This window comes from Carassius auratus, chromosome 22, assembly GCF_003368295.1.
Source record: "Carassius auratus strain Wakin chromosome 22, ASM336829v1, whole genome shotgun sequence".
NCBI classification, from domain to species: domain Eukaryota; kingdom Metazoa; phylum Chordata; class Actinopteri; order Cypriniformes; family Cyprinidae; genus Carassius; species Carassius auratus.
The window spans coordinates 30,449,936-30,522,024 of NC_039264.1; the positions used below are offsets into that span (position 1 = coordinate 30,449,936).

General features: G+C 36.3%; 2 protein-coding genes across 3 annotated transcripts; both read left to right on the forward strand.

Moving 5' to 3' along the window:
* Positions 1-27,013: 27,013 nt before the first annotated feature.
* LOC113040346 (uncharacterized) lies at positions 27,014-29,679 on the forward strand. Its single transcript, XM_026198705.1, has 5 exons — positions 27,014-27,311; positions 27,605-27,925; positions 28,824-29,159; positions 29,337-29,448; positions 29,533-29,679. The coding sequence occupies exons 1-5, from the start codon at positions 27,239-27,241 to the stop codon at positions 29,633-29,635; spliced, it is 945 nt and encodes a 314-aa protein (XP_026054490.1). The 5' UTR covers positions 27,014-27,238; the 3' UTR covers positions 29,636-29,679.
* Positions 29,680-31,474: 1,795 nt separating this feature from the next.
* Positions 31,475-40,154, forward strand: LOC113040347 (carcinoembryonic antigen-related cell adhesion molecule 1-like). 2 transcript variants are annotated; one of them, XM_026198707.1, is made up of 6 exons: positions 31,475-31,627; positions 32,001-32,300; positions 36,235-36,570; positions 37,334-37,675; positions 37,996-38,126; positions 38,306-40,154. In XM_026198707.1, exons 2-6 carry the CDS (start codon positions 32,249-32,251, stop codon positions 38,360-38,362), a joined length of 918 nt encoding a protein of 305 aa, XP_026054492.1. In that variant the 5' UTR covers positions 31,475-31,627; positions 32,001-32,248; the 3' UTR covers positions 38,363-40,154. The 2 variants fall into 2 exon arrangements, with proteins under 2 accessions (XP_026054492.1, XP_026054491.1); XM_026198706.1 differs by having other exon boundaries at positions 31,479-31,665.
* The last annotated feature ends 31,935 nt before the right edge of the window (positions 40,155-72,089 follow it).

The following is a 72,089-nucleotide window of genomic DNA, read 5'->3' on the forward strand; positions in this document are numbered from 1 at the left end:
TACGGTCTCTGATGAATAAGATGGACGAACTAAAGATCTGGACCCTCACACAGAAATGGCTTATGGACTGTAATGTTACAGTGTGTTATTCACTGAAACATGGCTCTGCAACGATGTCCCAAACAGCTTGGTGCACATGAATTGATGCTCTTTCTTCAGGGCTGACAGAGTAGCAGCAACTTCTGGTAAAAACAAGGGTGGTGGAGTATGCATTTATGTAAACAAATCATGGTGCACAGACTCTGTCATTGTTGATACCTACTGCTCTGCTGACCTGGAGTTCCTGATTATCAAGTGCAGGCCATTTTATCTACCACGTGAGTTAACTTGCATTGTTGCTGCTGCAGTTTATATACCACCGGATGCTAATGCTAACGTGGCTATGAAAGAACTTTGTGCTGCTATTAGCAAATTACAAACCCTGCACCTGGATGGAGCCTTTATTGTTGCTGGGGACTTTAAGATCTGTTCTCCTTAAATTTCACCAAAATGTTTCCTGTTCTACAAGGGGACATAAAACATTGGACCACGTTAATCTGACTGATGCCTACAAATTCACACCCCTCCCCCTCCTGGGTCAGTCTGACCACCTCTCTTTGTTCCTGCTCCCCAAGTACACCCCGGCATCAAATGTGTGAAACCTACAATAAACACTGTTAAAATCTGGCTGGAAGGTGCTAACTCCACTTTTCAACATCAATTCCAGCACACAAGACTGGAGTGCTGCCCAGGCCACCACAAACTCTCAGATTAACATTGACATTTACACCAACTCTGTCCTGGAGCACATCAACAGATGTGTAGGAAATCAGAAGCCCCGGATGAACAGAGAGGTTCGCCTACTGCTCAAAGCAAGAGATGCAGCCTTCAGGTCTGGAGACATGGAGGCATACAGCTCAGCCAGAGCCAACCTGAGGAAGGGTATCTGCCAGGCCAAACTCACACATAAACATAAGATTGAAGAACACTTCAATTCTTTAGACCCCCAACGTATGTGGCAAGGCATACAATCTATCTGTGGCCCCCTCCAGCTCTGCCTCCCTCCCAGACGAGCTCAATCACTTTTTTTGCTCATTTTGATCAAAATAATGAGATCTCACTCAAAGATGACCATCAACCCAGTGAACTACCTCTCACACAGTCCACATCAGATTTTTACTCTACTCTGTGTAAGGTGAATGCACAGAAAGCAGCTGGCCCCTACAGAATACCTGGTTGTGTGCTTAAAGCCTGTGCAAAGCAGTTGGCTGATGTCTTCACGGAAATTTTTAATCTGTCCCTGGCAGGGCCGTTTGAAGGAATTTGGGGGCCCCAAGCAAAATGGACAAAGAGGCCCCCCGACCCCTGCACGCACGCAAAGCCTACAGGAACCACAGCATAGCCAAACAGTTTAAGTTCACCCACACCTTATATAAATAAAAAAGGTTTACAGTGCAAATACTGCTTGAAAAAATAGTTTGGTGGGAATTCAATAGTGATTTGCAATAATATGACAGCACACACTTATCAGTTCAAACTCTGGGCTCTGCAGGATATCAGCTATAATTATATATTGTACTGTGAAAAATGACAATAAAGTTGACAGATGAATTAAGTGAATTTAACTGCCATTCAGTTGGGGTTTTAAATAAATAATTTTCTGAGATGCACATTTAACAAAAACACAAAACATTAATTTAATTTATATTTAAATTATTGAAAATTAAGAAAACGTAACTTTTTGGTAAACAAATGGGATTTACTATTAAAAATAAAACATGGAAGAAATTTTGTGTGATTAAACCTTAAAAAAAGTTATTTTTTTTTTAGCAGTAGGCTATGTTCTGTTGAACAATAGTAATACATCTCTGGCAAATACTTGTCTAAAACATGACTTTTATTTTGACGGGGTTGACGTACCATTTATACAAATCAAATGGTCAAATGCACATGAAGTGACTGTCAGAGCAGTTCTGGAGATGTTGTTCATGTGTTCACGTCTTTAGTGAGACAGCAGACGCTGAAATTGCCGCGAGCGTCATGTGCCCTTCAGTGTAAAGGAAGTCGCGATTCTGCTCCATTCATTAACAGAGACGAGCAGAACATGCAGGATTCATATTTAAATAGACTGTTCCGGCTTATCGTGATTTGATGTAAGTGCAATGACCTATTTTTAATGAATTCATTCAAAATCGACACATGCCACAAAATTCTCTTTACATTTGCCCTCGCCCTCAAATCAAAACACTGCTGACTCCTTGCAGTGCGCGATTTCTGTTCTGCGTCTTCCTTATCCCGTTAAAGAACATGTTACAGTAACCATATTCCTTCCTTTCGAAAAAAAAAAAAAAATGCACTAACTGTTCGTTACAAGCAGCATTTGCAGTCAGGCAGGTAGCTAACATAAACATATTTTTGCTAGCCTACCTGCTGCAAAATTACACCATTTGTACAAGACTGACAAGGTAGAGCTATTATATCCAGTGTAATTTATCACTTACCACTATCTTGTTTTTTTTTTTTCTTATCCTCCTCTTCCTTTCTCTTCTGGCTTCCTGAAGCATAATTCCACTTCATGACTGCCGAGGAGGTTTTGTATTTTGCTGGTAGCAGAGATCACGTGTTGGCTGGCTGCTGTCCGCGACTACTGAGAGGGGCCCCCTTGAGGGGGATCCCGATAACAGTGTCATTGCACGTTACTGCATTGACAATCAAAGAGGAGCTCAAACAGTGTCGTTGCATTTTATTCTTAACCAGTCGTTGTCTTGGGGCCCCAGGCCAGCTCGGGGCCCCAAGCAATTGCTTGGTTTGCCTGCCTTGTCGCGACGGGCCTGGTCCCTGGCCCAAACAACTGTCCCCACTATTTTCAAAACCTCCACCATCGTGTCAGTACCAAAGCACTCCACTGCCTCGGTCCCTAATGACTTTCGTCCTTTTGCACTCACCCCCATCATTGCCAAGTGCTTTTAAAAACTGGTTGCATCCCACTTAAAATCCAGTCTCCTTCTACATTAGACCCATTCCAATTTGCCTATCACCACAATAGGAAAACAGAGGACATCATCTCAACGGCACTTCACTCTGCCCTCACCCACCTGGACAGCCAAAATACACAAGTGAGAATGCTGTTCATTGATTTCAGTTCTGCATTTTAATACAGTAATCCCCTCCAAGCTGATCTCCAAGCTCGGACTCAGCACATCTATCTGCAATTGGATTCTAGATTTTCTGACTAACAGACTCTCCATCTTTATCATCACCCTGAACATCGGCGTGCAACAGGGTTGCATACTGAGCCCTCTCCTGTACTCCCTATTCACCCATGACTGTGTTCCTGTTTATGGCTTCAACACCATAATCAAATTTGCAGATTGGTCTCATGGTCTGATCAAGGATGATGATGAGTCAGCCTACAGGGATGAGGTGCAGCACCTGGCTGTGGGGTGTGCCACCTACAATCTGTAACTAAACACCCTGAAGACAAACGAGATAATTGTGGACTTCAGGCGGACTAGGAGTCATGCACACACCCCCATCTACGTCAATGGAGCTGTAGTGGAGGGTGTGTCCAGTTTGAAGTTCCTTGGCATCCACATCTCTGATGACCTCACCTGGTCCCTTAACACCTCCACCCTGGTCAAAAAGGCACAGCAAGGCTTAATTAACAACTTAATTAGGTAAACCTGAACCGGGAACACTTCCCATAACACCCAATGTACTTGCTACATCATTAGAAGAATGGCATCTACGCTAATATTAGTCTCTGAGGTCACCGTAGCCACCAGATCCAGTCTGTACCCAGATCAGAGGGTCACTACAGTCATCCGGATCCAATACGTATCCAGACCAGATGGTGTATCGTCACCTAGAAAGGACCTCTACATCCCTGAAAGACAGCGGTGACCAGGACAACTAGAGCCCCAGATACAGATCCCCTGTAAAGACCTTGTCTCTGACGACCACCTGGACAAGACCACAGGAAACAGATGATTTTTCTGCACAATCTGACGTTGCTGCAGCCTGGAATTGAACTGCTGGTTTCGTCTGGTCAGAGGAGAACTGGCCCTCCAACTGAGCCTGGTTTCTCCCAAGGTTTTTTTCTCCATTCTGTCACCGATGGAGTTTTGGTTCCTTGTCGCTGTTGCCTTTGGCTTGCCTAGTAGGGGTCACATCATTTACAGCGATATCGTTGTCTTGATTAAAAATGAATTCACAGACACTATTAAACTGAACAGAGATGACATCACTGAATTAGATAGTGAACTGCCTATATTTTTTTGTGTTATTGACCACACCTAATGAATGTTGTTCAGTTGCTTTGATGCAATGTATCTTGTTTAAAGCGCTATATAAATAAAGGCGACTTGACTTGAATAATAAATAAGTACAAAATAAAAAATACATATTTTTATATATATTAAAGGAACACTCCACCGTTTTTTGAAATAGGGCTTATTCACATTATTTCCTACATTTAGATAGGTGGGCAAATGCATTTTTGTGTCAGTGCATGCATTGTTTTAGTTTGACTGGGTCGGCGTTAGCTTAGCTTAGCACAATGAATGGAATCCTTTGTTGCCAGCTAGCATGGCCTGAGTAAAAGTGATCAAAAAAAAAAAAAAAAAAAAAAACCTAATTACTTCTTGTGGCCTGCGTATTCACAACGAGTACAAATAGCGATCCAGATTAACACTAGGCGATTTCCTAGGCAGATATTGACTTGGGACTATATTATGGGGAAGCACAGGCGAAGCACTGCTACTTCGGCGCAGAGAATCACGCAACACATGAAAACATCAACTCTATGTGAATACAGGTATAATATGGGTCGATCTATACATGCGTCATGATTAAAATAATCACTTACTCTGTGGACAGCTGTCCATTTGGTCCATTCGGCGTGGGGCGTTTTTTCCAGTTCACTTTGTCACACCGAAAAAAAAAGTCGAGTACTGCAGAATGGATCAGCGCCGTGAAATCCTCTGTAGATGTGACACAACTTCGGGCATGCTCATCTTGATCTGACGTGTTGAGCCTGGTCATCAATGGCAAAAACATGTCCCACTCTCTACAGCAAAGACACTCTATTTCCGTCGGCATAGATTGGCATATTCCCCCACATTCACACCACCAGTTCATGTTGGCTCTCATCCTCACGTCCTCAGGCTGTTGAGCGATCGCAACTAATACACGCGCATATAAATTTCACTCGCGGCTGGCTTGACGGTGTTTTTCTGAAGTGCGGCTGGCTTGACCACAGTCTCCTACTGTCGTTCTATTTCCAAAGCACGCAGCTCGTCTTCTGTAAACTCTGGTTCAAACAGGTATGGTTCTGGTTCTTGACTGTCTGAGAAGTCACCCTCTTCGTCTCTCTCAAAACCAGCCATGTTCATCGCCATTCGTGTACTGTAAGGAAAATAGCCAGGCAGCTGCTATTCACGCCGGTATGTTGACGGAAGTCGTGGGATTTCATGTGTTGCGTGACATCTCTGCGCCGAAGTAGCAGTGCTTCGCCTAAGCAGCAGTGCTTCGCCTGTGCTTCCCCATAATATAGTCCCAAGCCAATATCTGCCTAGGAAATCGCCTATTGTTAATCTGGATCGCTATTTGTACTCGTTGTGAATACGCAGTCCACAATAAGTAATTAGGTGGATTTTTTTATTTTTTTGATCACTTTTACTCAGGCCATGCTAGCTGGCAACAAAGGATTCCATTCATTGTGCTAAGCTAAGCTAACGCCGACCCAGTCAAACTAAAACAATGCATGCACTGACACAAAAATGCATTTGCCCACCTATCTAAATGTAGGAAATAATGTGAATAAGCCCTATTTCAAAAAACGGTGGAGTGTTCCTTTAAGAAACATGGGAATTAAGAAACATGGGCGTTCAATCATTTATTTGTCAGGCCTTTTGAAAGAGCATGCAGAACAAGGTAAAATATAAAAACGTAAACATGTTTACAGCCTGGTGGAAAAAATGAGTTTGGTCTATAAAGTAAATTTTGCCATTCATGACAACTGTGAAGGAGGTGGATTTTTTTATAACTCATCCGTTTAAATTATATTAAGCCTTAAATTTCTGCATAATTAAGGGCGTGGCCACTTGAGTGACAGGTGGTTTGTCGCTGCTGACAGTAGCTGCGTCTCATTTCGGAGGCTGCGTCCTCCGGAGGTCGCATTTGAAGGCTGCATACGTCATCGGGGATGTCTCATTTAAGAAAGGTAAACATAATAAAATTGACTGTTATTCCTTGTGATGTTTGTATTTTTTACTTTGCAATTTAATGGTTACTTTTCTTAAATGTGACTTCCCCGATGACGTATGCAGCCTTCAAATGCGACCTCCGGAGAACGCAGCCTCTGAAATGAGACAATGTCGTCGCACAAGGTGGGCATGGCTTCAGCAACTAGATCCCGCCTTTTTGCCCATTTCAATTGTCCAGGAGAGTCGCACGGTAACGTGCTGCCAAGATTGCGACGGCCCGCTCTGCACACTTTAAGCTTCATAAACGCACTTCAGGAGTCTACGGGTGACATCACGGACACTACGTCCATGTTTTTTATACAGTCTATTATGGTAAACAAGTCCTCTCCGGGCTGAGCGAACACTTTAATACCACACTGTTTCATCCTACTTTCGGTGTGTTTGGCTTCTCATACACTATGTCGGGTAAAAGTAGATGTGATTTTCCTCTTGACATTAGAGAGCGATGATGTGATAAAAAAATAAAAAAAAAACAGTCACTTAATTATCTCATTAACTTTAACCCTTTGAGGACTTGGGATATGACTTGAAGACTTGCTTGTGACTTGAAAGTCCCAACTCTGGTAAAAGCTGAATTTCAATCAACAATCCAAAGAAGACTATCTCATGATGTCCAAGTCAACATGATTTATAAGCAAAAAAAGCATAAGATCATCTGTCACTACAAGGTTTGATTCAACAATGCATACATGTTTGTTGCGAAAACAATATTGAAATTGCTTTGAATTAGTAAAAGGGTCAAGAGACTACCTAAAGCAAACCCTGACCACAATTATGGTGGCATAGTGTTATTATTATTTTTTTTTCAGTTGAAGGCTGTGGCTAAATTCAGTTGTAGTTCTTGTGTTTCTCTTTACTTCAGTGATGCTGATTGTTAACAGCAGAAGTTCATCACTAATGTACAATCATCATTTATTTAGTCACTTAATTATCTCATTAACTTTAACCCTTTGAGGACTTGGATATGACTTGAAGACTTGCTTGTGACTTGAATGTCCCACCTCTGGTTAAAACTACCAGGCTGTCAATATTATAATGAAATTTGTGACTTATAAATAGATCAATATTTCATCATAATCATTAATTTTATGATCTCCCTAGCTACTTTTTTTTACATTTCCTGCAGGTGCAGAAGATCCCAAACCCAACAGAGATCCAGCAGCAGCTGCAGCAGAGATCAGCACTATCAGAGATACAGAGATTGGAGGAACTGATGAAGAGCAAAAGAGAGACAGTCATGAATGTAAGTGATTGAATCAGTCTGATCTACAACAGAATACAGAAATCTGTTAAGTAAATGAAAACATTTTTCACCGCTTCTGTACCTAAACATGTGTGACAGAGTTGAGTGATGTCCAGATGTGTGGTCTGGTTTGTGATGGGATTGTTGATCACACAGCTGTAGCTGTTTTTCTCCTGATATTTCACCTCCAGAGGTAGAGAGAGACTGATGCTGAGATCAGACACACTGATGCTGGACAATAAACTGTTTCCTTTGTACCAGGAGAGAGTCATTCACCCACATTCACCACTGAACACAACAATGAACAATTCTGCTGTGATGAAGATGAGGATGATAAAGAACAGTTTGAAGAGTTGCTGCTGATGACAGGAACAGTCAGACGAGCTGAACACATGAGAAAATAAAGAGGAATATGAACACAACAGTCATTCTGCTTTCTGTGTTGTGAATTCTAGTGAATCTGTCTAAAAAATATTTTAAGTGAGTGTTTAGCATGTCGATGGTCAATGAATGTGCCTGTCTTTTCAAACTATACGATGATGTAACACATGAAAAAGAATATGTGCCTGTTTGGATAAATTATGTCTTTATACCAGGGATAGCCGAAGACTTTGCAGGAGTTTTTTTTTTTTTTTTTCAATATTGGATCTTAACTCTTCTGGACAATGGCTCTTAAGCACCAATGCTACCCATCCCTGATCTCTACTTACCATAGACAGAAACACTGAATGTTTTTGATGATATTTTTGCTCCACTTATCTCCCATTGATAAGTGTTGCTTCTTTTTCTTTATTTTAGCTATGAGAGACTTTCAGCTCCAAATTTCAGCTCGTCATCCTCATGTATTTCAGTAAGATTAATGTGTAAAGTAACATAATATAACATAACATGTGAGGGCTAAACCTTTAGGGTGAGTCACACCAGTAAGGTTTCAATTAAATTCATGATCTTATAGCTGTATATCTCTGCTATATTGACTAAAATATCCCTGCTAAAGCAAACACTGACCACTATAATGGTGACACACAAATTGTGATTTTCTCGTTTGGTGAGTCTGCTTGTTAACATCAGGTGTCTTCAATAATGGTCAATCATAACTTAATCAACTTCTTAACTATCTAGGGTCCCCCTATCGCATTTGACTACTTTAAGTTTGATCGCATTAAATTTTTTTGCGAATTGATTTGAATAAATAATGACAACAGCATATTTGACTGAAAATTAAATAAATGTTTGAAACGGACAATGATGAATTTGGTGTAATTTGTTTCTAATTGGAACTGGGGAATCCCCGGGTGAACTTGGCATTGTGTGCAAAACAGTTAAAAAATGTTGAACTTGAGATAGACATGGAGTCGTCAAATTATAAACACAAAAGTGGTTTGCACTGCTTTCATGATTTTTCTGACCATCCCAGTGACAGTGGCCTGTTTGATCGACAACTTTGCACAGAGAAAAACCCGAAAAATGCAGTGTATTTTTATGTATTTGGACCTATGCCTATGTGTATATAGCAGTGACAGTAACAGTAACAATGTGTTATTATGGTGCGCCGACACCAGCATTTTTTTTTTTTTTGGTGCGCGTAGCGTCATCACGTGTTGTAGTAGGGGGGCCCGCCTTGATAATCCTGCTTAAGGGCCCGGTGTTGGCTCGTTACGCCACTGACTTGAGCGAGAAACAATAACAAAAATTCTCATATCTAACTTTTTTTCTTTCTTTCTGGAGATAGAGACCAAGGTGGGATCAGAGGAATGAAGGACCAGAGTGAAGGTAGAGGAACGTAGAAGCATTGGAGCCAGTGGGGTGACAGAAAGAAAATGGCAGAAAGCTGGAGACGAAGAGACAAATATATAGCCGAGGCTAAATGAAAAAGTAGAGTCTTTGAAAATATGAGATTCGTTAAATTGCACAAGATTATCAATTAGGCTCATATTATTTATAGTTATTCACTGCATTATCCTTTGTAAAATGGTAAAACTGTTTAAATCCTACTTTAAATCAAAGCAATAGCTTTTAAAGCATAACTGAGATTATCTCTGTTCCCTTGAAAGTGACACAATTTTCACATTACATATTATATCACGTGACTTTTAAAATCACATGAAAGTGATGACGAAAGATGGGTGTAAATATCAGTCAAAGACATTGGTAAAACCGATTTTCTTCCAATCTATAATAATAATAATAATAATAATAATAATAATAATAATAATAATAATAATAATTTCATATATTTATCAGTACAGCTTCAGGGCTGTATTTAAGTCTTATGGAAGTAAAGTGTTGTTTTTCTGCTTATTACCATCACCATCATGAATAGGTTATATACATTCAGTACAAAACAGCTGATTTTGTGCGAAAATAATGTCGAAAGTTTGAATCACAACACGCTGCTGACCTCTGCTGGTCTGAACAGTGGAAGTGCATTGGAAACCCAAACATGCATGAAAACACCAACAGCAAACCACTTGCAAATGATTTCTTAAAGCTGTAATATATTAAATGCAAATAACAAATAATCGAATAAAATTAAATATGAAGTTTCTTCCATGAGCTATTTTTATTAAATTGTTGGATTTGTTTAATTTGTTTTAAGGTGAGCTTGGGTAATCAGACCAAAATGTGACTACTCTAAACAGCTTTTCCCTTTTATTATTAAACATAATAATAATAATAATAATAATAATAATAATAATAATAATAATAATAATAATATATTTTTTGTTTGTTTGTTTAATTAAATCACTAGAAATGTGTATAACTGTTGTGATATCAGGCAAAAACCATAATGTAGAAACTGGCTCATGGGTTCTCAGAGATCATCGCTCCCTAGCGGCGAAACACTGAAATTTCAAGTTCAACTATAATGATGTAACGACATGTTCCCGATTAATTAACTGTAACCTTGTTCCCTAAGAAAGCAGAACTATATGCTGTGCTGCTCAGCATGTTGGGAAACATCTTATTCGTGACCAGCTGTGCATAATGTGTTTAACATGTTGATAGAATTGACCCGGCAGTAATATAGCCCGGTTGATGACGTCATCGGAGCATGCCCACAACATGGGGCTATAAATAGATAAGCCACAGGTGCATCAAAAGGACATTTTGTCTGAAGAGCAGTCCTGGGACATCTTCAGCATGGCAACGCAGTGCAATATCTCGTTCCGCTTTCACAGGGAACAAGGTTACAGTTAAGTAACCGGGAACAATCCCTTTCGAAAGCTTCAGTCGATGCTGCGCTGCTCAGCGCATTGGGAACAAGAATACCCATGCCACCGTGCTTGAAAATGTCTGGACCCCTAAGGTTGTGCAGGTGTGCTACCAATCCACAAGAAGGCCTCAGACATTAGCTTGTGATGATTACTCAAGGACATGAGAACCCGGAGTAGCATGAACATCCAAACTATAAAATCTTATGAATGTGTGCGGAGAGAACCTACCTGCTGCATCACAAATCTGTTGTAAGGGGGCACCCCTTGCTAAAGCACTAGAGGAGGCGACCCTCCTTGTGGAGTGAGCTCTAAGACCTATAGGCGAAGCTTGACCGTGTGCCTCATTAGCTAAAGCAATAGCATCTGACCCAATGAGACATGATCTGCCTGGTGGCAGCTGCTTCTCTGTTACTACCACCATAACAGGAGAACAGCTGCCCCGACTTACACCACTGGCTAGTGCGGTGAACTTAAGTCTAAAGAGCACGGACTGGACACAGTCTATAAGATTTATCCTGCTCCCGCATTGTGAATGGCGTAGGGCAGAAGGCCTCTAGAATGACCGGATGTACAGCCGAAAACGGAACCTCAGGCAGGTTATCAGGATGAGGATGCAAAATCACTTTCACCATCCCTGGGGCAAAGTCTAAGCATGATGGGGAGATAGACAGAGCCTGTGTATCCCCAATTCTCTTCAAATAATTTATTGCAATGAGAAAAACAATTTTTTTTAGAGTCAGAAGTTTATCAAACGCTGATTCTAAAGGTTCAAATGGGGTTTCAACCAGACCCTCGAGACCTATAGCTAAGTCTCAAGAAGTCATCTTGGTTTTCACTATAGGCCTCAGTCGTCTGGCCCAACAAAAGAAGCGAGAGAGCAGAGGGTGTCTCCCGAGTGGCATCCCGTCAATCAAGGTGTGGCAAGCCAAAAGAGCGGCCACATAAACCTTAAGAGTAGCAGGGCATGTGCCTGTTGATAATTTATCTTGCATGAAGTCCAGAACTAAAGCAATATGGCAGTTGACTGGATCTACATTGTGTACCACACACCACCTCTCAAAGACACCCCATTTACTGGCATAACTCCGTCTGGTGGAGGAAGCCCTAGCACTAAGAACGCTATCAATAACATATTATATCGTGCCCTCTGCCTGAGACAAAAGGTCTCTCCTCTCCGGAATTGCCCATGGCGAGCCGTCGAGGAGAGTTATCTCCAAGAACCACACTCTGTTCGGCCAACATGCAATTGATGTGCCAATCGAGCTGATGACCCTCCCATTCCCCTTGAGCTGGATGGCCAACAAAGACTGCTCCCCAGCCCATCAGGGAGACATCCGTCATTATCAGTCTGCGATGACACGGTGCCCCTACAGTGGGACCCAAGACAGGGTGCCACACAGATAGTGTACAAAGAGACTATGTAGAGGACAACGAATAAATTGGATCCTGTACCCTATCTGTACTGTGCTTAATACCCACACAGAAATGCCTGGCAGAAGTTTCCACACTGTCAGACTCTCTGAGAGTGGTACCAATTTTAACACTTCCTTTTGAGGGGATGTTAGATGTTCCGTGTCCTGAATGACGGCAGGAAACACTGGAACACCTAATATTTTGCTGGAAACCACTGGCCCCGAAGCACGAGAGGTGGCAGGGATGGATGGGTTTTGTGAGGGTAACAGGAAGGGGCGAACACTCCCTTGTGCGCGTAGAGCCACTAGCTCTGTGTCCTGAAGTGGCAGACCAGCAGGGGACGACCATACTAGCTGCTCTAGAGACCTCCGTAGGTAGCGAGCCTCTTAGCACCGCTACGTTTCGGGCAGTAAATGAGAGAAGCGCTCGCTGGAGATCGCTGCACCCTGAAACACTGGCAGTGTTGGCAGAACAATCTCCTGAGGGCACTGAGGAGAGATGGGCACTGTGTAATGCAGTGCCGATGGCCCCTCCCCTTGAGCGCGGCAAGGAAGGAACTGACAAATGCCTCTTCAATGCCCATCAAATTAAGCCAGAGATGCCTCTCCGTGCTGACTAAAGCTGACATAGAACGAACGATGGCATGGGCCGTTTGCTTGGTCGCACCTATATATATATATATATATATATATGTTGGAAACAATACCTTTACTTTAACTTTTTATACATTCTGATAAAAAGAGGAAAATAATATTTCTGGTTAAAAAACAGCACAGGATCAATATTTTCATAGGTGCAGAACAAAAGATCCGCCCACCTCTACAACACTTTGCATTTAGAGTGGGGGTGTAAACTTTTCCACAGGACTGTTGGAGTAAATTGCTCATCTAGACGAAACACACTATTCCCATAACACCCGATGTACTTGCTACATCATTAGAAGAATGGCATCTACGCTAATATTATTCTGTTTCTTTCTTATTCTGAAATCATCCAGACTTTCTGGATCTGACTTTGCTGCTGCCTAGAATTGAACTACTGGTTTAGTCTGGTTTCTCCTCTGACCAGCAAAACCAAGGTTTTTTCTCCATTCAGTTAACGATGGGGTTTCGGTTCCTTGCCGCTGTCGCCTCTGGCTTGCTTAGTTGGGGATACTTCATTTACAGTGATAGTGTTGACTTGATTGCAAATGATTGCACAGATACTATTTAAACTGAACTGAACTATGTATCACTGAATTCGATGATGAACTGCCTTTAATTCTCATTTTGCATTATTGATACACTGTTTTCCTAATTAATGTTGTTCAGTTGCTTTGACACAATTTTTTTTTTTTTTTGTTTAAAGTGCCATATAAATAATGGTGACTTGACTTGACTTGATTGTGTTAAATTATTAAAGAAAGAAAATTGTTGGATGAACAACATTTAATCGTCCCAATTTTGCAGCCATCAAAATCAAAATTGTTTGTTTTTTAAAAATACAATTTGGTCAATGAAGCATTGGAAAACATTTAGTTTTACTAACAAATTAACAAAATGATTTTAAAATTATGTTTTTTAATTTTAATTTAGGTGAATGGAAAGGTGTTGCGGGGGGAGGGGTGAATGAACAGTGCTCACTTTCACCTTCAATATCCATGGCTGAAGTACCCTTACGCAAGCCACTGAACCCCCAGTTGCTCCCTGGGCGCTGGATCTATAGCTGCCCACTGCTCCGGGTGTGTGTTCACAGTGTGTTCATTTGTAACTGCTGAACTACTTGGATGGGTTAAATGCAGAACACCAATTCTAAGTATGGGTTACCATACCTGGCAAATGTCATGACTTTCACTTCACTTTCATAAAGATGTCTGCCACCTCACAGTCACAGCTTGATGAATACTCTGAAGTACTCTGGCTGGATGGATGACCATCACCTTCACCTCAACCTTACTAAGACAGAACTGCTGGTGGTTCCAGCTAACCCATCACAACTTCTCTATACAGCTGGGTTCGTCCACCATAACTCATTCCAGGACAGCCAGAAACCTAGGAGTTGTGATGGATCATCAGTTAAGCTTCACAGAGCATATTACTACAACGACCCTGTCCTGCAGATTTGCCTTATACAACATTAGGAACATTATACCCCAACTTCTTGTTTTCATAAAACATCTAAAGACTCATCTTTTCCGCCAACACTTAACCAACTAATACTAGCATTTACCTTTTCTTTTCTTGTCTATCATATTCTTTAAAAAAACACACATCAACCAACCTGGCTAGGTGTTCTGTACTAGACTAACTGAGACTTGTCATCATGGCACTTGTATACTGTACACTTGTATACTGTTGTTTTTCTTGTGTTGGTCTGATTGCTTCTATTGTTCTCCTTTGTAAGTCGCTTCGGATAAAAGCGTCTGATAAATGATTAAATGTAAATGTAAATGTACCAGGTTTTTAAGTGCAGCTTCTGATTCAAACTGAAACCTGCTGTGGTCGCTGCTCTGCAGACATGTGGTTTCATCTGCTGGGTGGACAAACATCTTGTAGATGAAAGAGGGTATTTATTTCACGTGTTTAGTTTGTAGATCAAGAGTTTCTCCCTGTCTGGCTACTATGCTACTGCTAGTGTTAAGACTCTAAACTCTAAACTACTGCAAAAATGCAAGATGAGCAACTGCTTGACGAAGAAACAATAACTAAATTATCATATCTAACTTTCTTTCTGGAGGTGGAGATCAAGGTTGGATCAGAGGAATAAAGGACCAGAGCCCAAGTACAGCCGCAGGCCTGGAGGTCCACCTTGTAGCTGAAGCTCGAGGATTCAAAGAGCCATGATGGAGTCTTGGGTCATTTTCCTTTGAGAAGTGGTAAAGCTGTTTAAAATCAAAGCATAGCCTAATAGAAAAAGTGAGCTTAATAGTAACAAGTATAAACAACATTAAAGCATAACTGAGATTATCTCTGTTACCTTCAATTGCACATCAAAGTGACACAATTTTCCCATTACAAACTGTATGTCACGTGACTTTTAAAATCAGCTGCTGTGTTGGGCTGTGATGCTGTTTTATCTGTTGGTATTCAAAACCCACCAGATGGCGCCAGTTTAGTGAATGAAAGTGAAGATGAGAGATGGGCCAAGGAAGACATGTTCCTGAATCGACTGATGATTCTGGACCAACATTACTGTCCAAAAATATAGACATAACCCGATTCCTACCCCTAAACCTAACCCTACCCATCATTTTTTCCCTAAAATCTGTGGACATGATTGCTGATTAATAAGGGTGACCCTAACCCTGACAGTTGTTGATAGTCCCAGTTACTGACTTACAAGGCTCCTGTCCCCATAATAGGAGAAATCGGAAGTACAGAGGCGTTGTGTGCACTGTGTGAACATGATGTAGTTCTAGACTAAATGTGAATGTGCATTAATTCATCCCGTCAAAATGCATGAAAATGAAAACACCTAGGGCAAGTTCAAGCTCAAATTGGTGGACAACATTTTGCTATAATTTCTAGGTTGAACGTTTCCGGGAAATGGTGTGTAACGGGGTTTGAGATACATTTTCTCTTGTTTGGTGGGTGTGTCAAACATGTCAGCCCAATCAGCAGCAACATGAATATAAACCCTGCGGTATTAAAGAGACAGCTCACACAAAGTAACTAACATCAAAATAAATTCACAAGAGCAAGTATATTGTTTGTACAGTTTATTTACATTAAAGGCAAAACAATAATAATAAGTACACATGTATAAATTTGGAAGTTCTTTAGGTCCCACTTTATATTAGGTGGCCTTAATTACTATGTACTTACATAAAAAAATAAATACAATGTACTTATTGTGTTCATATTGTATTGTAAAACACTTTTGCTGCTATTGAGGTGGGATAGGGGTAAGGTTAGGGAGAGGGTTGGAGGTATGGGTAATTTTAAGGGTGGGTTAAGGTGTATAGTATGGGTCAACAGTGTAATTATAAATGTAATTACAGAAATTAAATACAGATGTAATTACATGTATTTTTTTAAATATAAGTACAATGTAAAAACATGTATGTACACAAGAAGTATATTGTACAAAATGATTAATTAAAATTTAAGTACATAGTAGTAAAGGCCACTTAATTGCAATGTCTTCTGGTCCTTCCTTTCCTTAGGACGGTGTACTAAAGACAATTTAATTTAACATAAAAATACTATACATATTTATGCATTTTGCTATTGTATTTTGGAGTGAAACTTTCATAAATGTCTCTATTCTCCTCTCATTATATATTGGTAAACTTTACAAAATCATAGCACAACAACAGTGATCAGCAATATTGATAATCCTAATACTCCCATTAGAAATAATGTCATATAGATCATAATATATTCTCGGAGGTAAGAAGTGGATTATCATTCAATGTGAGGCACATTTTGGATCACAATAACTAGGAACCACAGTTTCCACAAACCCCTTTCACTTAATTGGGATGTTATCTTTTATTCTGGACAGCAAGGGCAGTAACTTAAACATTGAGCTTATTTTTCAGTATTAAACATTATAAAGATTTAATAAGACTGAAAATTCTTAAAAAAAAAAAAAAAAAAAAGGCCTTCTCAGCTGCCATAATTGCAACTCATGAATCATCAAAACAGGGTCTTCAATGCACCACAGTTTCCATTTAAAAAAAGTTTTGCACTGTTTTGTCTGGGTTCAGACTGATGGCTGAAGGTCTAGAATTCATGGCAGCTTTCATTGGCCAAGGCCTGCCCATGGAGCTGTTTGACATGTCAATCAACCAATCACAGTTAGCCTCATTCAGTGTTACGTTTGGGGATGTGGAAATGTCACCACAATAACAGACTGGTGACATATTTTAAAGATTCTATGCCGCGAACTTTAAATATTACATACACATACTTTTGAGAATCCAGAGTTTAGTTGATCCCAGAGGTGGAAGTCACACATGTGCGAGTCACAAGTAAGTCTCAAGGCTTAATCTTCAAGTCTCTTGGGTAATCAGACCAAAAGGTGACTACAGCTCTAAACTACAGCTCTTCCTTTTTATTATAAAAATGTGCCATTAATTAAATGCCAAGATTAAAAAAAAAAAAAAAAAACTGGTCTGAGATCAGGCAAAAACCACAAATAGACACTGGCTCAGAGATCATCGCTCCCCAGTCTGATTGCGCGCTCTGCGTCACTGGAAAGATGTCCAACCTTCATGAAGCAAGAATCATCTATTTATAGCGCACCTTGTGGGGTAAAAGTAGTGCTATTATTAGAGAGATGTGATTTTCCTCTTTCGACACCATGATTGTGATTATGCTAGATTTGCCAAAATATCCAGCAGCCCTTATCGTGTACAAAATATGCAATCGATATTATTATTATTATTATTATTATCAGAGAACAGTAAAGGGCGGAATCAGTATTTAATAGGCTAAAGTTTCTTGCATGTTAAGATAGAAAATAAAATAAAAAATTAGTTGAGTTTCAGAATGATATACTACTTGTAAACCACTAAATTAAACAGCAGCGAACATTCAAGACATAACAATGAGAGTGGATGTGAAAAAAAATAAAAATAAAAAAATAAACAAATAATCCTGGCCGAGAATAATTGTAACCTAAAGAGGTGTGAAGCAGGACCTGCAGAGCTGCAATATCTATTTTATTCCAGTAGATCCTGTATTTGATCATCGCTTTGTTGTGACATTTCCATACACATGTTCATTCATTGATTTCTGCAAGGGAAAATATACAGTAAATCAAGAGCAACACCATTTTAAAAGTTATAATTGAATCTTGCTTTAGATTCACTCCGAGCGATTATGCAGGCTTTAGAAGACCTTATTAAAGCTTCTGTAAAATAATTTCATAAAAATGTCTACTTAAAAAAAAAAAAAGGAAAACAAAAACTTTAAAAGAAATCATTCAATATAGGAACATCTGTTTTAAGAACTATACTGTACAAACGAGTATCAGACTGTCTGACTTCAACAAATTCTTGTAACTTCTTACCTTTTTTCGAGATGATGATTTAAAAAGCACTGAATGAGTCTTGTCTTTCCTTTTTGTCTGACCTGCAATAACAATGAAAGAACACATACATGTTAAAACTACCAGGCTGTCAATCTTAAAATGAAACTTGTGCCTTATAAATAGATAAATATTTGTAAAATATATAACAATTTTTTTACATTTCCTGCAGATGCAGAAGATTGCGACTGCAACTATAATCAACAGAGATCCAGCAGCAGCTGCAGCAGAGATCAGCACTATCAGAGACACAGAGACTGGAGGAACTGATGAAGAGCAAAAGAGAGACAGTCATGAATGTAAGTGAACGCAACAGAAGACAGAGATCAGACTTAAACACTTAAACCAGGGCTGCTGTACCTGAACATGGTTGACAGAGTTTGCTGATGTCCAGATGTGTGGTCTGGTTTGTGATGGGATTGTTGATCACACAGCTGTAGCTGTTTTTCTCCTGATATTCCACCTCCAGAGGTAGAGAGAGACTGATGCTGAGATCAGACACACTGATGCTGGACAATAAACTGTTTCCTTTGTACCAGGAGAGAGTCACATGACCCACATTCACCACTGAACACAACAATGAACAATTCTGCTGTGAGGATGAAGATGATAAAGATGATGATGATGATGATGATGATGATGATGATGATGATGAAGAACATAGTGAAGAGTTACTGCTGATGACAGGAACAGGCAGACGAGCTGGAAACATGAGGTAATAAAGAAATATATTGATAATCCTATTTCCAGTTCTTATTTTTAGAGGGTTTCTATCATCTCAAACAACAAAATTACTAAGGGTCAAAGACATTTAGGTGACCACATTAAAATAAATACACAAAAGACATTTTATATACATTGAAAGGACATTGAATCTAAGTTAACTGTACTGATGTTTCAAATATATTTTAGGAAAACAAAATGTGGGTAAAAAAATACCAAAGGTTTGGTCTTTTAGCCGGTTTGGATGTTCCTTCGAGTTTTCCTAAGGGGTTTTATAATGTTTTTTTTTTTTTTTTTTTTGAGTAAAATGAAGCCTGTGGTAAACATAACTTGAAAATACTTTTCATGTTTTGTTGTACAATGTAACTTACATCCATACCCAAAATAAAAATGTGGAAACAGTTATGTTCATTTTTGAAAATTTATTTTTTGGCTGTGAGAGTGTTCAGTTTACATTTTAGAAAAAAAACTTAAAACTATTATCATGTTATGTTCACCACAGACTTTATCTTTCTCATAAATTGAACCTCCCCCCACGCCCCCTATTATAAAACCCCAGAGGAAAATCTCAAAGGAAACTTCTGCGAATTACAGTTCCTGGTTCTGATGTCAAAGTTCCCCCACATCACTATATTGAAATAAGTTTGTCAGCAACTTCCGGTTCAAGCAGACTTTAAGGAGTGCTGAAATAGCACTGCTTTAAATGAATGGAATAGCATACGGCACAATGACTGTTCATTTAAAATCAAAACTGAAACTAAGATATAATTCATCACTCTGCTGCTAGCACAATTGGCAAGTTAAACTGTTATCAAATACTTCACAATGCCTTAAAGACGTCCTATTGGAGATGCGTGATATAATTTGACAAGTTACAGCCATCTAGTAGGCAGCCATTGCTGTAATTTTAACATTTTTATGAAGAAGTAAATGAATGATCAGGATCTCTGCGATGCACCTGAAAAGTTAAATTGTAGAAGTCTTCAAGATTCTTAAAGGGGTCAAATGATGCTTTATTATGATCATTATTTTGTGTGTTTGGTGTAACAAAATATGTTGAGATGCTTTAATGTTCAAAAACATAACTTTATTATTTTTCAAATACTGTACATTATTGTAAGTCCTCTATGCTCCGCCTCTCTCAAACAGTCCCTCCTTCCAACAAACGCAGTCTGCTCTGATTGGCCAAACGGACCCAGTGCATTGTGATTGGCCGAACACCGCAGGCACTCTTAGGAAATGTAACGCCCCTTTCCATAATCGCAAGCTTCATCTTTCAAAATAAATGTAAGGACAATTAATAATGTCCTTAGTTTTACCATCAGTTCAAGCCTTAGAGGAGCAGAGTGGCGTGACAGACACAGTGATGAAGCTCGTATGCAGTACACAAGCCACAACAGATAAGACAGCTGACTCCACTGTGTGACAATGTCTCTCTCTCTCTCATTCATCCGTGCAGTGCGCACACACACACACACACACACACACACACACACACACACACACACACACACACACACACACACACACACACACACGCAACATGCAAAAGTCTGCATTTGAAAAGTCAAAAGCAAATATTTAAACTAATAACAAAACATATTTTCAGTTGCTGATTCAGAAGTAGCAAAGGCAGAATGACCTCCTCTACCAGGTTCACAAACAGTAGTCCATAAAAATGCATTGCTGTTCTGTTGTAACCAGTCTTAAAGAATCCTATATGCATCTACTTTAGGAAGTCCAAATAAAGTGCTTTTGCTTTCTCTTATAGATGCACACAACATCTCCCTGATATGGCTGCTTCAACATTAACTGTGTTACTGAAACCATACCTTCTTTCTTTGCATGAACATTTGAGTTGCATTACATGAATATTTCCACATAGTGATTGTTTTAGGTGGACGTGGCAGAGTCTTAACTTTAATAAATAATATATTAGTCTTTGCAACTTTACAGATCTTCTTCATATGACCCCTTTGATCAACATTACGTCACAAATGCTGTTGATGGAGCTAAACTTGTACTGACTATTTCTTTAATAAAACAAGCCATATATGTGAATGTTTGGACCACTCACCATAGACAAGAACACTGAAAGTTTTTAATGTTTTTTTCGCTCCACTTATCTCTACTTTATAGAGTCCAGCGTGTTGAGTTGTGATGTTTGTGATGATCAGAGATCCAGTTTGATCGTCCAGCTTCAGTCTGTCTCTGAATCTCCCATCAGATGTGGAGAAGTTTTGCTTCTTTCTCTTTATTTTAGCTATTTGAGATTTTTCATCTCCAAATTTCCACAGTATATCATCTTCCTCATGTATTTCAGTAACACCAGTGTGTAAAGTAACAGAATCTCCTTCAGTCACTGACACTGAATTACCAAACACACCTGAAAAAAAAGCAGATTTGAGGTTTCTGATGGCTTACAAAGCCTGAAAACAGCTAATTGTTAATAAAACATTCAGAACAGCAGCAGAAACACAAAAGGAATTGAAAGATGATATGCATACATTATATTAATGGAGTTTTAACATTATCTAGCTAGAGCACAAAAAAAAATTATGAAGCTTCAAGGTTATTTTCATTATCAAAACTTGATTTAACCTGCACATTTTCAACAGCTTATCCTTCTTAATTATGGGACATTGAGATCTGGAGATGAGTTTCACATTGAATTTATATTACTTTAGTTATTAGTACTTTACAGAAGACATTTTGCATTGGTAAGATCTTATATATATATATATATATATATATATATATATATATATATATATATATATATATATATATATATATATATATATATATATATATATATATATATATATATATGCATTTCTTAAGCCAGCCCTGTTGCGTCCACTCTCACAGCTCTCTCTGTTTTTCACTCAGCACTTTTTATTCTTCTTTAAAGGATTACATCCACTCTGCATCTGTATCTCTCACTGAAACTTTTTCTGAGCAGTTTTCCGAGGCTTTCAATCACCCAGCTCATATCTGGTCTGGTCATATCTTAGGTTTGTAATTGTGTTGCTACCAGCCTATAAATATGTGGACATATTATGAAGTCTATAAACAGGACATTATTAGAAGAAAATCAAATCAGAAATCTGGATTTGCCACAAGTAGAATGACCATGCTGGGCCCCAAATAAAACAACGTAAATCACTCAAGAACTGAGCCAGCTGCAGACTTTATTAACTGGGTAAGTTTCGGGAATGTATAACACAGGACACAAGCTGAGGAGGTCTGATCATCCTGCAGCGGGCTACCCTTGTAGAGGGTGTATGTAGAAAGGTTGAAACACCCAACGATGTAAGAGTGCACTACTGACAGTGTGGCTCGTGCACTATTAACCTAAAATGGCACCCTGACTCACATTTACAGTATCTCACATACAGTTCTGAAAACCCCTACCAGTTGATTGTCTACCACTTCTAGCAACAAGGTAAATCTAAAAAAAAGTGCCATCTACTGACAGAAGAGACAGCGTCGTCTGTGTTTTTATTCTGTGTTCAAAGGTTCTTGTAGTGGTAACCAATGTATAGTAAACAAATCCTATAGTTAAACTGTGGTTAATGCATGTTTAATTTTTGTAAAGGGCTTCCAGAGATGGGCTGTTGTACATCTGACGGTATGTGAATATATGTTAAAATGCCATTTATTCCTGTGATCAAAGCTGAACTTTCGGCATCATTACTCAAGTCTTCAGTGTCGCATGATCCTTCAGAAATCATTCTAAAACAATATTGTAAAAGCCTTTGCTGTCACATCTGATACATTCTGAAGTATTTGCTAACCACACTAGGATCGATATTTTTAGGTGCAAAACAATAGATCCGCCCACCTCTACAACGCACTGCATTTAGAGTCGGGGGTGTAAACTTTTCCACAGGATGGTTGGAGTCAATTGCTCATACTTTGTCTAGAAATGTAAATATTTCATGTACTGTTGCTTCTGAAGGGCAGTACTAAACAAAATAAGAACTTTAAACAAAACAACCATCAGTTTCCACAGATTCAGTTGTGTGAAAAGTCTCAAAAACTGCCATCTCACGTTGTGTCAATCATCGTGTTCAAACGTGTACACCCCAGGGGCCTCATTTATATAATGTTGTTCAGAAACCATCCTAAATTGTAACTTACGTTCATCTCTCAAATATGCTCTAAATGTGTGATTCATAGAATGAACGTACGCACAGTAAATGCACGTATGTCTCTCTTTCAGATGTGATATCTATGAATCGCTACTGATCTCGAACTTGTGCGCAACAGAATGGTTTCAGCTCTGTGCTTCGTAAATGACTCCTTATTAATATCATTAACATGCAGAAGATCACAGTGTTCATCCAAATTCTTTCATTTAGAACAGCGAGCTGCAAGAACTTAGCTTACGTTTTCAAAAACCCCCAGTACTCGAAAAAAGAAAAAGTGCGTACGTCTGTTCAGTCAAAGACAGTTTTTACAAATATAAACACTGGGGTGGATTTAAACACACACACACACACACACACACACACGCTCTTAGATCAAATCTGAGCATATGCACACTTTATAAATGAGGCACCAGAGCTCTTAATGTTATGTGATGCGTTCTGCATCAGTGAATGTTGGCAGACGTTGATCATCAAAGTAACAGCATGCATATCAAGTACAAGAATCAAATGTATGGAAACATTTGACCCAGTTCTTTGGGTTAAATTCAGTTATCAGATGTTCAAATGAGACCTGGATGTCAAGTGAGAACTGAATCAAAAAAAACAAAAGCTTATGATCTCTCTTCATTTTTATTATTTTTTAAATCAAATATTTATTGCAGGGTAACGTGCTACGTTTTTGAAATGCAATTCTCGAATTGGGCCTTGCAGAAGATTTGAAGGTGGCAAAATGGAGAATACACAATTTTCCATTAATCTCTGTGATTTTTAAGATCTATTTAAAGAATGCCACTGACATTAATCCAAAATAAATAAAAAAAATATATATGTATTTATAACTTACCAATCAGACTCCACCAGCACAAACAGGACAAAACAAATATGAGAAGCATTTTCTTCAGTTGTTCAGTGAGAAGGGTTGAATAAGTTAATAACATCTGCCGATTGTGACATCTTCTCAGCTCCTTTTCAGAGTCAAACTGAAACCTGCTGTGGTCGGTTCTCATGAGAGCTGAAGAGTGTGTGTTCTCGTACATATGTGTTTAATCTGTAGGTGAAGGGTATTCTTCCTGCCCCGCTTTTATTGAACCGCACAGTTGATTCTGTCAAAAAAAAAAAAAAGTTTAATTTTTATTTTTTTTAAACATTTTTTACAGTGAAATAAGAAAAAAATAATAAACAGTCAAATTATTTTAAATGATTAAACTAGACTCTTACCTGTCACATGTCGCTGATAACATGCACAGATCGACAGCTTAACAAAATGCAAAATAATACCAGACTTTTGGTTGGCTGCTACTGTAGCTTTCAGCAGTTTTTATAAAGCATTTGGTTCAAACACATTACGCCATTTTTTTAGGGCCGTGATGTTGGGCCTCATTTGAGCACAACATAAAAACATCAAGAGCTGACATGTGGAACACGCCACAAAAACCAGCACGACAGATGCCCAAAAATGGCCCGACATCACAGCCCTAAAATAATGGTAAGCAAATGCTGCTTTGGTTGCTGTTACATAAGTACTGTTGCACAAAGATGCAGCTGACACAACGCAGCAACACATTTACGCATTCACTGCTAGTTCTTTGATGTCGACTTGGTGTGTCACGGCCTTTAAAAAACAACATTCATAAATAAGTAAAAGTGGCTATCATTACTTTTTTTGGAATCTGGCGTGTCACTTTTCATTGTTTTGGGGTAGGGACATACTAAACCGATGCCAAAAAACACTAGAACACATTGGACAAACTACTGCTGATGACCGACTAGCGTGTGTGCTCTGCACTTGGGTGACAAGATGAAACTCTCCCATACCAGCAGATGGCAGTAGTCAGTTTTTTCCATGCAAACAGGGAAACTGGGAGAACTAGAACTGTGGATATACAACGTAAGCAGTTCTTTTTTTCAGTATTGTCTGCTGAGTTGCAAATGCCACTGGCATTGTCAGCCCTTGGTCTTCTTCCTATAGTTTTTTTTTTTTTTTTTAAAGAAAGGAATTGATAGAATGATAGGAAGTATCTATGCTCATAATACTCTCCCCACCCCCTGTTACTATAATTGCTTTTTTCACTTGCTTTTTTGTATGCAGTGGAGAAGGGTCTGGCTGCAGACTTGCACTTGCACTCTCAGACACTTGTGCTTCCGCTAGCGACGTTACTTGCAGTCTTTATTATTATTATTTTTTTTTCTATTTATTGATGCCTTTTTGTTTGAATCTTTCAACATTTTACAACAGTAGCCAGGTGGTGAAGACAAGAAAAAAGAAACCAAATTACAATGTCACTTGCAATCGCTACTTGCATTCTCAGACTTGCACTCTCCGACACTTGTGCTTCGTCTAGCGATGTCACTTGCAGTCTTTATTAATTCATATATTTTTTTTTATTCTATTTATTTATACGTTTTGGTTTGAATCTCTCAACATTTTACAACAGTAGCCAGTTGGTGAAGACAAGCAAAAATAAACTAAATTACAATGTCACTTGCAATCGCTTCTTTCACTCTCTGCTACCTGTGACGTCACTTGCAATCAACACAAATCGTGCTTGTTGCCAATGGAGACAAGAAGCTGTGGTGGTGATTAAACGATTAAAACTAAATTAGTAGGCCTGCTACTATACACAAAGTCTTCCGTTAAGCGTTTTCCTCCTGTAGAAAAAAACAAACACTTAATATGGCATAATGTATTAGGATATGTTAGGTTCAATTAAAAGACCAAATTCGATATATAGTTATAATTTAATGTACAATAAGGCAAGCAGATGGCTATGAACAATGCGAGCACTTAATGTGGCCTAATAACAGACTAAGATGATAAAGACAATTCAGTAGGCATAGCCTATATGTCTTGTTGTTGACTCAAAGTATATACGGACCAGCAAATATGAACGTGCATTATTAAATGCATTAAGTGATTTTAAAAGGATCAGCTCCGTACAGGCAAGCATAAGAGTACAGAACGCAGTGCGTTAAGTTGTACATTAAACGTTTTCCTCCTATAGAAAATCAGTATAAATAAAACACATAATGTAGCTTAATGGACAAAGACAGTGATATAAATGAGTTGTAGACAGTTTATTCTATATGGAAAAATGCTTAACGCGAAACTTTGCGCGTTGTGTTTATTCACCACCACAGCTTCTTGTCTCCATTGGCAACAGGCACGATTTGTGTCGATTGCAAGTGTCTCAGGTAGCAGAGAGTGAAAGTAGCGATTGCAAGTGACATTGTAATATAGTTTATTTTTGCTTGTCTTCACCACCTGGCTACTGTTATAAAATGTTGGGAAATTCAAACAAAACGTAAAAAAAAAAAATCAATAAAATAAAAAATAAAAACTGCAAGTGACGTCACTAGCGGAAGTGCAAGTGTCTGAGAGTGCAAGTCTGAAAATGCAAGTCTGAGAGTGCAAGTGCAAGTCTGCAGCCAGACCCTCTTGATGCAGTGTGCAGCCAGTGTGCAACAATATCCAAAGTGTATAATCTGAACAAAATTTGAGTCATTGAATATTGTTTCAGCTGCTGTTTTTCCAGACTTGTTCCTGGTTGCACATGCTTGAACATAGCATGCTACAATGCAGTGGCGTGCACTGGGTGTGTTCCAGTCCCCTTTGAGGTCCGATGCTAAATTGCCCTTGCGTTCCGGTCTACCCTCAGTCCACTATTTCTGCCGAGGGCAGAGTAATACACCCTACTCATCACGTACTACCCCCACCCCGCCCCCGGTCTGCAATTGTGCCCTCGTTACGCCATTTCGCCCCTGCCCCTCCAGAGGACTGTGTACACCACTACATCGTATCTACTGTTATGAACCGGTTCCCGTATTCACATTTTCCATTTAACAGCTGTCAGTTGTTTGTTTTTTTGTGTGTTTTCAGGGTGGGGTCAAGCAGTTTGCATGTGATGACTGATAAGAAGGTTCTTTTTTTTCCCAGTGTGAGGCCTTTTCAGTGTGAGAGGAGTGACATTTCTATTGCCCTTGCCTAATGCAGTTAAAACATGTACCAGCAGGTGCTTATGTGACAAAAGATGATGCTCTTTTTTTCCTCTCTGGACTCTACAGATGGTTTGTATTAGCATAAAAACGTTCACTACATCACCGCTCTACCTTGCATAGGGAGGCTCTGATGACACTTTCACTTGACCTGGCAATAAACCGTATTGCCACTAAAACACTTTTACGAGCACAGAGCACTTTTGATGACTTTGAATCCAGATTCATTTTATGAAGGGAAAAGTGGTGAAAATGAAGCCTCTCTTTAATTGGCTCGCCGTGATCTTGTTTTTACACCACTATGGTAAGACCTTTATTTATTACAATCTCTTTTCCGCTGTTGCACTGAGGTCTTTTTGAGGGGTTTAAGGGGCTGTAAGGGGCTGGAGTTGATGTTTCTGGTGTGGAGGCATGATCTAACAGTGTGGATTGTGTATGGTTTAAGATCATCTATGAGACTCATGTCTGTTTGTCTGATGAGTAATTGTGAGAATCAATTATGTTCTTCTGCTGTTTGTTTGCAGGTGTTTTGAATCCAGGCATATTTCTCTACTATTGTGTATTTTGCTTGACTTATGCTGTGTTTTTTTTCTTCAGGTGTGTCTGGTGCTGATACAGACAGAGTGTCAGTGTCTGTGAAGGAGGGAGATTTAGTCACTCTACACACTGGTGTTGAGACAGGCAAACTAAATTATATCGCATGGTATTTTAATGACACTCAAATCAACGGAAATCTCAGTCATAATCATACAGATGTTCAGTGTAATAAAGGGACTGAGAGATTCGGAGACAGACTGAAGCTGGACAATCAGACTGGATCTCTGACCATCATGGACATCAGAATCACAGATGCTGGAGTTTATACACTACAGATCATCAACAGCAGCAGCAGTAAAAAATTCAGTGTTGATGTCAGTGGTGAGTCATTTAACAAATGCAGTTTATATATGTTTAAAGTATAATCAATGTGTTTTTTTGTCTATTGCTTACATTTTACATCTCCATTTTACTATAAAACCCTCAGTAATATCAAAAACTCAGTGATTCTGGATGGTCCATCTGATAGAAAAAAAAAAAAATTAAAATGTAAATTTATGTAAACCTAAAGTTCTGCTAAATGTTTAATTGCCTTTTTGACTAGTGAAATTATAATCTATGCCACCGCAAAACTATTAAAATAATTTGACAGCTGTGATCAACTAATGAATTGTGAGCAACACGTATGTTTGTTATGATGCAAAAACTCAATTTTAAAAATTAAATGCAATATACAGACAATGACACATGTGCATCAACAATGCCGTGCATAGATCTGATCGGCTGGTTGCTTTCTATCAATGCTTCATGAATCTATCGCCTAAGGGGGTCTATGCTCTAAAACACATTAAAGGCTCTTGAAATACATTATTAAACACCTTATTCAGATTTGAAACTAAAGTCCTATTCAAACCAGTACGATAACAATAACGACAGCAATATAGATATCCACAGCAACACACAATATTATTCAGTTTATTAAAAGAGAAATTTAAATGCTAGAGCTCATGTTGTAAAAGTTTATATAGTTCATCAATATTGTTTTATATTTAGAATGTTTTTAGATCTGTTTCTTAGTCATCAGTGTTATTGTTATCCTTGCCGTGAAAGGGCCTTAAGCCATTTCCGTTTTAACAGTTAATGTTTTTCACAAGAAGCTGCCGTTGAGTTCAGATGAAGCTGACAGTGTATACTCATCCAAATCTGACCAGTTTCTCTTATAATCTGTCTGAATAACAAACAAAGTGATCCCCCAGCAGCTTGTCGGTTTGTGTTTCAGGTTTGTCTGCTACTGAACGATATCAAATCAGACACGTGATGAACGGAGAATCTGTCACTTTAGTATCCGGTGAAGCAAAAGACAAGTGTTATTTAATGACGTGGTACTATAATGACAATCTCATCACTGAAATGACTGGAGATCAGAGTAAGATCTGTACGGATGATCAGTGTAAAGAGAGATTCAGAGACAGACTGAAGCTGAACCAAACCACTGGATCTCTGACCATCACAGACATGAACATCACAGACTCTGGAGTCTATCAACTACAGATCATCATCAGCAACAGCAGTCTTTGTATCGCCAGAGTGAAGAGATTCACCGTCACTGTCTTCTGTGAGTATCCTGTGAACATTGTTTCCTCTCCACTCTCGGAGATCTGATGCGGTTTTAAACTGCTTTTGCTAAAAACAACAGATCTGCTATTTATTGTTTAAATCAGTATCCTGACCAAATTAGAAACTTTTATTTGAAATGATTCTTAAATGCTGGATATATTATTGCTGTTTTCAGTTCCCGCGGTGGGGATTTGTGTTCTTGTTGTTTTGCTGCTGATGAGTGCGACTGTAACGGCTGGTGTGATCTACTGTCGCCAGAAGAAATATAAACCCCAAATAATGAACATGTAAGTATTGCACACAACTGATTTAACAACATGACTCACTGTTCATCAATCAATTACCATTTGTATATCTGTGTTTCCTCACAGGAGAATGATGTTATCCCGCCACCGAATCAGAAAGACATTGCTTAAGGGACTTGGCATGACGTTAAATCAGACTCAGGACGAGGCTGGTTATAAATTAGTATAACGCCATTTAGCATTTTGATACTTTCATTGAAAGACACATTATTAGGACATGATGATGGAGAAAAGAGCAGCTGAAACTTAGCTTTGTGGAGAAATCCATAAGTTAATGACTTAGTGTTTTGTGTATTAATGTGGGCCTTTAACAGTCAGGTGAAACCTGACTTTGTTGAGAGTACTTCTGTAGTTCAGTGCCTGTAAGACGCAATGTTGTTATTATTATTATTTTTTTTCTGAAACAGATAAACAAGGAAATCAATCTTTGTATGTTTGAGATATTTTTAAAAATAGGACACACTAAACAGGAGGAGACTGTGTGTCTCTAAAATATGTCTGTGTGATCAGAAATTACATAATCAGATTCCAGCACTTATGAACTGTTTTTGTTATGAGCTGGTCAAGGCGGAGTGTCCTGTGACAGATTGTAATGCTGTCTTTGTGCTATTTCCCTTTATTGTTCTGTTTTCCTTTCTGCTGCTTATGGTGTGTGGGGATTTTTAGGCACAAATCAGGTTAACTGAGGCCGATCGGAAGGAAAGTCACCAAGCCACTTTGACTTATGGACCTTGAGGCCGGTGAGAAGTTTGAAAGACAATGGCTCCCCGGGGGGCATCGTGTTTTTCTGGTGTGTAAATAATTTGTTAGGCCTATTGCACTTTTTTTTTCATACATGCTTGCAATATTAATGTCATGTTATTGAACTTCTCATTCTGAGGAAACAATTCTTTCCAACCACTACTGGAATCGTGATCCATGAATAAATGGATCATAAATGGATGACATGCATCTTCAAGATGAGGGGGAAAAGCAGTCACGAAAGCAGAAATTATTACAAAAGGACTGCTTTGGTAGTTCTAGAGTTAAAGGCCTTAAAGTGCTTGAAACCTGCATTGCTGCTTGCAGTAATAAAATGTCTAAATGTAGGTGAAATATGTTCATTCAGCGTTACACTGAAAAATGACTTATTCTGACCTTTACTTACTTAAATACACAAAATAAAAAGTGATTATACTACATTTTATTGTATTTCTACAAATGGACCAAATTTACTTTAGCCACAAAGTAAAAAAAAAAAAAAATCAAAGTAAACATTATAAACTGGTATATTTGTCTTTCCAGCTGATTGAAAAGATTCGGCTCAATAATGGTCACCAAATGGGCATCGGGGAAGATACCAGTTTTATTATATTCATTTAAAATGTGAGATTTTCAGATCTGGTTCGAGTCAAAATATTATTATAAAATTTTTAGAAAGTGTCTAAAATGCATGCACATCACCGATCTGTACATAGTAGTATATAAAAGTTGAACCTAACACTGTTAAAATGTATGGAACTGTTTGCTGAAATAACCTCAATATAAAAAATAATAAAATAAAACCTATTGTGGTGTCATTTATCAAATGCATGACAGATAATTATGTAACAATAATTGTCTTGTCATGCTATTAGAAAAATACTGATACATCCTTTTCATTTCCTTTCTTGTACTCTAATGATATGAAATAATCAAAATATGTTAAGATTATTTAAAGCTTAATCTGAAGACCTGATCCTCTCTCTATGGATAATCAACACAATTAATTTACTAAATATAGTGGGTTGCTCCTCTGTTAGCCTACAGATCAGTGAAACCGTAATGGACAGGCAACATTTTTTACTTCTTCTGTGCATTATAATAAATGCTTTGTAAAACTGCACAGCGTTTTAAGCTTTTTTTAAACAACATACTCCATCCTACACAAACTATGAAACATTTCCTATCATGTTTGTCTATGAAAGACGATCGGACCAATCAGAGTAGGTTTTGGGGGAGGGGGTGGGGCTGCCTCTATATCTGCAGGCTGCAGCCGGGTGCTTCTCAGTTTTCCTGCCTGGCTTCTGTTTCCTTGTTTTGCATTTTCCGTTGGCAGGTGGTTTTGTGTGTTCTCTCTCTGTTTGTGGAAGGTGGAGCTGCAGGTGCTGTGGGTTACTGTGATGAATTGACTACTAAGAAGGTCCTTCTTTCCCAGTGTGGTTTTTGCTTGAGCTACAGGTCTCTTTAGCACCAGAAGTTTTTTTTTTTTCTTTTTTTTTCTTTTTTTTTTTTTGCCTTATTCATGTATTATTTATGCTACTACTGTAATTTTATATTAAATTTGTATGTTCTTTAATTTTTTTTTTTTTGTATTTGTTTTGAAATATTTTTTTTATGTTTATGTTTGTATTTTAATAATTCTTGTCTTTTATACACTTACATTTTATATTTTTAAATATAATTAAATTAAATTTTTAATATATATATATATATATATATATATATATATATATATATATATATATATATATATATATATATAATTTTTTTATTATTTGATTGATTGATTACAGTATGTGTGGAGTGAGAGCCATGGCATTAAAGAAAGCTGCCTGCCAGCCACTGCTTATGGGACAAAGGACATGCTGTTTTTTATACTCTGGACACTCACTATACGTCATCGCTCAACCTTCCAGTGAGGCTCCAATGTCACTTTCACTTGAACAAGTGAAACATTTGCATCGCCATTAAAGCAGAAGAATATAAGAACACTTTTATTAATCTAACAAGGCATTCATTTTCTAAAGGGAGAAGCTGTGAGATGAAGCTTTTCTTTCATTTGTTCGCCCTGACCTTGTTCTTCCTCGACAATGGTAAGACCTTTGTTTGTTAAAGTTTGTTGCACCGGTTTCTGTGAGCTTATAATAGGCTCTGTAGGTTTGTGTTGACTTTATGATTAGGCTGAGAACAGCACCTAAGATCAGATAATTCATCATTGGCACATAATTTAAGTGGGAGATTCCAAAAGTAGGACTAAAACATATTTATAGAAAAACATGGAGCTAATAATTTTCTCAAGTATTTTAATGAGCAATTAATCTATGCAATATAGAGAAAGGGGGTAACAATTTGAAACAGGATGTTGAAGGATATATGTATTCTACCTGAGTATATCAATATAAGAGGGCTTAATATATTCATTCAATGATTGATACGTTCATTTATTTTTACTTCATTTGATCATTTTTATAATGTATATGGGGAGGCGTGACAAAGGAGTTGAGGAACCAAATGCAAGGCTTTATAACATTATCATTTTAGTATTTCATTTAGTCATATCATTTATAATAATAATTTAAACCATTTATATACTAATTTAATTGATAATTTTCTTGATTTGATTATATATATATATATATATATATATATATATATATATATATATATATATATATATATATATATATATATATATATATATATATATATATTCCATTGTCGTTTGGTCTCTTTGGGATTGTGTGGTTTCTAATGATATTTGCTGTTAAGAGAAGGAGAAGATAATATCTATTTTTTTTTTTTTTTAGTTCACTGGATGATATTTTGAATTTTCCACTGCTGTTGTTTGTGGTAATAACACTTACTGGATTTCTGCTGGTCAGATAAACTTTGGAACGTACGCTGTAAAGATTAAACAACAAACTCTGCTTATTTGTTTTCATCCGTTTGTCTCCTGACTTTGCTCTTCACCAGCTTTACACCGTAAACTTCTTGGCTAATAGAAGACTTAATACAATTTTGACTACCAGTAAAGTCTTGCTGTTAACAAGTGTTGGACAGTAACACTTTACTTAGTAACGCTTTACAGTAATTTGATTACTTTTTAGTAACTGAGTAATTTAACACGTTATAATTTACAAAACAGTAATTAGATTATAGTTCCAAGACGAGGTCTCTGGGTTACATCATTGCCGACAGAATGTAGTTTTATCATTTAGAGGGTGGAGCACATGCAGCGTATAATTACTGATAAAGTGCCTGCAAAGTGGATAATACCAACGAAAAACTCAGCATGGAGACTCCTGCCAAATAGAAATATCTAAACATAAAATATCTAAAAACAAATTAAGTGTTATTCATCTATTGCATAAAAGCATCAACTACAACTAAAATAACAATAGACTGTATAAAAACATGGACATAGGGAGTTTGACGTCACTTGTAGGTTTCTGAAGAGCAGTTTTTAAGCTGAAAGTGGGCGGATCTGGCTGTCGCCATCTTGGCAGTGCATCACCGTGTGTCACTCCCGGATAAATAAAAATGTGCAAAGATGTGGAAACTGGTTATTGAAGCCACTCCCACCTAGCTCGACGGCAGTGTCAGCAGCTGCGATCCACCTGCCAATTAAGTGGCCACGCCCTTAATTATGCAGAACTTTAAGGATTAATATAATTTAAAAGTATTTTAAATTAGAAAATATTTTCTTTATTATTATCACAGTTGTCATGAAGGGCGAAATCAGTTATATATCCTAGTGTTGTCACGGTACCAAAATGTAAGTATTCGATACTGATACCAGTGAAAATCCACAGCTCTCTATACCAATTTCAGTACCAAGCAAAACACAAAAAAAAAACATGCTAAAAAGATTAAAAAAAAAAAAACAACAACTTGATTTTAATCCAAACTGTGTGCACATTTAATTTTAAAGGGCTTATGCATTGTAAAGCCAAGAATAACAACTAAGAAAAAAGCCCAGAACTGCTTTTCTGACCATTTTTACATTCTCTAACAATGGATATTTTAGATTCATAATTCATTTAAAAGCCTCTGGCATGTAAAAATAGTATTTTTATTTACCATAATATAAGTTATAGGAGCATTAAATAGTTAATAAAGAAACATAATTTTATTATTCTCATTATATTAGCGTTAGCCCCGCTTATGCTAACGATTAACTACTCTAATAACAGCGTTCATTGAAACCCGACATTCAAATTAAAATATTTAATTGCATTCATAACATAAGCGGTGTTTCCCACAGCCCTGCACTTCATTTGTGGTGGCTCATATATGCAAATTCATTCTTTGCCAGCAGGAGAAGCTTGTAGAGAGCGCGAGAGCGAGTTTTCCCGGTAACGGCTGCGATCACAAACGCTGCTCAGGCATTACAGGCAAGATGAACACCGGTACTTAAAAAAAAAAAAAAAGTACCGTAACATTTAAAAAAAAAATAAGTACCGACTTGGTAACGAAGTACAGGGTCTTTTGACAATAATATAGACCAAAACTAATTTTAATACCAAACTAAACATTTTTCCGCTGTAAAGTTGGGCGTTTTGACATGGGGAGTCTATAGCCCCTTTCACACTGCGATTCCGGCAAATACATGGGTACAGTGTCCCGGCAAATGTTCCCTGGTCGCTAGATTTTGCACTTTCACACTGCCAGTGATTACCCGGGATATGTGCGTGCTTTTACACACAACCCGTAAAGATCCCGTAATGACACGCGACATCAGGGCATGACGTGTAATGTACGAGTCGAAAACGTTAGGCACGTTATACTTTCACTGAAGCTAGTGTACGATCTCAGCGTCGGCACGGATAGTGAGGAACTAACTGATCTCTGAGTCATTCCAGTTTAGACATATTTTTTCATCGCAAACTTAGATCTTCATTCAAAACACCTGGTAAAAGAGTTGCACGATAACGTTCGTCATCACTACGACATGGTATTAGATCTGGCTTTTGTTCACACAGCGTTTGTTCCAGGACTGAACCTGTTTCTAGGTCCCTGACCCGGGTTCAATGCCGGAATCAATCCCGGGATGTGTTTGCTTTCTCACAGAAGGCGACCCGACAATGTTCCGGCAATTTGCCGGGTCCGAAGTGCAGTGTGAAAGGGGCTTATGGAACTGCCTCCCTTTTGGAGCCAGCCTCTAGCGGTCAGTCGACATATTGCAGTTTTAGTCTCTTCCGTGTTGTTTTCACAAGGTTACCGCTTGTTTATATGGTGTTTGCAGTGTTGAGCAATGTTGATTACTGGAACATAATGGCCAATAATGCTCAAAACACTGAAGCTCCTGTGCAGCGCTGAAATCATGCGTGCTCATGAATCCTCTCATTATAACACACAAAATATAGAAAGACTATATATTATAATAGAGCTTTGTGAGACTGCAATACACAGAGATAAAGGGAGAGTCCTTTGCTGGCATTCTGCCATGCCAAACCAGTACACAGTCTATGCTTGCATTTAGTTAAATATAAAAGTGGCTTTTGAATGTTGATGCTTTGAGCGTTTATGCTGGGATGCTGTGGATGTCCAGATAAAGTAACGTAACAAGTAATGTGACTAAATACTTTTGAAATAAAGTCATCAGAAAAATAACTTGATTAATTTTAAAGTGAGTATTCAGTAATCAGTAATATAATGACATTTCAGAGTAACTTGACCCATACTGCTGTTAACAGGTTTTGAAAATGTGACTATTTTGCTGAATAGTTGTCCTGTTACCAGAAAAACTGGTATATTTTTTGTCAGGATTTGCATGGCTTCAGGGGCAGGATTTGATATGGAGGCGTGAATCTAACAGTGTGGATCATCTATGAGACTCATGTCTGTTTGTCTAATGAGTCAATGTGTGAATCAATGATGTTCTTCTGCTGTTTGGTTGCATGTTTTAATCCAGAGATGTTGTTCTAGTCAAAATCTTTGTAATGTGTAGGGGGGAAAAGTATTTTTTTTTTTTTCACAGCACTATTGCATGTTTTTCTTGGCTTATGCTAACTGTTTGTTCTTCAGGTGTGTCTGGTGTAGGATCAGATAAACTGTCGGTGTCTGTGATGGAGGGAGATTCAGTCATTTTTCACACTGGTGTTGACACAAAACATCAAGAAGATATTAAATGGTATTTTTTCGACACTCGCATCGCTCAGATCAGTGGAGATCTCAGTAAGATCTGTATAGATGTTCAGTGTAATGAAGGTACTGAGAGATACAGAGACAGACTGAAGCTGGATCATCAGACTGGATCTCTGACCATCATGAACACCAGAACCACTGACTCTGGAGATTATGAATTGAAGATTATCAGTAGTACCAGCAGCAGTGAAAAAATGTTCAATGTTACTGTCAGTGGTGAGTGATTAATGATTGTTTAAATGCAGTATTATTTTTAAAGTATTGTTAATGCATTTATTGATTTTTTTTTTTTACCTGTATATTTACACAGTATTTTCCCAATCTTGAAATTACATCTGCAGTGCATTATTAAACAGGTTATTTTGATTTTAAATTAAAATCTAATTTAAACCAGGATGATAACGATTATGATATTATATTACTGTCCACACCAACACACAATGGCATTAAGATCATTAAAAATGCGGCAGTTTTTTGGTCTGCCACTTTAAATGCTGGAGACCTTTAAGCAGGATGGATTCTGATTGGCTGTCAATGTTTTTATTGTTATTCAGCTGAAAAAATAAAAATAAAAAATAAATTCTGAAAATGATTCCTACAACATTTTTCCTCTGTGCTATTATCATCATAGATGCTGTGTGGAATCTTCACAATTATTGTTATTGTTATACTTGTTGATAAAGGCCTTAAGTTATTTCCATAATTTTAACAGTTAATTAGTTTTTCACTAAAAGCTGCAGTTTAAGCTCAGATGAAGTTGAAAGTGAACACGCCATCTCTGACCAGCTTCTATTATAATCTATTTGAATTAAGATTTGATATGTAAAGTGTGTTTAAGCACAGTCCAGAATGTTTCTTTTTAGACCAAAAGTCAGTAAAGGGCTTGTGCAATTGCTGTCAAGTTCACAAATCTTTTATGTTGTGCAGCGTTTTGTTTTCCCCCAAAAGTTCCTCCAGCAGCTGTTGGTTTGTGTTTCAGGTGTGTCTGCTGCTGAACGAGATGAAATAAAGAGAAAGTCAGTGAACGAGGGAGAATCTGTCACTTTAGGATCGGATAAAACAAAAAGTCCAAATGATGAGTTGAAGTGGTATTTTAATGAGATTCTCATTGCTGTAATCTCTGGAGATCAGAGTAAGATCTGTTCAGATGATGAGTGTAAAGAGAGATTCAGAGACAGACTGAAGCTGGATCATCAGACTGGATCTCTGACCATCATCAACTCAATGACCACAGACTCTGGAGAATATAAACTACAAATCACCAGCAGTGTCAGAAGCAGTAGAATCACCAGAATAAAGATATTCAGTGTTAGAGTCAATGGTGAGTGTTACTGTCATTGGTGAGAAAAAAAAAATGCTTTAATTAAACTAGTAAGTGCTGGAATGTGAATGTTAGTAATAAGGAAAGTGGAAAACTTTAGTCCATTTTCCTGTCAGCATGGCTTCCTGTTGATCTCACAGTGATCGGATGCTGCTGTTGCTAAAACAGGTGCTTGCCATTTATCAGTTAAATCCGTTTCATATAACTGATGACAAAAGTGAAAAAAATAAATAAAAATGAAGTGTTAATATAAGTAAATTATATTGTTAAATACTGGATGGATTATCATTCACTCTAGTAATAATACTGTCTGTTTTCAGCTGTTCCAGATTCAAGTCTGTCTCCAGGCGCTGTAGCAGGAATAGTTATTGTTGTTCTGCTGGTGGTTGCTGCTGCTGCTGCTGGTGTGATTTACTGTCGCCGCAGGAGACATACAGCTGTACCACAGAATGTAAGTATTGCATACAGCTGATCTGACATAAATATAAATGCACACAGAAGACTGTGTGAAATATTTAGGGAAAGAAAACCTCTGTACGAGCAACAGGAGAGGAAAAAACCCACACAATTCCGAGTCTCTAGTAAATAGTGTTTATACTTTTTACCATTTGTGAATGTGTTTTCTTACAGGACGTAGATGCTAATAACTCACAGCTCGAAGAAGCCAAAAGATTGAGTGGCACTTGAACATCAATGAATCAGACTCAGGCCGAGGCTGCCAATAAAACAAAGTAACATAATTTATCATTTTGATACTTTCAATTGAAAAGGACATTAAAGAGAATTAAGAAATTATTTAAACATAGCAACATGTTATGGATCAGCGAGGACTATTTATTAGAGGTGTATTAAAGCTGCAAAAGTGATCCAGACAGGAACAGAGAGACATTATCTGTTTCTTGTCTTTGCACTATAACTGTCACCTGGTTTGACATTTCAATTATTTGGACTTGCCTTGCATTCAATGTTACTGACAGAAAGGGCTGTGTTTTCACACAGTCTCATTCTGGAGCACAGTCTGCTCTATTGTTACTGTCAATGGTTTAACTGGTATTGTTGCTGTTTCTGGGAAAGATTGTATCATTACATTGTTAATGTTTATGATTTAAACAGCACTGTGCTTTAGTCATCAACTCTTTCCACCCACCACCAAACCAAACCCAGAACCAAAACCAGCCTTAATTAGCTTGGAAGTCCGTTGATTTGTTTGGTGAAAAACTTTGATGAGAGTATTTATGATGTGCAGTGCCTGTAACTGGAACCATACATGACACAGACTCTGGTAAATGCTGTTACTTACACTCAGAAAATGTTTCATGTGATGTTTGTCAGGAGGAATTTTACAGAATAACTAACACAGTGATTTTACCAAGTACAACATGTTCCTGGATCAACATCCTTGTTGATCCTGGAACAAAATTCCTAACAACCAATCAGAATTAAGATATAACTTTTCAGAAAATAATTGTTTTAGGCTTGCAACCAAGTGCTTCTACACTCTTGTTAATCAGCTATCATTTCCCACTGATTTTAGGAATAAATTATGGGTAAGGTAAGGTTTAGGGGTAGGGACTGGGTTAGATCTATATTTTTTGGATAATAATGTTTATCCAGGATCATCAAAAGGAACATGTCTTACTTGGCAAAATCACGGCGACCAATTAACACACGTGTATACTGGATAATGAAGGTAAAAGTGATGTGGCCAGTTATGAATATGCATCTAAAGTATAGTAAATCTTCATATATGTGATAGATATACTGCACTGTTTAACCTAAAAAAAGCCAAAGACTGAAATTGCAACATTCAGTCTTACCTGTAGTTGCAATTAAATAACATGTGCTGTTTTATGAGGTGCTGATTTGTTCTTTTATTTTATTTGTTGGCATTTGAGGAGAGATGTTCGGCATATTCCATAATGAAGTGTGTTCAGCTATGAATGAGTGTGTTTGATTATTTTGTGATTGTATTTTGCTGATGTGTTTGTCCTGTAGAATATTTCCACTGTTTGAAGACGATTGCTTTCAGTTCAATACTCCTTGGTTCTTTCTTCTGGCATCCCTCTTGTTCCTTTTTTCCTTTTTGGGGATTTGTCTTTTTGTCTGGTGCTCACTATTGTAGAGGTATATCATGATTTTTTTTTTATTTGTTTATGTTATGTTAATATTTTCAGAAAAGTCTCTGAAGTATCATAGCTAATATGCTGATCCTGTAGCACCGATTTTACCATCAACCAATATGAAGTTGACATCAATGCTAATGCTTTTACTCCTGTGGTCTGCTGAACATTGGCAACTGTGTTTGTTTTTGCTGTCAGTGCTGTCTCCACCTCTATTGTTCACTGTCCTCTGTGCTGCTGCTCTGAAAAGCATTATTTGCATACTGCACCCTGTTTCCTGGTTACCAGTGAACAGTCAATTCACTGACTCCTGCATGAAGAAGCCCAACAATAAAAACAGCCAAAGAAGCACAACAAGCAGAGACTTCAAGCTCTTTCTTCTCCATGAGGCTCCTTGCTAGTAATGTGAGAATCAAAGCCTTTCTCTACTTTAAATCAGTTGAAACAATTACTTCTTTGAATGATTCACTCTTTTGAATCGGCCGAATCTGGTGACCCCTGCTGGTCAGAACAGTGTGAATGCTCTGGGAAACTCAACTGGGTGTATCCATGTTGTATTTTAGGCCACATCTGAAATAGGTCATACCATTGATATTACCACGAGAAGTTGATACTCTAGAAAACCTTGCTCTTTCAAGGACATATATTCATGTGTGGTGTAAGAACAAAAACAAAATGTTTAAAATATGCTATCTGGGTGTCTGAAGGTGCAAAAAGCAGAGGAAAAGACAAACCGATTCGATTGACTGAGTCGTTTATGCTGGAACAGTTTTTATGCTGGAACATTGCCATAACATTGAACAATATTTTTTTTTATTATTATTATTATTTTTTTTACAGTAGTGCTCTCATTATAACATTAGCTTAAAATGTTAGCAGTTAATGTTCTTCATTTCTGTTGTGAGCTGCGCAAGCTTAAGATGAACAGTAGAGTGATGCATTTGATAGCAAGTTTTTAATCAATGGGATTCAACTCATAATTTCATTATTTATACAACATAACGTTAATATTCAGACTTATAGGCTATTTGCAAAAAGGGCCCGAATGCACATGAACATATCTGCGGGGCTCTGGATGCAAACTCCTTTTGTGGACGCGTTCTTCACGAAACTATGTGCAGAAACACGGAAGCTAAACTATATATTCACAGCGTTTTAGTATAATGGTCTTCTCATTATAAAAGTACACTGTAAAACCTGACAAGTAAACTGAACTCAAACCGTTTGAGTAAACAGATTGCCTTGATTTAAACCCTGTAAGTTTTAAAACTTTGCATTCAAGTAATTAAGTGATTAACTAAGTGCGGATTGAGAATTAGTGATGAACAGCTGCTGTTAACAAACAGAATCACTGAAGAAAAGAGAAACACAAGAACTACTACAACTGACTTCAGACACAGACTTAGATGAAATCAACTGAAATAAAATACATGAAATATCTCAAGATCTGATGAAACAACCCACAAACAGCATCACCAGCTCCACTTATTAATAACCAGACTGACTTTATTTCTGTCAGACGTCTATAGAAGATCTTATTGAGAATGAACTAAGGTTTCGATGTTGATTTATTGTTTCATTTGAAGTAACCATGTTAGAGATCAGTGTTTGCTTTAGTTGGGCTCTTGACCCTTGATTTCTGTCTTGGTCTTTTCTCTGGCTGTTATAACCGTGTGTTTCTAAAACACATTTGTTGTAATCCAAAAGCCCAGAAGAAATGCCATCAGGTGTTAACCTGTATCTAGGTGTAGGTTGTTTTACTTTATATTGGTCATGATAATCATCAATTATTGAACTGCTAGGAGTCTAATCTCTGATGAAATAAGTGTTGTGTAATTTGATTTATTATAGTAAAAGTGATTTGAAAGCCAGTGGTTCTGTAATAAGCAGTAGACTTTCCAAACAGTGTGGTCTTCTACGGTGTGAAACAGTCACACAAAGACATCTATAATCAGAATATGAACCTCAACAATGGTGACCATAAAAATGAGTGCCGTGGAATGGTGCCATGGATGAGTTTTGTACTACAATAGTACCCAGAGTTTTTGTCACCATTGTTGAGGTTCATATTCTGATTATTGATGTCTGTGTCTGACCAACTACTGGGATGGAATACAAATGTATGTGTACAAAATGTTTATGAAACCATTTTTATATTAACTGATTATCACAGACTCTTAGGGTCACTTGTATTAGATCCACTTCTACCAATTACACATTTGTTTCCTCAGAGATTAGACTCTGTACAGATCAATATTTGTGAATAATAATGAATAATTATCATCACCTATATAAAGTATAACAATCTGCACCTAGGTACAGGTTAACACCTGATGGCATTTCTTCTGGGCTTTTGAGTTACAACAAACATGTTTTAGAAACACACGGTTATAACAGGCAGAGAAAAGACTAAGACAGAAATCAAGGGTCAAGAGCCCAACTAAAGCAAACACTGATCTCTAACATGGTTACTTCAAGTGAAACAATAAATCAACATCTAAACCTTAGTTCATTCTCAATAAGATCTTCTGTAGACGTCTGACAGAAATAAAGTCAGTCTGGTTATTAATAAGTGGAGCTGCTGATGCTGTTTGTGGGTTGTTTCATCAGATCTTGAGATATTTCATGTATTTTATTTCAGTTGATTTCATCTAAGGCTGTGTCTGAAGTCAGTTGTAGTAGTTCTTGTGTTTCTCTTTTCTTCAGTGATTCTGTTTGTTAACAGCAGCTGTTCATCACTAATTCTCAATCAGCACTTAGTTAATCGCTTAATTACTTAATTGCAATGTATATCTTCTTTCAATGAACTCAACTGAATTAAGTTCAGAGTACTCATAACTGTTAGTTTTTTGAACTTAAATGGTTTAAGGCAATCAGTTTCCTCAAATGGTTTGAGTTAACATAACTTGTCAGGTTTGAGTGAGGCTGTGTCTGAAGTCAACTGTTGTTCCTTTCTCTCTTTTCTTCAGTGATTATGTTTGTTAACAGCAGCTGTTCATCACTAAAGCTCAATTAATCACTTAATTGCAATGTATATCTTCTTTCAGTGAACTCAACTGAATTAAGTTCAGAGTACCCTTAACTGTTAGTTTTTTCAACTTAAATGGTTTAAGGCAATCAGTTTCCTCAAACGGTTTGAGTTAACATAACTTAAGGATATCTGTTTACTCAAACCGTTTGAGTTAAGTTTACTTGTCAGGTATTACAGTCAAGGCAATCGGTTTACTCAAACGATTTGAGTTGAGTTAACTTGTCGGGTTTTACAGTGTTGTAGATGCTGCTGAAAAGTTGTTTTTATATATTTTTATATTTGACATTAAATGATGTGTCATCATACAATAGGACCGAAACATATGTATTTTTTTATTTATTTTTTATTATTGTTTTAAGTTTAAGAGATGAACACTTAAAATGGTGAACCAAATGAATAACATTAGAGTAACAAGATTTAACACATCATTTATTGTTAATACATCCAGTTAATGGCACTGAATATGATAACTACTGTCAGTAAAGTGTTTCACCAACTTTTATATAAATCAATCTATTTACAAGATCATTAAAGACTGATTTTGGTTCTGGTTTAGCTCAGCAAAGCCATGCTATTCACAGCTGATCCAGAAACATTCGTAAATTAGGATACATTTACTTGCAAAATAACCCATGATAAACAGCCAGTGCCTCCTCCTCAAAGCAATAATAATTGGACCAGGCGGCTAGTACATCATATTCCTGTAAGAAAACAGATTCACAAATGAGAGACCTGAAGACTTGGACTTGTTTTCCGATTGTTCATTTCTTAAATATTTAAATGAATAAATGCCCTTTTCTCTCCTTTTTCATTTTTATGTTTGCTAAATTTTGAATCCACAAAATATCACTTTGAATAAATAAAATCACAATTTCGAAAAATTGATTTTTTTTTTTTTTCATCTTACAATTTGCACTCTGGGCTGTACCATTAGCGTGGCTTAGTGTATCCTACTAAAAGAGGGACACTGGAGGACACACCTTATTAACATATAGGCTTATATTTACATACCAACTCAATAGCTCCGAATATTAAAGCAATTTGTTGTAAATTGCATGTTAAGTGTTTTGTGCCCCATTGAAAACCTAAAGAAAATATGTGGCTCATTGGACGAAGATAGTGGCATAAATTAAAAAGCTCAAACTCTGTATATGTATTAATATAATATATTAATAAAGGACAGGCTACTAGGTAGCACAGGAAAGCAGATAAGAATATAAACGCAACACGCTGAATTGTTATCCTAATGGTATAGCCCACAATGCAAATTCTAAGCAAAAAAAAAAAGTGGAAAAATTTTAAATTGTTTAGATTTTATTTATACAAATTATAATTTCTGAAGTCACATGTTAACAAAAGTAAAATTTAAAAAAGTAAAGAAAATGTCAATTTTGAGTATTCATAACTTACATTTATGTTAGTGGAAGATCACCAAATTGAAACCACCACACAAAACATTCAGCACAACACAAGCAATCACAATTCCTGCAATAGCACCTGCAGACAAACCTGAGACTGGAACAGAACATGAGAGAAAGTCATTATTACTAAGGAGGGACCGATAATCCAACCCATATTTAACAAATATCTGAACCATGTTATATGATATTGATTTAACTGATAAATGTGCATCTGTTTTAGGAATAGCAGTTATAACAACATCACTTAACTGCGAGCACAAGAGCAAGTAATGTAATATTATGCATTTTCATTTTAATAACCTCAATCAAAATGTCCAAGCTCACTTTCTTAAATGGTCCACAACACAAAGGTTATTGGATTGATTTAGAAACAATGAAAATAAGAAAAAATCCCGTTCTTCGTGATCCCATGTTTTAAACTTTAGTTAATGTGTAATGTTGGTTGTTAGAGTATAAATAATATCTATAAAATTCTAAAGCTCCAAGTTCAATGCCAAGCGAGATATTTCATTTAACAGAATTCGCCTACATCGAATGACCCGTTTAGACTACAACCCTAGTTCCTGCAGTTTTTTGACTAACAGTTTTTTGACTAACTTCCACCCACATGAATACACAAAAAGGGGAAGTGGCCTTGTTGCGCTCCGAGGAGAAGAGGAAGAGCTGTGTTTGTGTTTGTTACCATGTCGTTGAAACGCTGTCATTTTCATCTCAGAGTCCAATCATCTTTGTTTGGGCTTCCCAGAGACGCTGTACTTGGAGATCAATGGTTACAATTTATGTTTAACTCGGTTCCCGAAAATTATAATCAACATGTAAAACTATGTGCAGCACATTTTGCTGAGGACAGCGATCTCCCTCAATCTCAATCAGTTTAATGCCGGATTCGCACAAAGATTATTCTTGAAAGATGGAGCAGTTCCCTCTTTGTCTGGAGAAGGCGTTGTTAATGGACCACAACCGGTAAGTTTATTTTATTATTTAAGTTGGTGCGTTTAACAGTTTCTGTAACTTTTCACACAAAAGACAACACTGTTTAGCTTTGTTAACTAGATGGTAGGGCTTTGCAAAAAAATTTAATGTGATTTTCATGTGCATCTCGTCAGTAAAAAACACTCCTGTGATTAGAAGTACATCTCCAGCACGTGCGTTCAGATCAGGATTGCCAGGTTTTCAAAACAAATCCTACCCACTTGCTTCTCAAAACTAGTCCAAAACTGGGGGTGGTGTTAGCACAGTGGATAAGATGCATGCCTTTGCTGTGAGAGACCCGGGTTCGAGTCCACTGTGAGGCACCAATGTGTCCCTGAGCAAGACACTTAACCCCTAGCTGCTCCAGAAGCGTGCGACCTCTGACATATATAGCAATTGTAAGTCGCTTTGGATAAAAGCGTCAGCTAAATGAATAAATGTAATGTAAATGTAAAACTAGTCCAATCGCGTTTCCAGGAGGGCAGCCTGCTCTAAGCTGCTGTCGAATCACAACACAGGAACCACTGGCACAATCAGAACTCGTTACGTATTTCTGAAGGAGGGACTTCATAGAACAAGGAAGACATCAGCCCGTTTTTATGACAGTGAAAACAGTGGTATACAGATATGTGAATTGTGTGAAAAATACTGTGTTTTACATGCGAAACATGAACAAATGTTATATTGCACACTGTAAACACAATCAAAGCTTCAAAGAAGCACGAAAAACGGGACCTTTAAGTTTATTATTATTATTATTATTATGATTATTATGATTATTATTATTATTCTCAAAGGAACATGCATTGAATGATTGAATGATATGCTCACCATCGATAGTAGCAGTGATCCCGAAGTTTCTAACGATGCTGAATCTGCTGCTGATGATCAGTAGTTTATAATCTCCAGAGTCTGTGGTTCTAGTGTTTGTGATGGTCAGAGATCCAGTCTGATGATCCAGCTTCAGTCTGTCTCTGAATCTCTGTTTACACTGAACATCTGAACAGATCTTACTCTGATCTCCAGTGATTTCAGCGATGAGAATCTCATTAAAATACCATTTCATTGTATCATTTGGATTTTTTACTATTTCAGGATCTAAAGTGACAGAATCTCCCTCTTTCACTGATTTTCTCTTTATTTCATGTAGTTCAGCAGCAGGAACATCTGAAACACAGGGGATCTTTTATGGAAAAACAAAACTACACAACATGAAAGACTTATAAACATGATTGCAGTTGCACAAACTCTTTCTTGACTTTTGAACCAGAAAGAAACATTTTGGTTTGTGCTAAAACACAGTTTACATCCATATTTTATATAAAATCCTTATTTTTACAGATTATCAGCTGATCAGAGATGTTTAGATTAGACACTGTCATATTATTTCTGTTGTGAAAAAAAGGAAAACTGATAGCACCTTGAAGATGGAAATAGTTTATTTTATATGTGAATTAATATAGACGCAAAAAGAATAATTATGATAATAATTGTATTAAAAAAATAAATAAAATAAAAAACATGTAAGACTGCATTTAAACATCCATTAATGACTCACCATTGACAGTAACATTGAAGATGTTTTCACTGCTGCTGTTGATCAGTAGTTTATATTCTCCAGAGTCTGTGTTTGTAATGTTTGTGATGGTCAGAGATCCAGTCTGATTCACCTGCAGTCTATTTCCGAATCTCTCTTTATCCTGATTATCTGTATAGATCTTACTGTGATTTCCAGTGATTTCAGCAATTTGAGTGTCATTGAAATACCATTTAATATCTTCTTGTTTATTTGTTTCGACATAAATCAGTGTGACTGAATCTCCCTCCATCACTGACACTGACACTTCATCTGAAACATCACCAAACACACCTGAAGAAAAAAAAAAAACATTAGCCCAAGTACATTTATTCATCATTTTCATATTGTAACACATGAAAACAAACAGCAGAAGAACATCAGTTTCACTCATCAGACAAACAGACTTATAGTTAGTCTTACACTGTTGTCGTCCTAACCATAACCCATCACAAGCCCTAGATCTATATTTAAATAATCCTTAAGAAATAAAGATCTTACCATTGTTGAGAAAAAACAAGATCACTGCCAGCAATTTAAAGAGTTGCATCATTTTCACCACTTTCCCTTCACGAATGGAGATTCTGATTCACAAAAGCTTTCTGTTCTTCTGCTGGTGGTTATGATGGTGATGCAGTTATTTAACTAGTTGAAAGTGAAACTAATAATCTGTAGCCCCTATGGAATTTCTAATGATGAGTTACAGAAGTAAACCTACCGTTTATTGACATATCTTACAACTACTATACTTTAACCTTGAAGAAGAACAACCTGAGAGAAGCATGAGAGTAAAACAAAGTAAAATAACTGACCCAAAAGTAGATATTTATTAGGGTAATCAAAATGGAAGAGATAAATACCTTTAAAAGTAATGAATAAATGAAATGTGCAATAAAATCAATACATTTAAAAAACCTGGTGTTTGATAGACCTTACTTGTCAGTCAATTCATCATCCACTTGATTCCCAAACACAGAGATAAAACAAATCATGCCCAGATGGTGACAGGGTGAGGGCTGAAGTCAGTCACTGAACAAGGAAATGCTCAAACATATGCAACCATGAACAAGTGTTGAAGAACAAGTGCAGAACTGCATGCCACACTTGTACTGAACTCAGAAAGAATATCATGATCAGCAGTCGACAGGAAGTTATTGTCCAAAACATTTCTTCATTCAATCATTTAATAATCATTGACCTGACAGAGTTTATATTTTCTATACCTTTTTAAGAAATCAGTTTCATCATTCAGTATTCCAGACATTCCTCAATTAACTTGTTTTTGATCATCACTAATGCTTCTTTTTCCATCTTGGCTGAGGGTTTCTTTGCTGGATCTCTGAAAGAAATTTATTTTATCATTTATTATTTTGGATATTTGTTAAATATCCTGGTTTGGATTTCCACAAATCATTATGGTTATTTTTTTTTTTTTTTTTTTTTTTGCTTTCTTACTTTAGTTTAGGTGTTTATACATAAAGAACCCATATAGAAACCTATAGAAACATATTTACTGTCTCAACTCAACATGGCTGCTTTTGTATACAGTATTTGGTGTGTGCACGAAAGATGAATGTTAGTGTAAGGTACCTTGACCTTGAAATCTATAACTAGTAAAAGAAATAGAAACATCCAAGTCCAATACTATTATATAGCTTGTTGTTGAAATATTCTGGCTAGCTTATATTAGTTAGGTCAACAAAATAAAAGTTGAAATAGAGCGTTATTATATTTCAAACACAATATATATATTTTACGTTAAATGTGGTTCTACCACACGTACATTTACTTACGTTTTCATGCACATAGAAACGTACAATTTAGACGTATTTATAGCAGTAAAACGTACAAATACTTATGTGTTAGCAGCTAAAAAAAACGTACATATTCTAACGTAAAGTTTGAATGTATATGAATTCCCATGTATTAATATTAAAATCGTGGCTTTAATGATTTAAATCTATTGTATTTAATTTTCATATCATTACATGTTTTATTCAATTTATTGAAAGCAGTTTACTCGTCTACTTAATAGGAAATAACATTTATGTGCATGCTGCAAGCCATAAATACACAAAAGCAAAGCATACAATTACAAATCACATCCATTTTATTTGTTTTCTGTACTGCATATCTTTAGAATCCAGATTTTTTGCAAGGAACATATCCAAATTCAGCTCTTTATCAATCGATCTTCATCTTCATTCTCAGCAACAGCGTCCGTCACAGTCAAAGCTCGCACTCGTTATGATTCGAATTTGAAAATAGCGCCAGTGCGCCACGTCATGGTTTACGGCACTGATGTCGAACGCTCATTGGTCCTCATCCAATTCGTCACAGATTGCGACGTGTCGTGTTTCAGTTGGACTGTGCCAGTGCGCCTTCACGGAGAGAAGACCATAGACAGTAAAAGAAATGGACACAGCGACCCCATTGGAACTCAATTGAGACAAATGAAGCCCAGTTTTAGCACTTCCGTTTCTGACGCGCAGACTCAAACGAAGCTTGACGACGTCAGCAACCTGTCTGCCAGATGTAAATCTTCTAAGTGGCTGTGCGTGCAAACCATCGCTGTGCGGGCTGTGCCATTGTTAATCTTGCAGAGACGGCGAGCTTGAGCGGGGAGTTCTTTGTTGTGAGTGAGCAGGAGTAAGTATTCTGATTAATTATTTTGTATAGTATTTTAAAATGTAATGCCAGTACGCCATATTAAGTTAATTGCCTGCGAGCTTCTCCTCCTGTCTGTACGGTAATGCGACAGAGTGGTTATGATGCAATCGTTAGCCTATTTTTTACAAAAACTGTTTATACGGGGCCATAATGTAACATAGAAGGTAATGGAGCCCTTTATACATTGTCGTGTATCTTTAGAAATAAATAATGGACAAACAGAGTCTTTAAACGCTTCAGATGTAAAGTTATTCGCTGTCAAAGTGACGCCAAAATGAATGGGAGTCAATGGGAATGCTAACGCAAGTGAAGTTCTGCTAAAAGATGGCAGCCCCCACCCGACTTCAAGTTCCGGTCGAGTTCCTTGCCCCTTGGAGAAGACAGATTCATAATTTCATGGATTAATAAATTAAATTCTGCTCTGTACCCTATAAAAAACTATTACCTCCATATAGAGGACTGCGACTGGAACTCGTTATTATTTGAACTACTTCTGGTACCACTTTTGATATTTAAAAAAAAAAAAAGATTAACGTTACATTTGTTTGTTTGTTATTTGTTTATTTATAACAGTAACGTTATGTAGTTTTAAGAAATGGTTATGGGTAGGTTTAGGGGTAGGTGTAGGATTAACATTAGTGGCTCAACATATCATTTTAATGTTATATTTTTACTAAAATTGTGTTTTATTATGTTTTATTCTTTTAACATTCTGTATAAAATGGGTAGGTTTAGGTTCGGGTGGGGTATAGGGATCTTACATTGATCAAAAATATATATAAAAAGGGAAAATATACATAAATATTAAACAAATTAATCAGATAGACATTGAAAAGCAGCTTAATGAGCAAATTTTTATGGATAACTGACTGTTCAGAGAACACGTTCTATCTGTACGTATTTGAGGTTGTTTTTACGTAAATTTCGATACGTATCGAACCTGTAATTATGTCCAGATAATACGTAAATGACACCTTAGATACGTAAAGGCACATACGTATTGGACAGTTTTAATTTACGTCTAAATATGTACGTTTTGATTGTGAGATCAGGCTGGAGTTGTGGATGTAATCCAGCTGTCCTAGATGAAGACTCATTTGATGACACTGAAGACTTGTCTGATGAGTCCTCTGAAGAATAAACTCAGACCCAGTCCAATTGATGGTTTATGATTTCAGTGTATCAAATAGCCTGGAATATTTAGTGTGAATATCCTGTGTTTTGGGATATGTGCTTGTTCAAAGTGGACATTTCTATCATAATAATAAGAATAAGAAAATTGAATATTAACATGATTGTTTTTAAATTACAATAGCAAATCATGGTGGACAAGTTTTTGTCACAGTTTTGGATTACAAGCCTTGATTTGTTAAACTGTGTTTAAAGTTATAGTGCAACTCACTCTAAATGTTTGTCTCTCATCTGTTCATATAGCTCAGATTTTAATTTTGTGCTTCTGCTACTGTTCTCGATGTTATAATGTGCACATGTAAAAGATAAAATCTACAGCTGACTTCAAACTTTGTAAACCAGTGTTTCTAGCTTGTCCATCTGTTTCAGTCACTCTTCCCAATGTTCATCATCAACATCATCATCGTCATATTCATATTCATTGTTGTGTTCATTGTTGAATCTGAGTGATGTGACTCTCTCCTTTTTATAATTATCTACACTGAGCAGCTCTTTATTCGTCACACACTAAAACTGCTTCTGTATTTGCAACATTTAATATTTTTGTACTGTTGTTTACACAGGACAGATTTGAGAAGATGAGATTAGCAATTGTCGTGTTTCATGATCCAACTTTCTACGACAGAAACACTGATCAGTAAGATCATTTATTTCTAATTTATGGTGTGTGTATTTTTTTATAATTTCATCTGTCAAGCCTTGTTTCCATGCAAAGTTGCGAATTTAACTGGAATATTGCATAAAACATTTGTGAGCAAGCACTGTTTCCATCAAACAAGTCAAAGAGAACCAAATTGCTACTTTCTGATAAACTGGCACTATAAATCACTTAGAAATTTAGAAGAATATAATAATCTTCATATATAATAAATTACTTGCAGCTCAGAGGAAGCAGACAAAACACAATGAATGTCGTCATTGTTTTCGGATATGGATGCTGCTGTTTGGTAACACAGCCGTGTAATTTCTGGGAGGCAATTGTATAGGAATACTTTAATGACAGACTTTGCTTGTGCATTTCCGAATGACCATAACAACATTTCACATTTCAGGTTTTCAGTCCAATAGCACAAAGTCATATGACTTTTTGGATGCACTTTTGCAGAAAAGTGAAAATGCATTTCCATCATCAAACCTTTTTCGCACAAGTCAAAACCCATCTCAAGCAAGTTTAAATCATTAATTAAGGGATTTTTATTTGAAATTTTGCGTTTCATGCCTATTTCAAAATGCACATTAAATTAACTAATAAGAAACCATGGAAACTAATGAGAGCTCATAACAGAAGAAGACAGGAACTTAACTAAACATAATCATGAGATTATGACAAAAACAACAATACAAATAAAAATAAAAATGCTTACATGTTTATTTTCCTGTGTATTGATCCAATGTTAGTATATGTGCCGTCGTGGAACAAAGAGTGATCAGAGAGTCCCAGTGCTGTTCGGGGGACAGAGTGGTATGCATTCTTTAAAACAGTGTAGCAGTGGTCTAGTATATTGCTATCTCTGGTGGGGCATGTGATGTTCTGTCTATATTTAGGCAGTTCTTTGTGAGATTAGCTTTACTAAAATAACAGAGAACAATAATGAAAGAGTCTGGATAATGTTGTTCTGTGTGTGTGATTTGATTGGCCAACAGTTCTAGCATGGCAGAGTTGTATTTGCTATGGAGTGGAGATTCGCCAGATGAATGCTCAGCAGCAGCGTATAGGAACACAGCTCCTCTGACTAAAATGTCCAGTATATCTGAATGCTCAAATGTTGGCAGAAAGTTATTTGGTGTACTATTACTGATGTCCAGGAGTTTGTTCCTAGTAAAGCTGATCGGGAATGTATTAAGACAGGACAAACAAACAAAAACACTACAAGTAGCCTACCAAGGACCGACAAACTATGTTTGACATCTTTTCAATCTGGGTTCAGAAGAGGGCATAGTACTGAAACCGCTTTAATAAGGGTCGTAAATGATCTTCTTATCACGGCGGATTAAGGTGCATGCAGTATTTTGGTCTTGTTAGACCTCAGTGCTGCTTTTGACACTATATGTCACTCTCTTCTGCTTGACAGGCTGGAAAATTGGTTGGGTCTTTCTGGAGCCTTCCTCAATTGGTTGCGGTCTTATTTAACAAATCGTGCCCAGTTTGTTGGCTTGGGTAACTACAAATCAGATACCATGCCTGTTTGACAGGGTGTTCCTCAGGGTTCAGTATTGGGTCCAATATTATTTAATATTTATATGCTTCCACTTGGGCAGATCATTAGGAAACATGGTCTTGGGTATCACTGCAGTACGGATGATACGCAGATTTACATCACCACTAGTCCTGATGTCCATTGCTCATTAATATCTTTGTGTGTTTTTTTAGCAGAGATCAGTATCTGGATGCATAACAACTTCCTAAAGCTAAATGGCTCCAAAACTGAACTGATGCAGATTGGTACAGTGGCAGCTACTCGTAAGGCCGAGCAGATCAGTTTGATTGTTGATTCCTGTACGGTAATCCCCACTTCACAGGTGCGAAATCTTGGTGTCATTTTTGATCCACAATTATCATTTGAAAAACACATAAAACACATCTCTAAACTGAATTTTTTCACCTGAGAAACAGCTCAACTTAGACCTTTTCTCTCTTTTGCAGACACAGAAAGGCTTATACATGCCTTCATAACAACTAGGTTAGATTATTGTAATGCCTTGTTCTCTGGCCTTCCAGCTAAATCGTATTAAAGTGGATTTTCATTTCACATTGAAACACATGACATGGTGCCGGTGGTAACAACACTATTACAATGAGTATAAAAAGGTACTCCTTCTTTCTTTGTACATACTATACTGATGTAGATATGTAGGGGGCGTGGACGAGTCTCATCTTTTATAAAGAATATCTCTTTAGATTTGAGACTTTAGTCTTTGCAACTTTACATATCTTCTTTATTCACCAAGAGCTTGTAACACTCCAAAGAGAAAGGAAAAATTTGAATTAAATGATATGACCCCTTCAAAAGATGAAAACTCAAAATGGCAAACCAGACAATGGCAATCAGAGTAACAACATTTAACACAGCATTTATTGTTAATACATCCATTTAAAGGCACTGAACATGATAACTACTGTCACTAAAGTTCAACTTCAAAATAAATCAATGTATTTTCAAGCTCATTAAAGACTGATTTTGGTTCTGGTTTAGCTCAACATATCAAAAGCCATGCTATTCACAGCTGATCCAGAAACATTCTTAAATTAGGATACATTTACTTGCAAAATAACCTAAGAAAAACAGCCTGTTCCTCCTCCTCAAAGCAATAATATTTGGATCCAGTGGCTAGTACTTCATTATTCTGTAAGAAAACAGATTAACAATTGAGAGACCTGAAGACTTGGAGTTGTTTTCCTATTGTTCATTTCTTAAATTCATGAACAATCTCCTGTACTTCAGTAAAATTGAAGTAGTCTATTAATTATTTCAATTCCATAGACAATTCTTGAATTGTATTATTCTCTGACAGAAGTTGCATTGTTTTATATCAACTGTTATTTAGTTCATCTGAAAGTTGTTTATATTTCTGTAACAAACACACACACACACACACACACACACACACACACACACACACACACACACACATATATATATATATATATATATATATATATATATATATATATGTATATATATATATATATATATATATATAATCTAAAAAAATATCTGCTTCTTTGGTGTTAAAAGGATGACTAAGGATAAAGGATAATAAGATGACTGACTATTCACAGCTTACTTTCATGTGACTGGAACAACCAAAAACTGAAACCACCACAAAAAGCATTCAGCACAACGCAAGCAATCAAAATTCCTGCGATAACACCTCCAGACAAACCTGAGACTGGAACAGAACATGAGAGAAAGTCATTATTACTAGAGAGTGACCAATAACCCAACCTGCATTTAACAAATATATTTGAACCATATTATATGATTTACATTTAACTAACAAATGGCAGCATCTGTTTTAGGAAGTTTCACCACCAATAAGCTACTACTAAATATTGTAGAAACATAATTTTCTGTAAAGTTGCTTTGCAATGATCTGTATCGTAAAAAAGCGCTATACAAATAAACTTAACCCTTTAACTGTCACCCTGTCCTGTATACGGGACACCTACATTTACTTTGCTATATTATAATTAAATCTAATCTAATCTTTACAAACTATATATCATTGGAAAGGTCTAAGACTCCCAAATATATATATATTTACCACTGTTTTTTTGTTAAAAAGTATGTAGGAAAAGTAATAGATTAATTTATGACAAGAATGCACCCTCAAAAATCAAAAATTATAACAGTAGTTTTGACCTTTGTTAAAAAAAAAAAAGACTTCTTTGTTGCATCACATTTAAGAAATCATCAGAAATTATATATCGACTGAAAACTTAAAATCTCAAAATTAATCCTTTAAAACCCATTTTAAAATCAGTACAATGTAAAATAGTACATCAATTTCATATTCATGAATTATAAAAATGTAAAGGGATAGTTCGCCCAAAAATCTAAATTATGTCATTAATAACTAACCCTCATGTCGTTCCAACCCCGTAAGACCTCCGTTTATCTTCAGAACACAGTTTAAGAAATTTTTGATTTAGTCCGAGAGCTCTCAGTCCCTCCATTGAAGCTGTATGTACAGTATACTGTCCATGTCCAGAAAGGTAAGAAAAACATCATCAAAGTAGTCCATGTGACATCAGAGGGCCGGTTAGAATTTTTTGAAGCATCGAAAATACATTTTGGTCCAAAAATAGCAAAAACTATGACTTTATTCAGCATTGTCTTCTCTTCCGTGTCTGTTGTGAGAGAATTCAAAACAAAGCATTTTGTGATATCTGGTTCACGAACGAATAATTCGATGTAACCGGATCTTCTTGAACCAGTTCACCAAATCAAACTGAATCGTTTTAAACAGTTTGCGTCTCCAATACGCATTAATCCACAAATTACTTAAGCTGTTAACATTTTTAATATGGCTGCCACTCCCTGTGAGTTCAAACAAACCAATTTAAACCAAGTAATTAATTTACTCAAACAGTACACTGACTGAACTGCTGTGAAGAGAGAGATGAACAAAAAAACTGGTGTTTTTGGATCACCAGTAGTTCTTTCGGTCAGTTCGATTCAATAAATCGGTTGAAGAAAATGGTTATTTTGCACTCTACGTAATGGCGTCATTGGCGACGCGTCTGACAGAAACGGTTCTTGAATCGAGAACGAGTCAGTCTATTGTTCGTTATCTGGCTCGGCTCGGTGTTCATCTGTTCAGTGTTCAGTGTACTGTTTGAGTAATGAATTACTCCGGGATATTGGTTTGTTTGAACTCAGAGGGAGTGTCAGCCACATTAAAAAGTTAACATCTTAAGTCATTTGTGGATTAATGTGTATTGGAGGCGCAAACAGTTTAAAACGATTCAGTTCGATTTGGTGAACTAGTTCAAAAAGATCTGTTTACATCGAATGATTGTTCATGAACCGGATATCACAAACTGCTTTGTTTTGAACTCTCTCTCACAACAGACCAGGAAGAGAAGACAATGCTGAATAAAGTCATAATTTTTTCGCTATTTTTGGGAATAACATTTATTTTCGATGCTCATAAAAATTCTAACTGACCCTCTGATGTCACATGGACTACTTTGATGTTGTTTTTCTTACCTTTCTGGACATGGACACTGTACTGTACACACAGCTTCAATGGAGGGACTGAGAGCTCTCGGACTAAATCTAAAATATCTTAAACTGTGTTGCGAAGATAAACTGAGGTCTTATGGGTTTGGAACGACATGAGGGTAAGTTATTAATAACATAATTTAGATTTTTGGGTGAACTATCGATATCCCTGAATTGTCGATGTTCAAAAATGTGAGTGACAGTTGAGGTTAAACTTAAATACAGTAGGAACAGTAGTTAAAACAGCATCACATCACTGCGAGCATAAGAGCAATTAACACAATCAAAAAGTCAAAGCTCCCTTCTTTAAACAGTCCACAACCCAAAAGTTATTGGGTTGATTTAGAAACAATTAAATGTTTTATGTTTGTTTTTTTTTAGATCCACAAAGGAACATGCATTGACTGAATTATATACACACCAGCGATAGTAGCAGTGATCCCGAAATTCCTAACGATGCTGAATCTGCTGCTGATGATCAGTAGTTTATAATCTCCAGAGTCTGTGGTTCTAGTGTTTGTGATGGTCAGAGATCCAGTCTGATGATCCAGCTTCAGTCTGTCTCTGAATCTCTGTTTACACTGAACATCTGAACAGATCTCACTCTGATCTCCAGTGATTTCAGCGATGAGAATCTCATTAAAATACCATTTCATTGTATCATTTGGATTTTTTACTATTTCAGGATCTAAAGTGACAGAATCTCCCTCTTTCACTGATTTTCTCTTTATTTCATGTAGTTCAGCAGCAGGAACATCTGAAACACAGGGGATCTTTTATGGAAAAACAAAACTACACAACATGAAAGACTTATAAACATGAATGCAGTTTCACAAACTCTTTCTTGAATTTTGAACCAGAAAGAAACATTTTGGTTTGTGCTAAAACATGGTTTACATTCAAATTTTATACAAAATCCTTATTTAAACAGATTACCAGCTGATCAGAGATGGTTAGATTAGACACTGTCATAATAAGTCTCTTGTGAAAAAGTAAAGACTGATAAAACTAGCAGCTTGAAGATGGAAATAGTTTATTTTATATGTGAATTAATACACATGCAAAAATAATAATTATGATAATAATTGTATTTATATATATATATATATATATATATATATATATATATATATATATATAACTGCATTTAAACATTCATTAATGACTCACCATTGACAGTAACATTGAAGATGTTTTCACTGCTGCTGTTGATCAGTAGTTTATATTCTCCAGAGTCTGTGTTTGTGATGTTTGTGATGGTAAGAGATCCAGTCTGATTCACCTGCAGTCTATTTCCGAATCTCTCTTTACCCTGATTATCTGTATAGATCTTACTGTGATTTCCAGTGATTTCAGCAATTTGAGTGTCATTGAAATACCATTTAATATCTTCTTGTTTATTTGTTTCGACATAAATCAGTGTGACTGAATCTCCCTCCATCACTGACACTGACACTTCATCTGAAACATCACCAAACACACCTGAAAAAAAAAAAAAAAAAACATAAGCCCAATGTACAATTATTTATCATTTTCATATTGTATCACATGAAAACAAACAGCAGAAGAACATCAGTTTCACTCATCAGACAAACAGACTTATAGTTAGTCTTACACTGTTATCACCCTAACCATAACCCATCACAAGCCCTAGATCTATATTTAAATAATCCTTAAGAAATAAAGATCTTACCATTGTTGAGAAAAAACAAGATCACTGCCAGCAATTTAAAGAGTTGCATCATTTTTACCACTTTCACTTCACGAATGGAGATTCTGATTCACAAAAGCTTTCTGTTCTTCTGCTGGTGGTTATGATGGTGATGCAGTTATTTAGCTAGTTGAAAGTGAAACTAATAATCTGTAGCCCTATGGAATTTCTAATGATGAGTTACAGAAGTAAACCTACCGTTTATTGACATATCTTACAACTACTATACTTTAACCTTGAAGAAGAACAACCTGAGAGAAGCATGAGAGTAAAACAAAGTAAAATAACTGACCCAAAAGTAGATATTTATTAGGGTAATCAAAATGGAAGAGAAAAAAAAAACTTTAAAAGTAATGAATAAATAAAATGTGCAATAAAATCAATACATTTAAAAAACCTGGTGTTTGATAGACCTTACTTGTCAGTCAATTCATCATCCACTTGATTCCCAAACACAGAGATAAAACAAATCATGCCCAGATGGTGACAGGGTGAGGGCTGAAGTCAGTCACTGAACAAGGAAATGCTCAAACATATGCAACCATGAACAAGTGTTGAAGAACAAGTGCAGAACTGCATGCCACACTTGTACTGAACTCAGAAAGAATATCATGATCAGCAGTCGACAGGAAGTTATTGTCCAAAACATTTCTTCATTCAATCATTTAACAAAAAGTCTTCAAACAATAATCCCATGAAACCCATGAAATACCATGAGGGGAAAAGTAGGATGATTAAAAATATAACACTTTGATGCACAACATGAGTCTAAAGTGACCTGACAGAGTTTACATTTCTATACCTTTTTAAGAAATCAGTTTCATCATTCAGTATCCCAGGCATTCCTCAATTAACTTATTTTTGATCATCACAAATGCTTATTTTTTCCATCTTGGCTGAGGGTTTCTTTGCTGGATCTCTGAAAGAAATGTATTTTATCATTTATTTATTTTAAGGTATTTGTTAAATATCCTGGTTTGGATATTTCATTCCACAAATCATTATGGTTATTTATGTATTTATTTATTTATTTATTTGCTTTCTTACTTTAGTTTAGGTATTTATACATAAAGAACCCATATAGAAACCTATAGAAACATATTTACTGTCTCAACTCAACATGTCTGCTTTTGTATACAGTATTTGGTGCGTGCACGAAAGATGACTGGAAATATCTGAATGTTAGTGCAAGGTTACCTTGACCTTGAAATCTATTACTAAAAAATAAAATAAATAAAAAAATATAATAATAATAATAATAATAATAATTATATATATATATATATATATATATATATATATATATATATATATATATATATATATATATATATATATATATCTGAGTATTTCACAATCTGCTCAGTTACTGGAATTTTCACGCACAACCATTTCTAGGGTTTACTAAGAATGGTGTAAAAGGGAAAAACATCCAGAATGCGGCAGTCCTGTGGGCGAAAATGCCTTGTTGATGCTAGAGGTCAGAGGAGAATGGGCCGACTGATTCAAGCTGATAGAAGAGCAACTTGCACCATGTCACAAAGCTCGAATCATTTCAAATTGGATTCTTGAACATGACAATTAATTCACTGTACTAAAAAGGCCCCCACAGGTACCAGATCTCAACCCAATAGAGCATCTTTGGGATGTGGTGGAATCGGAGCTTTGTGCCCTGGATGTGCATCCCACAAATCTCCATCAACTACAAGATGCTATCATATCAATATGGGCCAACATCTCTAAAGAATGCTTTCAGCACCTTGTTGAATCAATGCCACGTAGAATTAAGGCAGTTGTGAAGGCGAAAGGGAGTCAAACACAGTATTAGTATGGTGTTCCTAATAATCCTTTAGGTGAGTGTGTGTGTGTATATATATATATATATATATATATATATATGGCACAGGGTCAATCTGGAGTTGTAGATGTAAATCCAGCTCTCCTATTTGATGACACTGAAGACTTGTCTGATGAGTCGTCTGAAGAAGAAACTCAGACCCAGTCCAATTGATGTTTTATGATTTCAGTGTATCAAATAGCCTGGGATATTTAGTGTGAATATCCTGTGTTTTGGGATATGTGCTTGTTTAAAGTGGACATTTCTATCATAATAATAAAAATAAGAAAATTTAATATTAACATTATTTTTTTTTTTTAAATTACAATAGCAAATCATGGTGGACAAGTTTTTATCACAGTTTTGGATTACAAGCCTTGATTTGTTAGACTGTGTTTAAAGTTATAGTGCAACTCACTCTAAATGTTTGTCTCTCATCTGTTCATATAGCTCAGATTTTAATTTTGTGCTTCTGCTACTGTTCTCAATTTTTTAAAAGGGGGGGGGGGGTGAAATGCTATTTCATGCATGCTGAGTTTTTTACACTGTTAAAGAGTTGGATTCCCATGCTAAACATGGACAAAGTTTCAAAAATTAAGTTGTGCGTTTGAAGGAGTATTTTTGTTCCCAAAATACTCTTTCCAGTTTGTCACAAGTTTCGGAAAGTTTTTTTTTTTTTTGAGTATGGCTCTGTTTGACGTTAGATGGAGCGGAATTTCCTTATATGGGTCCTAAGGCACTTCTGCCGGAAGAGCACTCGCGCGCCCGTAGAGCAGAGCACTGAGAGCACAGACATTCACTGATCAGAGCGATTCACTGATCAGAGCGAGAGCGTCACGAAAAGTCACACAAGAAGTGTGTTTTTGGTTGCCAGGGCAAGACAACCCTGCACAGATTACCAAAAAAAAAAAAAAAAACAGCATTAAGGAACAAGTGGATGGAGTTTATTTTTACAGAGCATCAACGGAGTTGTGCAAGCGTTTTTGTTTGTTCCCTGCATTTCAAAGATGCTTGTTCACAAGGCCCAGTTTGACGACGGATTTGCGTATGGTTTATTTCTTAAGGATAATGCAGTCCCAACGAAAAAGGGTCACGATCGTGTGTTGGAACCGCAGGCGGTGAGTAAAACTGCTTTAAATATCTCTGCCTCCTTGTTAGTGCGTCCCCTCCCATGCCAGAGACTCGGGTTCGAGCCCCGCTCGGAGCGAGTCCTTGCTGCTGCTGCTCTCGTTCAGTTTCAGCCTCGGGATCTGACTCTGGATCATAAATAAACGGCTGAATCTGACTGTTAGCCATGGTTTGTTTTGGATGATGGGTTTTCCCTCACGGTAATGTCACAGCTTCCACATGCTCTCAACAAAAGCCTATTCGCGCTCGTGATTCTTTAGCTCCGCCCACACGTCACGCCTCCAGCCGGTCGTGTTTTTCCGGGAAAAATCGGTACAGACTATCTTTCTCTTATGAATATAATAAAACTAAAGACTTTTTGGATTTATGAAGGATGCAGTACTACTCTATATGTACTCAAGATTAACAGGATATTGAGTGAAAACGAGCATTTCACCCCCCCTTTAATGTGCACATGTAAACCAGTGTTTCTAGCTCGTCCATCTGTTTCAGTCATCATCAGTAACTCTTCACAATGTTCATCATCATCATAATATTCATTGTTGTGCTTAATCAACAGGCTTGCTTTTTAATTTACTTCAGCGCGAAAAAAATACCCTCTCTGTTCCATAAAAAAAGCATCAAAGGAGCATACGTTGCAGAGCATCTGACAAAATGTAAGTCTTGTATTGTAGAATAAATAAATGCTCCGCTGAGACTTTGCACATCGTTAAATCGAAACCGAAAGTAAAACGCGCACTCGATTTTAAAACCCCGAGTTTTGAAAGCGACTCGACGATCCGCGCAAATAATGGCTAAATAACATATCTAAGCTGTTATTAATATGTAGGCCTAGTATTTGTGTAGTTTCTATACCACCGCGCCATCAGGCTTGAAAAATTGGTCTCTATTTGCACATTTAATATAGAGAGAGCACTTATTGTTTCCACTTAATACGACTAGGAAGAGTTTAGAGTCAACTAAGACCGTTGTTTATTTTTTTATTAGTGCTTTTATTTTTACAGTATATTCAATTTATGAAAAGGAGTTCTGTTAGGAGGTCGAACGTTCAAAAAGCTGATAATTAATGTACAGTTCAAAGGTCTGAAGAGACTCACATGAAATCAGACGGGAGAGAAGCGGGCAGTGCTTGAGTATTGTTGTTTTTACTACATATGATAATTCATACTCAAAAAGTAGAACTGATTCCTTTTTTGCTCTGCTCCAAGCTAACAATACCTTTCAATAATTATGTATTTTTGTTTTTATTTGTGGGTATTTATGTTATGTATCTGTATCAAACAGAACAATCTATATGTCCCCTTGTGAATTGTGACTTCTTTTATTCAAATTAAAAGAAAAAAGGAGTACAAGTTGTCTGAAATGTAAATACTCAAGTAAAGTACAGATACTCTCAAAATAAGTAAGTACTGTAGCGAAGTATTTTTAGTCTGTTACATTACACCACTGGTTAAGTGTCAGCATAAATGATAAACAAACAACAAAAGATGAGATGAAAGATCACTCCCTGCTCTTGACAGAATGACATTGTAGCTTTTATAAGAATTTATATAGTGTAAATTGTAGGGCTGGGCGATATATCTAACGATATGATCATGCGCATCTAATCAGTAAAGCTGCTTCCGTGAATACCACTAAAATCTCCATCACCTGCTTATAATTGGAGTGGTGTTTAATAGACAGCAGAGGTGGGACTTTCAAGTCACAAGCAAGTCTTCAAGTCATATCGAAGTCATCAAAGGGTTAAAGTTAATCAGATCATTAAGTGACTAATTAAATGATGATTGTGCATTAGTGATGAACTTCTGCTGTTAACAATCAACATCACTGAAGTAAAGAGAAACACAAGAAATACAACTGAATTTAGCCACAGCCTTCAACTGAAAAAAAAAAAAAAGTAAAAGAAAAAAAAAAACACTATGTCACCATAATTGTGGTCAAGGTTTGTTTTAGGTAGTATCTTGACCCTTTTACTAATTCAAAGAAATTTGATTCAAAACAATTTCAATATTGTTTTCACTACAAACATGTATGCATTGCTGAATCAAACCTTGTAATGACAGATAATCGTATGCTTTTTCTGCTTATAACTCATGATGACTGAACATCATGAGATAGTCTTCTGTGGATTGTTGACTGACATTCAGCTTTTACCAGAGTTGGGACTTGCAAGTCTTCAAGTCATATCCCAAGTCCTCAAAGGGTTAAAGTTAATGAGATAATTAAGTGACTAATTAAATGATGATTGTGCATTAATGATGAACACCTGCTGTTCTTGAGAATTACAGAGGATCAGATGTTGATGTTTTATTGGTTAAAGTGATGCAACCATAATGGAAATCAGTGTTTGCTTTAGTGGGGCTCTTGACCCTTGACTGTCATGTTAGATCTCTTTATGTAGCATTGCATGAGGTGCTGTAAAGCAGAGAGAAGAAATTAATCTGTATGTGATAGGTGGTCAGATTACAATCAAATGAACATTAGCTCTATTTAAATTAAGCATAATCAACCCAGTAAATCAACACTATGGGGAAAAAAAATTAAAGTGAATTTTAAATCTACTAAGTGCATACAAAATTTGTAAAACCATACTCTGTAGACACACACAGACATCAAGAACCAGCATATGACTCTCAACAGTGGTGACAATCAACAAAATGTTGCATGCTGGGTAAAACCTTAGTAAAAACTCCCGTCATGCACTGCAGTATGAAAAATTGTCACCCCTGTTGAGGATCGTGTGATAAGGGTCCTTTAGTGTCTTTCAACAATGAAGCATTGTGATTTTTTTTTTTTTTTTTTTACTTCAGTTCAGTAATAGCTGAGTGTCAGTCTACTATCCAAAGATAAACACAATTTCACGATGTTCAGTCATCATGAGTTACAAGCAGAAAAAGCATAAGATTATCTGTTACTGCAAGGTTTGACTCAGCAATGCGTACATGTTTGTTGCGAAAACAATATTGCAATTGTTTTGAATCAAATTGGTTTAAATTAGTAAAAGGGTCAAGACACTACTTAAAGCAAACCTTGACCACAATTATGGTGACATAGTGTTTTTTTTTTTCTTTTACTTTTTTTTTCAGTTAAAGGCTGTGGCTAAATTCAGTTGTAGTTCTTGTGTTTCTCTTTACTTCAGTGATGTTGATTGTTAACAGCAGATGTTCATCACTAATGCACAATCATCATTTAATGAGTCACTTAATTATCTCTTTAGCTTTAACCCTTTGAGGACTTGAATATGACTTGAAGACTTGCTTGTGAGTTGAAAGTCCCACCTCTGATAGACAGAGCCGTAGATCGCTGACAAGCCACGCCATATCACGTTCATATCGAAGGCGATTCATCTGCGATAATGAACGCGATATGGCGTGGCTTGTCAGCGATCTACGGCTCTGTCTATTAAATGTCACTCCAATTATAAGCAGGTGATGGCGATTTTAGCGGTGATCACGGAAGCAGTTTACTGATTAGATGCGCATGATCATATCGTTCGATATATCGCCCAGCCCTAGTAAATTGTACCCTACAATCAAATTCACATTTATGCAACCAATAAATAAATCACTACTAAGAAAGAGCAAATATTTATTTATTGGTCTAGTCCATTGGTTCCCAACCTGGGGTCCGCGCCCCCCTCAGGGGGGCGCCAGAGTTCACAGGGGGGGCGCGGGAGCGGATATGCTTTGAGGTGAATAAAGATGCATAAAATGTTCTACTAATCATTTTATATAAAAATATGTTTTCAAAGTTTTTAAAAAATCATATGCTAACAATGCCAATTTCAATTGCAATTTCGTTATTTCAAATGTAGGCGCGTTGCACTTGGCAAGCGCGCTCATAATGTAAGAGACGCTGACGCGACCACAACAGTGCCCAACATCAAATGGCAAACATAATGCAAGCGGAACGAAACTGCTCGTTATTGTGTGGTTGACGGACCGTTTATCAGTTTTGGACCAGGGCAACGCGAGCCGATCGTGACCATGCGATGCTGTTACTACACAGCGCTAATAAGAGATCCAGTACAGAAAGCATTTGAATTTGCCACAGAAGTAATAAAATCGCTGCGAGTTCTAGAGAGAAACATTCACATTTCTCCGTTATTAACGGATCAAACAGCGCGTGGAAACCAGGAAGAAACATTGTGCCGTGAATGAACTATCCAGTGTCCAGATCTGCAACATTCACCATGGATTTACTGTAGTAACACTAACCGAACCATGAAAGTTTGGCAGGAATAGTAGGCTATAATGCCTTCAAGTAACATTACGTCGGTTTTATTTTGACATGAATACAATTGCTGCCCTCAATTGTTGATCTGAAATAAAATAAACCTTGGTTTATATCTACCACAATTTAATTTTTTTTTCCAAGAAGCTGTTTTGTTTTATATGCTCATAAGAATAATCAATTATAGCTCCAGAATTACTCAAAAATATCACACTTTATTATGTTAGTTTTTTAAAAAAAGAAATCAAGGAAATTTCTCTGGCATTTCTTTCTTTTTGCTGTATCAAAACCGTACCGTGACACAAGTGTATCGAACCGAACCGTGAATTTTGTGAACCGTTACACCCCTATATATATATATATATATATATATATATATATATATATATATATATATATATATATATATATATATATATATATATGTATATATATATATATATATATATATATATATATTAGTGCTGGGAAAAAAATTAATTGCATCCAAATTAAAAGTTTGTGTTTGCATAATATATGTGTGTGAACTGTGTATAATTATTTTGTATATAAATACACGCATATGCATGTATTATTATTATTTTTTGCATGTATATACATAATTTATATTATATATATAAGTATAAATAATTTATATATAAATAAATAAAATATTAAATATATACATGCATATGTGTGTATTTATATATACAAAATAATTATACACAGCACACACAAATATATTTTATGCAAACACAAACTTTTATTTTGGATGCGGTTAATTTTTTCCCAGCACTAATATATATATATATATATATATATATATATATATATATATATATATATATATATATATATATATATATATATATATCCCGGATTGTTAAATATGTACATGGGGGGGCCCCAAGGAAAAAGGTTGGGAACCACTGGTCTAGTCTCTTGATTTTGCTCTCAGAATGCTTCAGATTTATGCAAGGAGACGCTTTTCGCTGTATACGTGTTTACATTCATGGACTTTTGAGGTTCCTTATTTGGTAATTTTCCTGTTCTTGTTTGGTTAATTGATTAATCCTCACCTGTCTCCATTCACCTGATTACTTCCCTCGTGTTTAAATACCCTGTCTTTTTAGTTCCTCCTCGTCCATAATTGTTGTAAGTTAAGTTAATCTAGTAATGTAATGTAATGTAATGTAATGTAATGTATTCTATTTTATAGTTATGTTGGATGTGCCCTTATTCTCCCGCATTCATTAAAAGATCCCATTGATACGTCTTCTTCCTCGTGCACCTTCATTCACAAACCAGCAGCCATAACAATACGCATACATTGTGCATTTTGTCCACCCGGTTCAGGCATTTTGGGAAGGTGAAACCAATATTTTTTAAAACCAGGTCCCAGTGTGAATGAATCAGAAAATGCTGCCCTTGTGGTTTCGTGTGGACAGCGAATCTGTATATTTTCTGAAACAATGACATCATCAGCCCACATCTCGGTCCTAGTCACCGTTACGTCATGTTACAGCAACACAAACATGAACAAAAATTGAACGACAGTCTTTTTATTAACATTAACACAGATTAATCAATGTATTGTTCCATGTTCATTTGTATAACGCACGCAAGGTTTATGCACATATCGAGTCTTCTCTGTTTTTATCTCTGTGGCAGAATTACCGTGCCACATGCTGGTGTCTGGCATGAATACCACATCGTTTTTTGTTGGTTTAGTGGCTTCATGTGGATGCATATATTTCTTGAGACGAGAAAAAAAAAAAAAAAGATTGGATAGGGAAAGCTTGGGCTTCGTGTGTATGTAGCCTTATATATAAAAAAGAAAAATCCATAGAATCTCATTGCAGTTTCATTCAACTTTAATGTATAATCAGTTTGAGAGTAAATCTAATCTCCACTCATCAGATCATTGTTAATTTATAGGCTATATCCTTATATAGTGGTTCTCAACCTTTTTACTTCAAGGCTCCTGGCTTTCTCTCCAAATAAATACCACAAGGCCCCTTTTCTGTTCACAAATACCTTTGTATTATAGTGTTAGAGTTATAGTATAATATATGTACATTAATATGACTGATCATTCTCACAAATTTCTCCAAATCACGCAAATTATTTTTGACAACTAGTGAATATGTGTAAAAAGTTAAATCTTGAATTTGCTCCATTTGTACACGATCTTTCTGACTGTGGATTACCAAACTTTTCATAGATGATTTTGTAAACTTTTCTAGCCTGATGATCAACAGTAATTATTTTTCTGGGTCCTCAGAGACCTCAGTTGTTTGTGTCACGACTAACTTCCAGAAACATGATCAGACTTTGCTAGATCCGGCTTTTTTAAAAACTGACACCTAATAGTCATCTCACTGACTGAAGACACATAAGAGATGGACTATAATTTCACCTTCAAATTAACAACTAATCCCAGAGATTCACATAAAAGTGCATAGATTTAAAACACTGGATACTTTTTCTCAATAAATAATTGAAAAATAAAATATTTTTTGTCTTATTTTTTAGTATTTTTTTAAATTGGGTTCTCTGTCTACTTTCAGGACTGTAAAAATCTGATGATGTTTTAGGTTATATATATGCAGAAATATGTATGTATATACTGTATAAAATAACTATATCGGTGGTTTTGGGGGGACGCATCTAACTATGACTTAAATAACCATAATGCACGATAAATTGGCAGACTGAGCATTTGTACATTTAAAAAGACACACTAAATATCAACTTTATTTGTTTTATACTCAAAAGTCTTTTATGGATAGGAAAATTGTCAATTATGTTAATGCTTAAATTACATACAGTATGTAATATAGAAATATATGAAACATAATAAAACTGAATAAATGAAGAACAATACTGTTGAATACTGGAGGCAAATAACAACAACAACAACAACAACAACAACAACAATAATAATAATAATAATAATAATAATAATAATAATAATAATAATAATAATAATAATACTTGAGTCAAAACTTTTTTTTTTTTTTTTTTTTTTTTGTAAATGGATAAAGTACAAACTTGAAACCATATGATCTCAATTTAAAAGTTTTGCAAATTGAAACCTACTGCTGTGCTTTTTTATTATTTATTTTTTATTATTATTACTTTTTTTATGTGGTTGATCTTTCGGATGGACAGATATCTTGTTGGTGAGAATGGTTATCCACTGCATGTGTTCAGTTTGTAGGTGAAGAGGTTCTTCCTGTTCTGTTATGAACAGCGTTGAACTATAATCTACAGAAACATGATGAGAAAAAGTTTCACACACTGAGAGAAAATCAAAAGAAACACAATGATCATAATCAACACTGACATTCACAAGATTCATTTAGAAATGTTCCTCTTTTTGTTTTAGAAATTGATGACTTAAATCAATATAGTAAAAATAAATGAATAAATAAAAAAACTCCATGCATTTATTATTTTGTTCGAGGGACTTATTACTGTGGTTTCTGCTATAACTAAGGTTTTATTTAGTTCCCACTAAGGTGAATGTCTTAAATAAAGACATCATAACCATAATACAAACTGTAAATATGAAACTAAATGTAATATTAAAACATGCATTATGAATACTTTAATTTTGCAGTATTCTGAAGAGGTGATATTTATCAGGGGTCTCGGGGTCTATGAAGATGTGCAGTCATCTCTTGAGTGTGTATGTTGTGAACGATTCAGGATGTGAGTGTGTATGTTGTAAATGGAGTTATATAAGGTCATTTATGTTTGTTTGTCTGATGAGTGAAAGTGTGAATCAATGATGTTCCTCTTCTGGTTCTTTGCATGAGTTACATTTATAGGCTGCAGCAATCAGACTGGATCTTTGACCACCACAAATTACATATTATAATATACTGTTTTTTATTTATTTTTTTTTTTTATTTTACAAATTTATTCCAGTTCTTACTTGATCATTATAGCGTAAACACACAAGCACACACTGATCTACACCTGACTCACTAAAATGATAGAAACACACACAAAATAAATGAGAAATAAATGATCTTACCGAATTATGTTTCATTCATACAACGTTGAATCATGGAACATAACAATAGTGATTTCATCTTCACAAATCTGACCTGCGTGAACAACAGAAACAGATTAAAACAATGTTTTCATGTCAAAGTTGAAAGGTTAATGGTCCGTGTACGTTTTGATAGTTTGTTTTCCAATTTGAAATGAAATAAGCAGAAACGAGAAAATGGCCCCTTTATTCGTTTTTTTTCGATTTCGGCTTGATTTTTCGTTTTTTAGTTCAGAGGCATAAAACGAATAAATGACTTCAAAATGCGTTTTCCACATGTGGGCGGTCCTAAGACGCCCCCTTCCGCCGATTGGTCAAGCAAATCTGAGCATGTGACGTCATCAGTTGTCGCTCAGGTCTGTTCAACAAAATAATAGTCCTCTAACGTTACTATGGCTACCGATTCTTAAACTGTGCAGGGCAGGTCCTGTTGGGCTTTCTTCTTTCAGATAAATAATTGATGATTATCATCACCTATATAAAGTATAACAACCTACACCTAGGTACGGCTTAATTGAAATTTGAATTTGAAAGTGACATTCAGCCAAGTATGGTGACCCATACTCAGAATTTGTGCTCTGCATTTAACCCATCCGAAATGCACACACAGAGCAGTGAACACACACACACACACTGTGAGCACACACCCGGAGCAGTGGGCAGCCATTTATGCTGCGGCGCCCGGGGAGCAGTTGGGAGTTCGATGCCTTGCTCAAGGGCACCTAAGTCGTGGTATTGAAGATGGAGAGAGAACTGTACATGCACTACCCCCACCCACAATTCCGTCCGGCCCGAGACTAGAACTCACAACCCTTCGATTGGGAGTCCAACGCTCTAACCTTTAGGCCACGACTTCCCAATACCTAACGGCATTTCTTCTGGGCTTTTGAGTTACAACAAATATGTTTATAACAGCCAGAGAAAAGACTAAGACAGAAATCAAGGGTCAAGAGCCCAACTAAAGCAAACACTGATCTCTAACATGGTTACTTCAAATGAAACAATAAATCAACATCTAAACCTTAGTTCATTCTCAATAAGATCTTCTGTAGACGTCTGACAGAAATAAAGTCAGTCTGGTTATTAATAAGTGGAGCTGGTGATGCTGTTTGTGGGTTGTTTCATCAGATCTTGAGAGATTTCATGTATTTTATTTCAGTTGATTTCATCTAAGGCTGTGTCTGAAGTCAGTTGTAGTAGTTCTTGTTTTTCTCTTTTCTTCTGTGATTCTGTTTGTTAACAGCAGCTGCTCATCACTAATTCTCAATCAGCACTTAGTTAATCACTTAATTACTTAAATGCAAAGTTTTAAAACTTACATGGTTTAAATCAAGGCAATCTATTTACTCAAACGGTTTGAGTAAAGTTTACTTATCGGGTTTTACAGTGCTATTTCTTTTGTCTGTTTTCTTAATTGCAGAATATTTATCATGTGCATCCAGTCCTTCGTGCTGTCTTTGCTGTAAACTGGTTTAAAGGGACAGAAGTGAGAGACTTATTTACCCTCATTTGATAAAACTGTTTTGAAAAAAATTATTTTTCATTTAGAAATTTCTAGAATATCTGTTTCGTTTTTTTGTTAGAGTAAAAACTTTTCCAAAATAAAAAAGTACGTAAGTGAAATTTTCACTTATTTTTCACAAAAACTTGAAGTGTTCCTGTAGCTCAGTGGTAGAACATTGCATTAGCAAGTGTAAGTTTGAGGGTTTGATTCCCCGGGAACACATGAGAGGTGAAAATTGTTAGCCTGAATGCACTGTAAGTTGCTTTGGATAAAATTGTCTGCTAAATACATTAATTTTATTTAATTAAATTTTACTCAAGAAAATTTACTTATTATTATTATTTTATTTTTTTTACTTAACTTAGTTAAGTAGACTTACTTAATTTCCAAATGTGTTAAATTTACTTGAAAAATGCTTGTGCAAAAACTTGCCAAATAAAAATTAAGTAAATTTACTTATTACTTTTTTCAGTGCACCAGCGGGAATAAAAAAAAAAAAAATGTGAAAAAAAAACATGGTTATTTGAGCCCCGTTACAATATTCCTGCTTTGTTCCAAAAAACATAAGCCCTATAGAGAACCAATTGAGTAAAAACACACTCAATATAAAGAGTTATAGACTTCCATATAAAAAAAGTTACATCTTTGTATTTGTTCATAACTACTACAACAATATAACATTTTCATTTTTTTTGTTATAAGGAGCTGTTTTTGTTTTATACAGTATGCTGCTAAGAAAACACCATAGAAGATGGGTAAAGAATAGCTCCATAATTGTTCAATGTAAAAAAAAAAAAAAACATACTTTGTTAGTTTTAATAAATACAATTTTTTTTTAAATCAAGGAAATTTATCTGCCAATTTTTTCATTTTGCTGTATCTAAAACGTACCGAACCGTGACACCAGTGTATCATATCGAACTGAACCGTGAATTTTGTGAACCGTTACACCCCTAATATATATATTTATATATATATATATATATATCAGAGGCAGACTGCTGAGGCAGTGCCAGGACAATCAAAAATAATTACAAAATACTAAATAAAAACTAAATAACAATTAATATAAAAATGATGCAACTTGTCTCAGAGAGCAAGTGTCTTTTTATAAAACACAAATACAAGTACATTTAAGAAATATGAATTTAAGAAATTGAAACATCTGTATGAGCAAAAAATAAATAAAAATAAATAAATAAATACATGAATTCTCCTCATTACTTTTACTTTGTGTGAACCTGTGTTT

What these genes read in the sequence shown, in the direction of transcription:
- LOC113040346 (XM_026198705.1), top strand. Translation starts at nt 27,239, where the DNA reads ATGAAGGGAAAAGTGGTGAAAATGAAGCCTCTCTTTAATTGGCTCGCC. An exon ending in CTTGTTTTTACACCACTATG is followed by an intron (nt 27,312 to 27,604) that starts GTAAGACCTTTA and finishes TTTTTTCTTCAG; the next exon opens with GTGTGTCTGGTGCTGATACA. An exon ending in ATTCAGTGTTGATGTCAGTG is followed by an intron (nt 27,926 to 28,823) that starts GTGAGTCATTTA and finishes TTTGTGTTTCAG; the next exon opens with GTTTGTCTGCTACTGAACGA.
- LOC113040347 (XM_026198707.1), top strand. Translation starts at nt 32,249, where the DNA reads ATGAAGCTTTTCTTTCATTTGTTCGCCCTGACCTTGTTCTTCCTCGAC. An exon ending in GTTCAATGTTACTGTCAGTG is followed by an intron (nt 36,571 to 37,333) that starts GTGAGTGATTAA and finishes TTTGTGTTTCAG; the next exon opens with GTGTGTCTGCTGCTGAACGA. An exon ending in ATACAGCTGTACCACAGAAT is followed by an intron (nt 38,127 to 38,305) that starts GTAAGTATTGCA and finishes GTTTTCTTACAG; the next exon opens with GACGTAGATGCTAATAACTC.